The sequence below is a fragment of the Engystomops pustulosus genome, chromosome 4 (genome assembly GCF_040894005.1).
Source record: "Engystomops pustulosus chromosome 4, aEngPut4.maternal, whole genome shotgun sequence".
Classification (NCBI taxonomy): domain Eukaryota; kingdom Metazoa; phylum Chordata; class Amphibia; order Anura; family Leptodactylidae; genus Engystomops; species Engystomops pustulosus.
The window spans coordinates 24,149,197-24,221,285 of NC_092414.1; the positions used below are offsets into that span (position 1 = coordinate 24,149,197).

Here is a 72,089-nt window from a genome sequence, read left to right on the forward strand (position 1 = left end):
ACCCGGAACCGGAGCCTAGCGGCACCTGGTATTCACCAGAGCCCGCCGCAAAGCGGGTTGGACTTGCTGCGGCAGGGTACCACTAGGTCGTTCCCAGGTGTGACTAGCCCACGGTGGCAGCCGAGGTCGAGGTACCTTAGCGGATGACAATCTCGTAGACAGGTCCAGGCACAGGGTCAGGGCAGGCGGCAGAGGTGCAACGTCAGGTCCAAGTCCGGGGTCAGCAACAGGAGGTCCAGGCAGGTGGGAACGGGAACACAGCAACACGGAGGAACTCGGGTAACACGGGACACAGGAGCGGGAACACACAGGAATACACGGGAACACAGGAATACACAGGAACGCAGGAATACACAGGAACGCAGGAATACACAGGAACGCAGGAATACACAGGAACGCAGGAATCGCTAGGAAGCTTTCTCTAAGGCTATGAGGCACAAAGATCCGGCAGGGGACACAGGAAGAGGCAGGATTCTTAAAGGTGAGGTTCAGCCAGTGCACCAATTAGCGGTGCGCTGGCCCTTTAAATTTTCGGCAAGAGCCGCGCGCGCGCCCTAGGAGGCGGGGACGCATGCGCACGGCAGTCCGGGGAAGAGCAGGAGCCGGGAGAGGTGAGTCCAGCGACGGGCCTGCAGCGGGGGCAAACGGGGGTGCACGGATGCGCCCGCGATCCGAGACAGGGATCGCGGGAGCACCCGTGACAGTACCCCCCCCTTCGGCCTCCCTCTCTTCTTGGGCCTGAGAAAACGTTGGAGCAGGCTCTTGTCCAAGATGTTATCCTCTGGCTCCCAAGATCTCTCCTCAGGACCAAATCCCTTCCAGTCTACCAGAAACAACCGCCTACCTCTCACTGTCTTAGTATCCAGGATCTCCTTCACCTCGAAGAGATCAGTAGAGTCCGCTTGTGGGGCCGGAGGGAGAGGAACTTGTTGGGTGAAGCGGTTTAAGATGACTGGCTTGAGGAGGGAAACGTGGAAGGAGTTGGGTATGCGCATGCTAGGAGGCAGCCGCAATTTGTAGGCTACCGGGTTGATGCGACTGAGGATTTCAAATGGACCCAAGAACCGGGGTCCCAATTTGTAGCCAGGGATCTTCAGTCGGACGTACCTTGAGGATAACCAGACCCTGTCACCAGGAGCTAAGACAGGAAAAGGCCGACGTTTCTTGTCCGCTTGATGCTTGGTCTTGGCAGAGGTTTGGAGCAATGAGGTACGGACTTGTTCCCAGATGGCTTTTAGATCCTGTACCAAGTCCTCCACAGCAGGAACATCTGCAGACACAGGTAACGGAAGAGGAGGCCGTGGGTGCAGTCCGTAATTAATAAAGAAGGGAGCAGAACCAGCAGAAGTGGAGTCCAGGGAATTGTAGGAAAACTCCGCCCATGGTAAGAGAGAAGCCCAGTCATCCTGACGAGCGGACACAAAGTGGCGGAGATAGCATCCCAAAGTCTGATTCACCCTCTCTACTTGGCCGTTGGACTGAGGATGATAGGCAGAGGAAAAGTCCAATTTCACTTGCAGCTGATTGCACAGAGATCTCCAGAACTTGGACACGAACTGAACACCTCGATCAGAAACGATGTGCCGGGGAAGGCCATGAAGCCGGAAGATGTGCTGGAAGAAGAGACTGGCAAGACGTGGGGCTGAAGGCAAACCTGGTAGAGGGACAAAATGGGACATCTTAGAGAAGCGGTCTGTTACCACCCAGATAACGGTATTGCCAGATGATGGCGGCAGATCAGTAATGAAGTCCATAGCCACGTGAGACCACAGGCAGGTAGGCACGGGTAACGGCAACAGAAGACCAGCTGGTTTTTGTCGTGAGGGCTTATTGCGAGCACAAGAGGCACAAGACCGCACAAAATCCCGAACATCCTTGACCAAATCAGGCCACCAATAGAAACGGGAAATCAGGGCCACAGAGCGCTGCACCCCAGGGTGCCCAGCCACTCGAGAAGAATGTCCCCAGGTCAGGATCCTCTTTCGAAGTCCAGGTCGTACATAAGTCTTGCCGGGAGGTAACTGCCGAAGGTCCACCGGCGCTGCCAGCACAAGCCGCTCTGGAGGAATGATGTGTCTCGGAGCATAGTCCTCCCCCATAACATCGGAAGCACGTGATAGGGCGTCAGCCTTGATGTTTTTCTCGGCTGGGCGAAAATGGATCTGGAAGTCAAAACGGGAAAAAAATAGGGACCACCGGGCTTGACGTGGGTTCAACCGTTGAGCTGTCTGCAGGTACTGGAGGTTCTTGTGGTCCGTGAAAATACTGACTGGAAATCGAGCTCCCTCCAGTAGATGACGCCATTCCTCCAAGGCAAGCTTGATAGCCAGAAGCTCACGATCCCCTATAGAATAATTTCTCTCTGCGGAGGAAAATGTTTTGGAGAAGAAGCCACAGGAGAGAGTTCGGCCCCTAGGCCCCTTCTGGGTAAGAACCGCTCCAGCTCCTACGGAAGAGGCATCGACTTCCAGAAAGAATGGCTTCTCGGTATCAGGTCTGGTAAGAACAGATGCAGAGGAAAACGCCGTCTTTAATCTCGTGAAGGCCTCCTCAGCCGCAGGGGGCCAGAGACGAGAATTGACACCTTTCTTTGTTAGCGCCACCAGTGGAGCTACCAGGGAAGAAAAATGTGGAATGAATTGCCTATAATAATTGGCAAAACCCAGGAATCTTTGGATAGCACGCAGTCCCACTGGGCGTGGCCACTGAAGAACTGCAGATAGTTTAGCAGGATCCATCTGCAGGCCTCTGTCGGAAATAATGTAGCCAAGGAATGGAAGGCTCCTTTGATGAAAGTGGCATTTTTCCAGTTTGGCATAGAGATGGTTAGTCCTTAGGCGACCGAGCACTTGCCGTACATGGGACTGATGGGACACGAGATCAGCAGAAAACACGAGGATGTCATCCAGGTAAACCACAACACAGCTGTACAATAAGTCCCTGAAGATATCATTAACGAATTCCTGGAAAACGGCTGGTGCATTGCAAAGTCCAAAGGGCATAACTAAATATTCAAAATGCCCGTCACGGGTGTTAAAGGCAGTCTTCCACTCGTCACCCTTCCTGATGCGAATAAGATTGTAGGCACCACGAAGATCCAACTTGGTAAAGACTCTCGCGCCCCGTAGACGATCAAACAACTCCGTGATCAGCGGCAAGGGGTAGCGATTCTTAACGGTGACTTTGTTAAGACCGCGATAGTCTATACAGGGGCGAAGAGAGCCATCTTTCTTGGTGACAAAAAAGAAACCTGCGCCAGCTGGACAGGAGGATTTACGTATGAAACCTATTTGCAGATTTTCCTTAATATATTCAGACATGGCGGCTGTTTCGGGTACCGAGAGCGGGTACACCCGACCCCGTGGAGGAGAAGAGCCGGGCAGCAAGTCGATGGGGCAATCATAGGGACGATGTGGAGGAAGAGTCTCTGCCTGTTTTTTGGAGAACACATCTGCGAAATCCAAGTATGGAGCGGGAAGCCCCTCCAGGGGCTTGGGAGACAAGGTGGAAGTCCAGACGGGGAGCGGACGAGGGACATCCATACAATGAGAAGAACAAGCCGGGCCCCAACGGAGAATCTCCCCAGAGGACCAGTCCAGCACAGGGGCATGTTGCTGCAACCAGGGGAGACCCAACAGGAGGGTGGAAGTGCTTTGGGGCAGTACAAAAAAAAAAAGTCTTTCTTTATGCAAGGCTCCAACTTGCAGAAGCAGGGGTTCCGTGCGAAACCGGATGGGCACGGAAAGAATCTGGCCACTGACTGAGGCAATGGACAATGGTTTCTCAAGACGAACCACTGGGAAGTGATGCCGGGAGACCAGGGCTGCGTCCATAAAGTTCGCTGTAGAGCCTGAATCCAGGAAAGCAGAAACTTGAATCTGGGTGCCGGTGTCTACGCTGAGGAGCACAGGAATAATCAGACGTGGAGAAGCTTGGCACACACCTAGGGACGCTTCTCCCAAGAGCCCTAGGTGCTGGCGTTTCCCGGACGCGGGGGACGAACAGGACAAGTCCCGATGAAGTGCCCTGGACTGGCACAATACAGACAAAGGTTCTCCTGTCGTCTTCTGGAACGCTCTTGCAGAGAGAGCCGGATTCTGTCCACCTGCATGGGTTCCTCAGCAGACGATACAGGCGGAGGCTGGAGTGGTCTTTGGAAGGCAGGTGCGAGGCGAGGAAAACGTCTTACCTGAGCTTGAGGATGCTCAGAGCGAAGTTCCTCGGCGCGTTCCTTAAACCGGACATCTATCCGAGTGGCCAGTGTGATGAGACCACCCAGAGTTGACGGTAGATCCCGAGCCGCCAGCGCATCTTTGACCTGCGGCGAGAGTCCTTTCTTAAAGGTGGCGATGAGAGCTGCATCGTTCCAGGCAAGTTCAGAGGCCAGGGTGCGGAACTGAACAGCATACTCTCCCACAGATGAGTTGCCTTGGCGCAGATTCAACAACGCAGTCTCGGCAGAAGAAGCCCGTGCTGGTTCCTCAAAAACGGCCCGGAACTCCGCCAGAAAAGCCGCAAGAGTAGTCGTGACCGGGTCGCCTCTGTCCCAAAGAGGAGTGGCCCAGGCCAGGGCCTTCCCAGAGAGAAGACTGACGAAAAATGCCACCTTGGAACGCTCCGTGACAAATTGCGAAGGCATAAGTTCTATTTGTAGGGAGCATTGAGTAATAAAACCCCTGCACTGTTTGGGGTCTCCGTCAAATTTGCTGGGCATAGACAGCCGTAGTCGTGGTTCAGCAACAGGAAGGCAGACCGGGGTTGCAGGAGCCACGGGAGCAGACACGGGAACCTGTTGCTGTTGCTGGGCGGCTAGTAGTTGTTGCAGCATGGTGGTAACTTGATCCAGCTGTTCGCGTTGAGCGGCAATCTCCCGGGATTGCTGGACCACTATGGCGGCAAAGTTTGGTCGAGTGGGAAGCGGAACCTCGGCGGGATCCATGGCCGGATCTTACTGTTAGGATCAGTGGATCCTCTGGACCACCGCGGGAGATGTAACTAGCCAACACCCGGAACCGGAGCCTAGCGGCACCTGGTATTCACCAGAGCCCGCCGCAAAGCGGGTTGGACTTGCTGCGGCAGGATACCACTAGGTCGTTCCCAGGTGTGACTAGCCCACGGTGGCAGCCGAGGTCGAGGTACCTTAGCGGATGACAATCTCGTAGACAGGTCCAGGCACAGGGTCAGGGCAGGCGGCAGAGGTGCAACGTCAGGTCCAAGTCCGGGGTCAGCAACAGGAGGTCCAGGCAGGTGGGAACGGGAACACAGCAACACGGAGGAACTCGGGTAACACGGGACACAGGAGCGGGAACACACAGGAATACACGGGAACACAGGAATACACAGGAACGCAGGAATACACAGGAACGCAGGAATACACAGGAACACAGGAATCGCTAGGAAGCTTTCTCTAAGGCTATGAGGCACAAAGATCCGGCAGGGGACACAGGAAGAGGCAGGATTCTTAAAGGTGAGGTTCAGCCAGTGCACCAATTAGCGGTGCGCTGGCCCTTTAAATTTTCGGCAAGAGCCGCGCGCGCGCCCTAGGAGGCGGGGACGCGCGCGCACGGCAGTCCGGGGAAGAGCAGGAGCCGGGAGAGGTGAGTCCAGCGACGGGCCTGCAGCGGGGGCAAACGGGGGTGCACGGATGCGCCCGCGATCCGAGACAGGGATCGCGGGAGCCCCCGTGACATGTAATGGTGGGGTCAGTGGGTAAAATCTCGTAAGCTGATTTATCCTTCAACAAGTCCAAACATAACTCACAATAGTCCAAGCTGTCCATTATTACTATGTTCCCCCCCTTATCCGACGGTTTAATTGTCAGATTTTTGTCCTTCTCTAAATTGCTTAAAGCAGTCATTTCTTCCTTAGTGCAATTAAATGGTACACGGGGGGTACACATAGTTTTAATGTCATCAGTCACAAGACGAAGAAAAACATCAATTGGTGACATGTCCATAAGTGGAGGGGGTTTTTTACTTTTAAGTTTAAGGTCAGTAAAGGGGCCCAAGCCTCTGGCCCCCAATTGCTCTTCTGCGAGACCATACAGTAATCTTACGTCCGGAAGGAATTCCACTGGTATACCAAGATCCCTACTTTCCTTCTGAGCCTGTTTACTAAAGTATTTTTTCCACTTAATTTTTCTAACGAACAGATGTAGGTCTTTAATGAAAGTGAACTTATCAAAATTGGAGCTCGGTACAAAGGAGAGACCCCTCAAGCGCAGCCATAGACATCTGGCTGCGTTATATCGACGATATATTCATCATCTGGAGTGGGACTGAGGAGGACTTTCTTCATTTTGTGCAGGGCCTTAATCAGAACCCTGTAGGACTCACATTTACCTTTGAGACCCAGTCCGAAAGTCTTCCTTTCCTGGACGTCAGAATCTCCAGACACCCAGCTGGATCATTAGAAACAGAGGTTTACCGTAAGAAAACGGCAACGAATTCGCTACTGAGGTGGGAAAGTAGCCACCCATTCCCCCTCAAACGCGGGATGCCACGTGGCCAATATTTGCGTCTAAGACGTAATTGCTCAAATGATCGAGTATTTAAGCAACAGGCCGATGATTTGCGACTTAGATTTAAACATCAGGGATATCCGGACTGGGTTCTCAAAAAAGCATATAAGTTTGCATTGACACAAAACCGTAGTGAGCTACTCGACACGAAAAAAAGACTGGAGAATGATGCACACATTAGACATACCTCCCAACATTTGTGAAAAGGAAAGAGGGACAAAATGGCGGCACGCGTAGCGTGCCGCGGCGAACCCCCTAAGCCACACCCCCAATCACTCCCTGGCCACGCCCCAAATTTTAGCCATATTAAAAATAATAAAAATCATAATTTAAAAAAAAAAAAATATATTATCCTCATTGGGATTTGAACCCAGAACCTGCAGTGTCCATGTACAATAATAACACAGCGCCTCAACCCACTGAGCTATAACCTCTGTGATTAACAAGTGGAGAATTTTGGTAACTAAGAACTATATACTGCCTTGGTATATAGGGAGGGATCTTCTCAGATTATTGTAATTATTGAGACTATTATTATTATTATTATTATTATTATTATTATTATTGAGATGATTATTATTATTTTTACCATTATTAATAATCATCTCCATAATAATAAAATTTATAATAATAATAATAATAATAGTCTCAATAATTACAATAATAATCTCTGAGAAGATCCCTCTCTATATATCAGTGCATTAGTCTGTGTCACAGTGTAAATGGCAGATAACACTTCTTAGTTACCAGAAATCCTAAGCTCTGTATCACTGGGCTTATAGCTCAGTTAGTTAGGCTCCTGTCTATGGTGCAGAGGGTCCCAGGTTCGAATCTCAGCCTGGCCAAAACTTTATTTAATTTAATTATATAAAGAGCTTGTGTCTGGGGAAGACCTGGAGACCATATATGGACAGATAGAGATCTGAGCTGATGACGTGGTCCTTGCTCTCTCCACTAAGCCGACACTTCTCTGAAAAGGATTCCCTGCCCGATGTCTGCTCTGGGGAACCCTAGGAGATGCAGTGACCATATATGGACAGATCTGAAGCTGATGACGTGGTCCCTGCTCTGCGCTAAGCCCGACACTTCTCTGAAAAGGATTCCCTCCCGATGTCTGTAGAAGCCATTCTGTACTGTGAGTTCAGACTTTCAAAGTATTTACTATGCGGACACAGCGCCGGGACACAGCGGGACCTGGGGGGAGAATCCGTGACAATATCATAGCTGCCCGTGACGCGGGGCAGAGGTACGAAAAACGGGAAAGTCCCGTCAAAATCGGGACGGTTGGGAGCTATGACATTAGACTTATTACTACCTTTGACAATGGGGCACAAGCGGCGCGAGAAATTATTACTAAACATTGGGGCATCCTCTATATGGACCCCGACATTAGGGATGCCATTGGACCGGCCCCCTCTATTACCTACAGAAAAGGTCAAGCTCTTAGGGACCGTCTCGTCCACAGCCACTTTGTCCCAAATCGGCAAAGTACTTGGCTTGAACAACAGACTATCAAGGGGACATATCGATGCAGTGGATGCATTGCCTGTCCCTTTATTAAAACTTGTAAAATGTTTACCTCCAACGTCACGAGTGAAAGTATAGATATCCTGACATTCATCAACTGTAAAACAGAGGGGGTCATTTATAGAGCCGTCTGTGACTGTGGTATGGAATATGTGGGCAAAACAATCATGGAATTCCGACGGAGGATAGGTGCTCACCTCTCGGACATTCGGAATCATCATGATACGCCCATTGCCAGGCATATCAATGGCCAACATGGAGGGGAGACTAAGGTGCTGAAATTTCATGGCATCACTAGGGTTCACAGGCCTACACGTGGGGGCAATTGGGACAAGATACCCCTACAATGTGAAACCAGGTGGATATTCCGCCTGGACACTGTGGCTCCCAAAGGTCTGAATGAGACCATTAGTTATGCATGTTTCTTATAATTTTGCACCCTTCTCTAAATAACTATATATACCCAGGTTCTGCTCTGTTGGTACTTTTTCTGCATTTGTTTTTTGTCTTTTAATCCCCTTGTACACTGTTCCCCCCCCTAATAAACTCCGTTTTGTACTTTTCTCATTCTACGGGAACGATACCTGCGTATGCGGGCAGCAGAGGGTTAACAATGATTTGTCGCCGGCAGCATAGGGAAACCCTCACATGCCCGCCCTGTAGCTGAACACACCTCCCCACTCCTCTGGTGAGAGACACGGCCGCAGCGTCACAGCGCGTCATAGAGGGGCGGGGTCCTACCCAGGAAGTCCGCTATTTGAATGGCGCATGCGCAGTGGTTAATTGCGCACGCCAGCATCGAGACCCGCACGCCTAATCTGGCCGGGTCACCAGTAGGAACGGCCACTGCCATTCCTCTACAGCTCCCCTTAGGACCAAGAGGGAGCACCTTTTGCAACACAGGCATTGGAAACCTTCATTCCTTGCCTGCCTACTCTCCCTGCATCCCCTGATGAACCCCTTAAGAAGTGGGGGGAAATGCGTTGGGATGGGACTTATTCTTCTGGACCCTCTGAACATCTAGGGACAGTGTTACCAATAGGGCAAGTGTGGGACCGCCCTTGTTAGGGCGGGAGTTAATTTTTGGGTGATAGGTGAGAGAGTTCAGGGATAAGCTGCTACATCCGGACTATAAGCTCACTGTCATCCCACCATAATATCTGTACCTGAACCGAGTGCACTTCTGGACTGGGTGAGATTGTTTCATACTCTTTACCTTTTATGTGCTACTGCCAGTTGTATAACTGATTATCAGATGTGACATGATTATGCTATTGGCTAATGATCTGTATAGGCACATACATGTACCAATCACGTATAGATGACTAGACAGGAGTCTAACAGTGATACATACACTTGTCCAGATTAATTGGTATATGCTGTGCGGCGTCATTCAGATTTTAGGACTCGATGTTTTCTTACTCGTATCATTAAGAGGACATGGATAACACATATAAGAAGATTGGATTGTGATGGTAGATTTCCTTAGAGAATGTATGACGGGGGTTCAAGACTCCCAAAATATGTAATCAACATGGCAGGAAAAACCTCATATACTCCAATACAATGGTAACGTATTATATGACATGAGCAATCAGGCTCCCTAGGGTGAAAGTACCCTAGGGGGCTAAAAGTAAATTAAGAGCTGTAATCATTATATACAGTATGTATCTTTTTTAAATCTACTTTTACTCTAAATCCTTGAATGTGTTGCCGATGTTACCCCCAGAATCCTTTCCACTGCCTCTGTATAACTCTACTGATGGCTTCACATTGACACCAGTGATCTTCTTCTGGATGTAATTTTGTAGCCCGAGAATCACAGATATTTAAAATTCCAACATGACCAACCTGAACCTCACCATAAGTGCTCCCCTGCTGGGAAACATAGTTGTTTAACTTGGATGTGATGCAGAAGGAGTCGGCGCACTTATTTTCACGGCACTCAAAGATCATTTGTTACAAAAGACTTTAAGACGTTCATGACATATAAGCGCTTGAGAAAATTGATGTTCTCAACGGTAAATCAAAGAGTGCAAAATGGCATCAATTCCTGAAAAATGTCAGAAAAATGTGCATAATGGGGCTCAAAATATGTCATTTGTCAACTATAGTATATTCAAATTTTATTCATGGGGGGGGGGAGGGTAACATAGTATTGTATATTGAAGACCTTGCACAAAATGCTCAGTGACCTACATATTTATGAGTTCAAGTTTTCTTATTGTTGAGGAAATAGGCCTGACGTGATGAATATTCCGACAAACTTGATCCTTGCATCTTAGGAAAACTGCACAAACATTTTTGGCATAAAAGAACTTAACTCCAAGGATCACAAAAAACAAGTAGAGCAAAATATGTGAAGAACGACTGAAGCTCTGCACTAACTTACAGTTTGAGGACCTCACATGGTCCCTCATGTTGCAAGTACTCGTCCTATCAAGCCAGTTGAAGGTAGATGGTTTTACCCTGCTGACCACATGACTACGTTAAACTGTAGTTCATGGGTCACTCCTTCGAGTAGTGATGTCATCTAGATCTCCCCAACTTCTGGTGCTTGAGCAATAGGTTCCTTAAGGTCCCATAGAATGCTTTGTTTTATAGATTTGACTTATTCCAGACCTCATACCTCTGACTCCTTCCTGGCCTGACCTACCGCTTGTTCCACAAGTCCCAATTATTCTGCCCGAGAGGACCTCCTCTGTTTTCAACCATGTCTCTGTATTTTGCATTTATATTGCAAGTTATGTCCTTTTCAAGCTGTTTCTAGAGACAACCCCAGTAGAGCAACCAGGAGATTCACCGTGAGAACGAATATCAATGCATAAGGTTGTTGGGTCAAAAAACATGCAATGTCTTAGACTCTGAAACCGTAACTGAATCCGTATCAACCTAGGGGATCCACAAGTTAGTCAGGTCCATAACTGTTATCCTTGCCAGAACTTCTGTGAGGCTCCCTAAAAAGGAGTCTCCAGAGAATTGGCAAATCTCTAGATCTTAGTGGTTCTAATTGGATTCACAAGTTAGTCAGACCCATACCTGATATCTCTTCCAGAACTTCTGTGTGGCTGCATTAAAAAGGAGTCTCCGGAGAACTGGAAAATCTCTAGAGCTAAGGGGATCCACAAGTCTGGCAAGTCCATACTGGTCATCTCTTCCAGAATTTCTGTGAGGCTCCTTAAAAAAGGAGTCAGTGGAGAATTAGAAAATCTCTAGAGCTTAAGGGATCCAAAAGTCAGTCAGGTATGTACTAGCCGTTTATTTCAGATCTTCTGTAGGGCTACCAATTCTCTCCGGAGAATTGGCAAATCACTAGAGATTAGGGGATCGAAAAGTCAGTCAAACCCATTCTAGCCATCTCTTCCAGAAATTCTGGGAGGCTCCCTAAAAATAAGGACTCTCCAGAGAATTGGAAAATTTCTACAGTTTGGGGGATCCACAATTCACTATGGCCCATACTTACCATCTCTTCCTAAACTTCTGTGAGGCTCCCTAAAATGGGAGTATCTGGAGAATTTGAAAATCTCTTGAGCTTAGGGCATCCCCAAGTTGGTCAGACCCATACGAGCCATCTCTTCCAGAACTTCTGTGTGGCTCCATTAATAAGGAGTCTCCGGAGAACTGGAAAATCTCTAGAGCTAAGGAAATCTAGAAGTCAGTGAGGTATGTACTAGCTGTTTCTTGCAGATCTTCTGTGAAGCTACCAATTATCTCCAGAGAATTGGACAATATCTAGAGCTTAGAGGAACCAAACATCAGTCAAGCCCATACTAGCCATCTCTTCCAGAACTTCTGTGAGTTTCTGGAGAATTGGAAAATTTCTACAGTTTAGGGGATCCACAAGTCACTATGGCCCACACTTACCATCTCTTCCTAAACTTCTGTGAGGCACCCTAAAAGAGGAGTATCTGGAGAATTGGAAAGTCTCTTGAGCTTAGGGCATCCCCAAGTTGGTCAGACCCATACCAGCCATCTCTTCCAGAACTTCTGTGTGGCTCCATTAATAAGGAGTCTCTGGAGAACTGGAAAATCTCTAGAGCTAAGGGGATCCACAAGTCTGTCAAGTCCATACTAGTGATCTCTTCCAGAACTTCTGTGAGTTGCGGGAGAGTTGGAAAATCTCTACAGTTTAGGGGATCCACAAGTCACTATGGCCCATACTTACCATCTCTTCCTAAACTTCTGTGAGGCTCCCTAAAAGGGGAGTATCTGGAGAATTGGAAAATCTCTACAGTTTAGGGGATCCACAAGTCGGTCAGACCCATACTAGCCATCTCTTCAAGAACTTCTGTGAGGCTACCAATTCTCTCCGGAGAACTGGAAATCTCTAGAGTTTTGATGAGTTCTTCCACATCTGATAAATAACTGGTAACAATGGGGAACCATAGCAAAATTTGGAATGGGCCCCCACTGGAGAATTATAGACAAACAGGAAGTGATGACATTATAGTAAAGGTATAATCAAGGCACTGATGTCACGTTAGATAATTTAATAGCCGTGTCCAGTGGTGGGACCACATCTATCAGGCAATTATGACACATTCCTAACTAATCCAGAGATAGGAACACCCCTTTAACAATAATATCGACTGTCCAGTGACCGTCCCTTAAGGTGAGATGCCGATTTGATCAATCAATAATCCTGATAGCTTCCTGGAAGGAGAAGGGCCCATTAACTCCCCCACTATGAGGACACGTATCGGGTCCACTCTATCACCTCTGATTGAGCGTGGAGCCACGTGTATTGAATGGTGCATTAGTTTCAGCAGATTTTCTGACGAGATGCTCCTCTAGGGCTTTTCTTCCTCTTGATAAACACTGAAGTCAAGAACAGACATTTTTTCGCTGGGGCTAGAAGTGTCTGTCAGTTCCTATAAACTAGTTTATAAATCAACATGAATAACTGGGAATTGCAGTATGTCCCACTTACAGGCCTCTGGACGTGATACTTGTAATTCTGTCTCCGCTCAGATTTGAGGTATTAAATATTTCTGAAGCAATCACTGCAAGAAGTAAGAAAACAGCTTTAAGTGGTACTGATGGGGAGTGGGTATCATGTAGTCATGGCCGACATCCTATTCTTTACATCAAATTTATGTCAGAAGACTGCAATTCGGCCTTAACCCTTATACAGCCATATATCCAGTATATGTTTTATCCTTTCACTATATCCCCATTAGATAAAAAAAAATTGTCAAATTGTCAGGTGATGTGCTGCTGACTTTGATTTTGTACTTAGTTTGAATTTTGTTCTGCACTAGTCTGAACACTGACTTACTTCAGTTTTAATTGATTTTCACACCTATCTGCCTCCTGTTGACTTTGTTCTGGGCTGCAGACGGTTAAGCTACCTGTGAAGGGCAGATGCCCCCTCCTCTCACATTCCTCCCCTGCTGGTTTGTCTGGATGGATATCAGGGAACAGGATCAATCACCTCTTGGACCAGGACTCTGATATGCCAAAGGAGTATTGTCTACCCTAGTGAGCTTGCTAGTGTTTTCTGGAGTTCCGTATTTTGGTTTTCTGACCCTTGCAAGTCTTCTGGCCATCTATTTGTTTATTGATTCTGTATTGCATTCTTCTATTGGTTTTGATACATATTTGTATGACAATATTTTAGTTTTTCTATTTGTGTTTTCACTTTGGTGCTGGAAGGGAGTGTTGACCAGTTGTCACTTACCACTTACAATAGGATAGGCAATTAGGTAGGCAGCTGGGGGTGGTCTAGCTTTAGGACTCATTGTTGATGTCAGTCCTACCTTACCAAAAAGTTGTGTGAATCTAACCTAATACTGGAGGTACTGGACCTTGTGGTCCTGGCCATAATGCACATCTGAGATGCCAATCTGAATACAAAGAAAAGATTTATTTACATTCAGGCCATGCTAATTTTTTGTAAAAGTCGGAGCAGAAAGTGTCCTTACACATTCCGAATTGCCCCCAAATTTTTAAAACTATTGTTTTTAGACAGTTTTTGCCTTCAGGATGCAGCCTTTTTTTCCCCGTTGATTTCCAAAAGCGGTACACCGCTGGTTGAGGGCTTGTTTTTTGTGAAACGATCTGTACTTTTTGGTGGTGTCCACATTGGAGCTTATAATTTATTGAATTAATGTTATTAACTCTTTCTGGAGCGAATTTAAAGTTTGAAGTTTAGTTTTTAACTTTTTCATTTTGTCCCAGAAGCGGACTAGAATGTACAATACTTTGAAGGCACCTTCAATAGCGTACTTTGGCTGGCATGACATCTCTTCGGCACCCTCCGATTGTGGCGTGGGCATTGTAAATGCTGGGGTGAAAGCTCTCTGAAGGTCTTAGACACTGTTGTCAGTATTGTCGGCACCATCTAAAGCAGTGATGGCGAACCTTTTAGCAGCCGAGTGCCCAAACTACAACCCAAAACCCCCCTTATTTATCGCAAGGTGCCAACCAAAATTAAAGCAGTAACTTACTGCTCCCTGTTCAACAACTTTCAATCATATTGGCCTCCTGAGGACAGAAACACAGTAGAAAAAAATTTACATCATTTAAGCTTCTTTCCAGTGTCCCTCTGTACACAGAGAATTGTGAGGCCAGCAGGAGGTCCTCCAAAGATAATTCGGACCTGTCTACTCATTCTCCCTCTTCCTACAGTCCCAAGTAGCGAAGTAAGTATCAAAATATGACTGAAAGCAGCATCTTTTAAGTTGATTGGAACTCCAGGAAGATTCTTAGAGTCCTGTTTGGTGTGCTGGGGCGATGGCACCACAGATCTAAAGGGTGAATTGACCGTGATTTGTGTAAACAACTATAACAGGAGGCTGGCTGTCAGTATATGGAGGATTCCTGCTTTGATCCCAAGGACTCTTCTTCTAAGCCTATGTGATCACCATGACGGTATATTATGTCGTGATGCACTAAAGAATCTGTTACCACGATGAACTATACTGTTCTGGTTCGGCTAGGGGAATAAAGAAAAGTTCATCAGTAGGATATCTATATAAACCAATGTTGTGCCATTAAAAACTACAATTTAACATGCAAAAAACAAGATCCCATAAAGCTATAAATTATACTTAATAGACGGTAGAGGTCTAAACTGAGTTTGTTTTCCATAGAACATGATTTGATACCCTCCATTAGGAAATAAGATGTCTTCTGCCCGCATCTCTATGTTCATCCATCAAACGGCAGAGAGTCTGAGACAGGAGGCAGCACGTCTACAGATGGAAAATGCCACCTATTACTACTCCTCATTCCCTCGCTACCCAGACGCTCGCAGCACAGGGAGCCCGTGCCGCATTTCATCGCCGTACATATATTAAGTCGACACGTTAAGGTCTGATGTTATGTTTTGTTCCAACAAAGTGACAGGTTTGTAGTTCCCAGATGCCAAGGCCCAGCAGGTGACAGATGGGGATACCCGGAGATGGCAGAGAAAACATCTTACTTTGGCATCTTGGTGTCTTGATTAATGAAATATGTTCACCTTGTATTTTCTGTAACCCCCGAGCCTGCTGAGACTTGTACACAAACACTTCAGGCAGTAAGACTCCATAATTCACTGGTGTTGTCTGTGATCTCACAAAGCGGGTCATTAAAACGCACTTAGAGGCCATTGAAGAGAACAGAACAGGGGCTGCAGCAGTAGGGACAGGGAGGACGTCAACTACTCGATAAACTCGCTCGATGGGATCGGAATATTACCAAATTTATGTGACATAGTGTAGGCCAAGATAAACATTGGGACATGAAATGTCTCTTCCCCTATACAGAATATTTTACTGTCTGTAAACACCGCACTCTCTGGAAAACAGTAAAACTAAAAGACAAAAATTTTGTCTTAAAGGGAACTTATCAGCTTTTACAACACTTAACTACCAGTGGAGGGGGGATGAAATGTCATTTGTAGAAATCTCAATCATTTACCTTTTAAAAAGCAGAGTCATGTAAAAATTACCCGAGAAGAGTCACTTTTTCAGTTCAGGAGAGGAGAGTCACTTCAGATATTTAGTACATTGAACCACGCTTTTCGGTATCATATTACAGAGTATAGAATCTCATATTTCAATCCACATTAGATGGAATGAAGGGACTGGGTTCAGGGAAGGCAAACAATACATGCCATGATTAAGAATAGTGTGTCTATTCGAAACGCGTAGGCGATTATCCAACTCATGCCTTGACTCTGTGTGGACTTACGTGTATGTCTTGATATCTGCACATAAAGATTGAAGTTTTTATATCGAGATGGACGTCTGATCTTGGAGCTGGTCTTTCGTGTTCATACAAACAATACAATGAGCCCCCCCCTAAAATCCCTACCTGGTTACTCAATCCACCCTTAATGGTGGCTAATAACTGGACATCGGTTCCTCCCTGCACCAAAGTGCAGATAAGTAACAAGACAAACAACTCAAACAGGGAAGAATAGTCAACGAGCCAGGTCACAACAGACATAGATAAGTAGTACCAAATGACGGAGGCAGGAGAGTAGTCTAAAAAGAGACAAAATCTAAATAACAGAAATGGTGAAAACAAAGTCTAAATCTGAAGGTAGGAGGCTAGCCAAGAAATAATCTCTATAGCCAGCACTGAGCTAAATGTGAGTAGGATATACCCCTGCCCAATAGGTCAGTCACAGCAGGTTAACCATTACTGAATTAGAGCAGAGCCACAAAGGAGACGGATGTCGTGCAATTAATCAATTCCATTAGCAAGATAGCTAAACCCGTGTTCACACACAGTAGTACAAGAGATTCAATCAGCGCCTCCTCAGCCACAAACCACATTATCGTTAATATGATAACAAATTATACTATAGTTCTATGTGCTATAGAATTTAAGATTGGAGCATCTAAAGTGACTCTTTTCAGTTTATTTGCATATGGCTTTAGAGGTGACTTTTTATAGGTAAAATGGCAAAGTTTAACTTAAAAAGGGAATTCTAGAAAGGATATTTTATGCCCTACCTGAGGGTTCTAGTACTTTATTGGGGTAAAAGCTGGTGACAGGTTCTCTCTAAATAAGGAATCTCTCTATAAATCAATGTCTGATGTTCAAGAAGCCTAGTGACATGACAAAATAGCCGAACTGTAAGTTTATTCCAAAAGTAATTGACACCCAACTGTAGACATCGCTGTTATTACATCGCATCAGTATAAGGAACTGGTTTGGCTTGGTGAGAGGCCATGGATGTGGGTCAGGAAGGAATAATAATAATTCTTTATTTATATAGCGCCCACAGATACCGCAGTGCTGCACAGAGCTTGTTAAATCAGTCCCTGTCCCCAATGGGGCTCACAATCTAATCAACCTACCAGTATGTTTTGGAGTGTGGGAGGAAACCGGAGGATCCGGAGAAGACTCATGAAAACATGGAGAGAACATACAAACCCTTGGCAGATATTGACCTGGATGGGACTTGAACCCAGGACCCCAGCGCTGCACGACTGTAATGCTTACCACTGAGCCACCATACTGCCCATATTTGTTCTACTTGTGGAGATTGCCTTTGCATATGCTCAGAGTCTTAAAGGCCTTAGATAAGATTGCTCTGGAGGCATAGTGATCCTTTTGCCACCATGGAAAATGTATTTACATATTCCTCACTCTCTCATAATCACACTCAACTGAAAGGGAACCTGTCAGCAGAAATTGGCCTCACAAGTTGATTTTTGGGACGAAGACATCAAACTGGGCCCTGAAAGGAACTTGATTTGGAAAGTGTTCAGCTGCATGACAACAAACTGATTTGTTAGGTCAAGTTCTGCTGACAGGTTCCCTCACATGAAGTCTTTCATAGGTTCGTGAGGACGAAGGACACCCGCTATGGTGACGCTGCTGCAGTTCCCATAGGTAAGTGGCACAGTAAGAGCTCATATGCAGATGCTGGGGAGGACAATAGGCGGCCATTGTATGCGCTGTAATAATAGGAGCCGGTTCACATTGTGACCAGATAATGTAATGTATGTTATCTGACCACTTTGCTTGCTGTTTGCCGTCCTCCCTAAGTGATGCTTAACTCAATGACTACACGTTCAGTAAATACAGGTGCAACGCGGAGAACACGTTGTCGCTATTCAACATGGAGGACGGTAAACACACTTACCTGGCCGCGGCTAATGACATGTTACATACAGAGTCATTCACTTTCCTGACTACCCGGAGCTGAATGCCTCAGTGTTTGGATATGTATTATGTACGGAACAATCCCGGCCTGGACACAATGGCAGCGCCGTAACAGTTGCTACATTCCATTAGCCGCGGCTTCAAGGCCGACAATGCGATGTAATAGATGCTGCTACGTGTAGTCCCCGACTCCCCGGTAGTTTCCATGTAGATTTACGTTTCCAAGCAACAAGACTGTCCTGATTGCAGGACCATGAAGAGATGGACCTTGGCCACATAGTAGAAGACCCCCATTAGTGATGGACCTTGGCCACATAGTAGAAGACCCCCATTGGAGATGGACCTTGGCCACATAGTAGAAGACCCCCATTGGAGATGGACCTTGGCCACATAGTAGAAGACCCCCATTGGAGATGGACCTTGGCCACATAGTAGAAGACCCCAATTGGAGATGGTCCTTGGCCACATAGTAGAAGACCCACATTGGAGATGGACCTTGGCCACATAGTAGAAGACCCCCATTGGAGATGGACCTTGGCCACATAGTAGAAGACCCCCATTGGAGTTGGACCTTGGCCACATAGTAGAAGACCCCCCTTGGAGATGGACCTTGGCCACATAGTAGAAGACCCCCATTGGAGATGGACCATGGCCACATAGTAGAAGACCCCCATAGGAAATGGACCTTGGCCACATAGTAGAAGACCCCCATTGGAGTTGGACCTTGGCCACATAGTAGAAGACCCCCATTAGAGATGGACCTTGGCCACATAGTAGAAGACCCCCCTTGGAGATGGACCTTGACCACATAGTAGAAGACCCCCATTGGAGATGGACCTTGGTCACATAGTAGAAGACCCCCATTGGAGTTGGACCTTGGCCACATAGTAGAAGACCCCCCTTGGAGATGGTCCTTGGCCACATAGTAGAAGACCCACATTGGAGATGGACCATGGCCACATAGTAGAAGACCCCCATAGGAAATGGACCATGGCCACATAGTAGAAGACCCCCATTGGAGATGGACCTTGGCCACATAGTAGAAGACCCACATTGGAGATGGACCTTGGCCACATAGTAGAAGACCCCCATTGGAGTTGGGCCTTGGCCACATAGTAGAAGACCCCCCTTGGAGATGGTCCTTGGCCACATAGTAGAAGACCCCCATTGGAGATGGACCTTGGTCACATAGTAGAAGACCCCCACTGGAGATGGTCCTTGGCCACATAGTAGAAGACCCACATTGTTGATGTACCTTGGTCACATAGTAGAAGACCCCCATTAGAGTTGGACCTTGGCCACATAGTGGAAGACCCCCATTGGAGATGGACCATGGCCACATAGTAGAAGATCCCCCATTGGAGATGGTCCTTGGCCACATAGTAGAAGACCCCAATTGGAGATGGACCTTGGTCACATAGTAGAAGACCCCCATTGGAGTTGGACCTTGGGCACATAGTAGAAGATTGTAGTGAACATTTGGGGGCAGCTATGACTCATCAATGAGGGATGTTAGGATGAAGCGACTCTTCTGACCTTGGCTTCCCCTCTATTGTGGCCAAAGTTTTTGATTCCTGACCCTTCTTATAGCCAAAGGTGGCAACCGTATCCCCTCACAAGTTGTCCAGGAAAGGTCTCCAGACAATAATATCATCATAGAGTATCTTACTTCATGGATCTTGAGTGTAGTCTGTACTAACCTGCATGTGTTAGATTTCCCTATGCTGCCTCCACAGGAGAAATGATGTATTACACAAATCTCATGTTATTCTTCAATGTATTGGGTCCTCCGTAGTGTGTTTTCAGCACAGAATGTAGGAATTGTCCACTCTACTCCCTCTTGATTTGTTCAATTCCACCAATGTTCCCCTACAAATAATATGGTCATAAGGTGTTTCACGTCAAGGACCATCAGTGATCAGCTACAGTCTGTGGGGGAAGAGGCCTACATGTGGTTCAGTTTATCTACACTGCCTCCACAGGAGGAATAAAGTATTACACGGAGGTGTTGAAGATGCTGTTTGACTACAGAATAGGGAAACCCTCCACTCTACTCCCTCCTGAATTGTTCAAATTCACCAATGGTCTCCTGAGATAATCTGGTAATAGGGTGTTTCACTGCAAAGACTACAACTGAAGAGTTTGTGGTGGAATAGGCCTATAAGTATGTCTATTGGGTCCTCCAGAGTGGACACCCTATACCCTACCGATTAGTCCAGGAAATCCATAACTGGTTCAAACATATGAAGCAGATCATAGAGTCTTTCACTATAAGGACCCTCAGTATAAGATGTAGTGTTTATGCCTGCATGTGTTCTCCTTCAGTGCCCCTACAGGAGAACTTAAGTATTACACAGTGTTAATTGGTGTGTCCATGTTATTCTCTAGTGTGTTAGTTTCTTCAGAGTAGAGACTGATGTTTCTGTACAGAATGAGGAAATCACCTACCCCCTACCATGTTGCCCAGAAAATTCACAAATTGTCCCTGTCATTGGGGAGTCTCACTGCAGAGACCTTTAGTAATCTGCCATATTCTGTAGTGGAAGCAGCGTGTATATGTTCAATTCTCCTACACTGCCTCCACAGGAGAAATGAAGTATTGCACAGTGTCCATGTTATTCTCCAATGTGTTAGGTTCTCCAAAGTGGATGATACTGGTTAAGTAGAAAATGTGGGAACCCCCTAACCCCATATTCTTCTAAGGGACAATGAGTATAGTAGGTAGTGGGAACAACTTGCAAGTGTTATATTTCCATACAGTGCCTCCACAGGAGAAATGAAGCATTGCATGTTGTTCATTGGTGAGTCCATGCTATTCTCCAATGTGTTAGGTCCTCCGAAGTGGAGGATACAGGTTAAGTACAAAATGTGGGAACCCCCTAACCCTATATCCTTCTAAGTGACACTCAGGTACACTGAGTATAGTCGGTAGTGGAAGAACGTGCAAGTGTTCTATTTGCCTACAGTGCCTCCACAGGAGAAACAAAACATTACATGTTGCCTAGTAGTATATCCATGTTATTCTCCAAATGTGTTAGGTCCTCCAGAATGGAGAATGTTGTTTCAACACATAATCCGGTAAAGCATCAAACCGTACCCCCTCCAAAATTGTCCAGATAATCCAGAAATGGTCACTTGACAAGAAGATGAACATCTGGGGTCTCACAGCAGGGACCTTCATTAATCTGCTAGGATACAGCCTTCATATGTTCAATTTCCCTACAGTGCCTCCACAGGAAAAAATAAGAATTACATGTTGATCGTTAGAGTGTTTACATTGTTCCTCAATGTTCTGGGTCCTCCAGATTGGAAGATATTGTTTAAATGCAGCAATGGTTTCCTGACAATAAGAAGATCATAGAACGTTCCTCTGCAGGAACCATCAGTAATCAACTGTAAGCTGTGCGTGAACGAGACAGTCAAGTGTTCAATTTCCCTGCAGTGCCCCCACAGGAGAAATAAAGTAGTACATGAAGTTCACAGCTGACAGATTTCAGTGACCCTGAATTTTTTTATCTTTCATTGGAGCTGTCCTTTAAATCATTTTTAGCCACCGTGTCCTTCTTTCAGGGCACGGAATAAGTATGTGCGCCCTTGGAATATATTAATACGTTGGCAACATTCCTCTTTTAGAACCTTGGTTATTAGTGTAAAAATCCCGGACACATGAAGTGATGAATATGTGGGTTATGAAAGTGCCAAAAAAATAAAATAAAAATCGCTGTCCTATTTTATCTCGGAGGCTGCCAGCTTGCAAAGGTCTTTCCGGAAGATTAATAGATTAGGAATAACAGGTGACATCATAAAAAAGCTTGTTAAAATCACAGGTCACTGAGAGAAATCCCTTTTTAAAATACCACAGGGCAGGGTAAGCTTCTAAAATATGGACAGCGAGATGTCTCGGTGCAGTCGGCTGCTCTGATTGAAATATACTGCCCCAGATAAATTCATCACATTAGCGATCCGATGCGGTCTGCGTGTATAGAGCGCCATCTATGGGCAACGCAAAGTATGGCATGATATAAAAACTATAACAGGGGAAAAAAACACTGTAGTCACAGGTCATACAGTCTCAAGTTTCTCAAAGATGATGGAGGCTTTAGACCAGAGGTGCACAACCTTACTTGGTCCGAGAGCTGAATTGGTCATACCTCCCAACTTCAAGGGCGGCATTAGTAACCCACCAACTAGCACAAAATGCCACCCATAATACAGCACTGAATACCACCGCAGGAACCAAATATCTAAATATTACAGTTAAACGATTCCTTAGGGAACCTACCACCACGATTCTACCTATAAAGGTAGAACAGTCGGTAGGTGGATGTATGGGACGTGAGGATAGCCCTTTTAAGAGCTAATCCTCACATCCCCGCCATAATTTTAAAACTTTAATACCCTAATATGTAAATCTGCTTAAGCGGCTACTGGGGCGTGGAGAAGCCAGACATGAGGCTACACGTCGTGGCTACTCCACGCCCCAGTAGCCTCTTTTCTCCTCCTACCCTGACATCTTCGGCGCGCAGTTCTGCGCATGCGCAGTAAATCCGGCTTCGGAGCAGTTTTATATTGTGAGTAAAGCCTTTAAGGCTGGAGATAGTCGCCTTCATGTGATCATGGGAGGTCCCGGCAGCCTGACCCCAATCACTCGGACCTTTATCCGCCACCCTTTATCAGCCAGGACATGGATCATAGAAGCCCGGGCCAGTGGTAGAAATATCTGTAATGACAATGCCGGTCACAGTCCATTATACGGCAATCCCCCGTCCTATAAGAATTCATTTCCCTATTGAGAGGCGCTCGGTATATTCTCTGAGCTGACGGACCGTAATAAATTATTACCTTTTTTACAACTATCATCCAGAAGCAATCAAGAGATCAAGTCCCCGGAGTCCGCGCTCACTTGAGCTGGTGGAAATGTTAGCGATGATGAGTTCCTTAAAATGAGATTGAGGAAGACGTCTAATAAATTATTCCCTCCGTCTGAGGCGCAGGAGGAGGAGAGGTAGCGGCTCGCTGTATCCACATCCAATACACCTGGTTAGGCAATTTCACTCTACATTGAGCGGCGTGTAATATAATACATAGTGAGGGGAAGACAGCGAGGCGGGAAAGGCCCACAGGGAACAAATCCAAACATTTCCTAAGCAATTCCCGCCACAAAGGAGGTGATAACCAGGCCCACATACACATTTAAAGGGACAGTCCAATCACAAAATGCCCAATCTAACAAAAATATAAAAACGGTGAAACAGAAAATAACGTTCACATATCCTAATCACCACTATTACCATCACATCACTACTATCACACTAACAAATAAAAATTTGAAAAAAAGAGTCGCCAAAATGGTATCAATAAAAACATCAGCCCATCCCGCAAAAATGACTTCGAAGGGTAAAAAAGTTATTGGCGTCAGAATATGGCAAAATGAAAACTTTTTTTTTTTTTTGTACGAAAGATTTACATTGTGTTAAAACCTAATAAAACCTATAAAAACGTGGGACCTCTGTGATCACACTGCCCAAAGAATAAAGGGGAGGTGTCATTTGGAGACTACAGTGAAAGCCCAGCAGAAAATGGCGCAAATGCAATTTTTTTTGTCAATTTCACCTCATTTAGAATTTTCTTCCAGCTTCCCAGTACATGGCACGGAATATTAAAGATCATTACTAGAAAGTAGAATTTGTTCCACAGATAACAAGCCCCCATATTTATGGCTCTAGGGGGAGGGGAAACGCAAAACGGAGGAAAGAATAGGAGAGGGGTGATCGGAGACTGAGCGGTCCAGAGGAGGCGGGGTATAGCTTGACTGGACAACTGAGCTACCCCACCTCTGTGACTGGATATCTCCTTGACCATAGAAGGAATATTCATGAATATAAGGCTTATGGAGGTGACAGGTTCCAAACAGGAAGTGTCATGTTACATACTAGTCTATGGAAAGAGGAGGGGTATAGTGAATCACAGCAGCTATGTCTCCACCAACCCAATACAACTGACCGATACTCACCGTTATGCGTCTACAGCTCCTATAATCTATAGTTTGTAATACTAGTCTCCTCATATAGGAAATTGACACCTTATGGGCCCCCTAAGCCTCTTGGGCCCGGTTGCGACTGCACCCTCTCAAGTTACGCCCCTGGTGACTCCCTCTGAGTAAGGGAACCCCCACTGTGATGTCTATATACCCCAATACAAAAGTACTAATTCAAGACGATTCCTTTAACAAGAATAAAATGACTTAAAGTGAATGAATCCAGACAACAAAGAACTATTTTGTAGTCGGTTATTGGTCTGCACAGGAGCTGTATAAGCAAAAGTTTTCAGTTTTTTTAGGTTGATAAAATTGAAAAATATTAACCAATAATCAAGATACATTTATTGTCCCATAACATGGGCTAATGTTTGCATGGGTTTCCTCCGGGTCCTCAGGTTTCCTCCCACACTCCAAAACATACTGGTAGGTTGATTAGATTGTGAGCCCCATTGGGGACAGGGACCAGTTTGGCAAGTGCTGTGCAGTGCTGCGGTATCTGTGTGCGCGCTATATAAATAAAGGAATTATTATAATGAGAGAACACAGGGCACAAGTTTTTTTTTCTTTTATTCACCTCAAATATTTTCCATAAGAAGGAACAAAAAGTTATAATCTGAGAAAAAACATGATTTATCAGGAATGATGCAATACCGGAGCGTCAGACAATGGGAAAGTGCACAGAAAAACATAGAAAACACATAACAGAGTAATACTGGAAAGAAAGATCCTTCATATCACCGGAGAGGAACGTTCTACAAAGATCTAGAATACAATAAAACAGAAGCAAAAAAAAGTGCTGAGAGCAACTATAGATGTAAGAGGTAAAGACCACCACAGGAGGCGCTACAGCAACCAGATACAGCAAGCCTAAAAATATACTTAATAAACCGTCCAGTACTACAAAAAGATGGCCGCCTTTCTTCCCCAAGAACAGCGCCTCATCTGTCTATAGGTTGTGTCTGGTATTGCAGCAGATTTCCCTAACCCTGGACGACCATCACCTAAAGGCTAAAAATGGGCTCACACATGTTTGCTTTTCAGTAACTTTTTCTTCCGGTGGTTTTCAACCACTTTTTATTGCTTTAATACATCTTAGAAAGCAACTTAGCAAATTTTTTTATAAATCTGCATTAAATCTGTAGAGCGTTCTGAATCTCCATGGTTACAAACTACAAACAAAGCATCTGTAGTCTGACCCAGTAGTCATACGATATTCTAATCCCTCTCGCTTTTTCTCGTCACCAACCTGATGTCTCTTAGGTTAGTCCTATGTTTGTGTAGTGTGCAGGAGAGTATTACAAATGAGTCATTGGCAATGTAATATTTTTTTTTTTATGGATTTTTTTAATGGAATTAAAATGGTGTTTGGTCCGCACATTTTGGACTTCAATCATTTACTTGTAGAACCAGCGGCCCTTGTATTTTTCTTCTATTAGTGCAATAGTCCGCAGAGGAGCTGTATACCCAAAAAGAATTTACTGTAACTCAAATCTGTTTTTTAAAATGTACAATTCCAAAAGAAAAAAAAAAACCTGCTTCCTGCCTTCTCGTCTTTTACTTCCTGTTTTCAGCACATTACGGTGTCACCCGTTTCCTGCTCTCACCGATGCAGGTCTATGCTTTGTATCAATGTGTTGTGGACTCCTGGCATCTGTGCAAGAAAGTTTGTCACCCAAGGGTAAGACCACATGTGTTTGAAATCCAGGATTAATGGGAGTGTCTCGAGAGGGCATTTCCTGTAAATCTCGTTGGGACAGGAAGTAGAGACGAGTGTGGACCCAATAGACGCCAGCTGATTTACTTAAAGGAGGTTTTCCACTTTCAGCAAAGTGTGATGTCACACAGGTGCTCTGCTTGGTTTACAACTGCCCGTGCTCCTGTGTGACATCACGTGATTAAGGACCGGTCTCTATTCACTGGAAGTAAACAATGAAGCTTCCTGTTGAATGACAGCAAGCAGAGTTCTAGAAAGCCGTGATGCATAAAGTATATTGGAAAATTGTAGAACTTTTCCTAACGCAAACAACATCAACGATTTGCTGAAAGTGGACCCCCCCTTTTAATTTTTGATTTAACCCATTCTAAGCCAGGTTTTAAATGTTCTACGTGCCACACAAAACCGCAATAAGACGTAGGTCTTTGGATCGCTCCCGCCCAGCGTTCCTGCTTTCTTAGATACAACTACACGCCTTGCAGGTGTCCAACACGCAACGTGATTACACAGCTCAGAAGATTACTTCCCAACCATCAAATGAACAGCGGGCAACGTGGCTTCTCATCTGCATCTCCAGCTGTGCTGCAAACACCACAGTCTCACTTCTGCATTTCTAGTTAATATCACTTTTCCCAGCCGCATTCTACAAGTGAGAAGACATCACAGACACAGAGTAACGACACAACAACGAGTGCCCTGAAATAATATCAGTGTCGTCTTCAGCCTCCCTCCCACCTCCTACACTAATTTATTCATATTCAAGTCACCAGTGTAGCTTAAAGATTATCATCTTCCAGAAAGCAATCACAAGAAGGAGGTCAGATGAAAGATCAGGTTACAGCAGAAGTCGATTGAGAGGGGAGGTGGGGTCAGATGAAAGATCAGGTTACAGCAGAAGTCGAGTGAGAGGGGAGGTGGGGTCAGATGAAAGATCAGGTTACAGCAGAAGTCGAGTGAGAGGGGAGGTGGGGTCAGATGAAAGATCAGGTTACAGCAGAAGTCGAGTGAGAGAGGGTGGGGTCAGATGAAAGATCAGGTTACAGCAGAAGTCGAGTGAGAGGGGAGGTGGGGTCAGATGAAAGATCAGGTTACATCAGAAGTCGAGTGAGAGGGGAGGTGGGGTCAGATGAAAGATCAGGTTACATCAGAAGTCGAGTGAGAAGGGAGGGGGGGGGGTCAGATGAAAGATCAGGTTACATCAGAAGTCGAGTGAGAAGGGAGGGGGGGGTCAGATGAAAGATCAGGTTACATCAGAAGTCGAGTGAGAAGGGAAGGGGGGTCAGATGAAAGATCAGGTTACAGCAGAAGTCGAGTGAGAAGGGAGGGGGGGGTCAGATGAAAGATCAGGTTACAGCAGAAGTCGAGTGAGAAGGGAGGGGGGGGGTCAGATGAAAGATCAGGTTACAGCAGAAGTCGAGTGAGAAGGGAGGGGGGGGGTCAGATGAAAGATCAGGTTACAGCACAAGTCGAGTGAGAAGGGAGGGGGGGGTCAGATGAAAGATCAGGTTACAGCAGAAGTCGAGTGAGAAGGGAGGGGGGGGGGTCAGATGAAAGATCAGGTTACAGCAGAAGTCGAGTGAGAAGGGAGGGGGGGTCAGATGAAAGATCAGGTTACAGCAGAAGTCGAGTGAGAAGGGAGGGGGGGGGGTCAGATGAAAGATCAGGTTACAGCAGAAGTCGAGTGAGAAGGGAGGTGGGGTCAGATGAAAGATCAGGTTACAGCAGAAGTCGAGTGAGAAGGGAGGGGGGGTCAGATGAAAGATCAAGTTAAAGCAGTGGCTTAATGAGAAAGGAGAGGGGTCAGATGAAATATCACATTACAGCAGAAGCCTAGTGAGAGGGGAGGGGGTCAGATGAAAGGTCACTTTAAAGCAGAAGTCTAGTGAGAGGGGAGTAGGGTCCGATGCAAAGAAAAGCTGCTGCAACTTCTAGTAAGTATTTTATTGATTCAAAGTATATTGATACTTTGTGTTCCCCTAGTTGCTGTTACTTCTGAGTGTTCTACTGTGTGCAGTGTATCGGTGACAATACAATATCTAGTCTCCACAAACCAGCACAGGGATAACTGTGAATAAGGGATACAGGGGCACATTTATTTACCTGTCCGAAGGAGTTCACCGAAAGTGCATTCTCCGTCAATTATGCAGCCGCTATCCTGCATGCGTCGCTTCCCCGCTCAGGTTCGACAGAGTTCAACTTCTTCCTGGAGCATGTAAATGCTTTGGATTGCAACACAATTTGAAAGTTAAATCCCGCGCTCGCCCCCCAATAGGGGTCGCTCTAAAGCCAGCGCAAAATCCTATCGCGTGCAACACAATCCCAGTGCAGACACCTGTTAAATACCTGGCACAGCCGTGCAATCACCTCCACTACAAAATGTGCAATTCTCATTGCCCTTCTGGATGGAGACAAGCCAAAAACTAGCTAGAATTCTATGCATATATGCAAAGTGTGACTCCATTAAAGGGAATTTCACATGACTACCTGCAAATTACACTAACTGTCTGGTCTATAATGTGGTTTCCAAGCCGATAATTAATGGACGTAACTTTGTGTGGGGTAAAACATCCTGCAATTTTAAACGAAAACTTCACTTTTGACAAATGTTTTTTTTACATGAAGTTTATAAATGACTCACTTTGACAATTTCAATCAATTTTTTAATATGTTTTCCAGTCTTCAAGTAGGTTGGGAAGGTGGTTGTTCGGTATAGCAGCTCAGCTTTAATTCCTTTAATGAAGAGGACTGCAATACCAGATGCAGCCATAGACAAGGGTGGTGCTATTCCTCCTTGTGATGTACAATCTCTTGGATCGCTGTTTTATAGTAACTATTGCACTAAGAAACACCATAAGAGAATAACCCAGAAATTTGGATGACACATACGATGACTATTTACTTACAGTGGCTGTATGAGCTAAGAAAAAAACATGGCTGCCTCTTACGTAAACAGCGCTACTCTTCCCCGCAGGTGGTTTCTGGTATTGCAGTCCAGTCCTTTCTACTTGAATAAAGAGGAGCTGCAATACCAGACGCGGCCTGTGATCAGAGGTGGTGCCGTTTTGAAAGCACTTCTTCCTCAGCTTTACTTCTACTGTACACAAAACTTTTATCATTATATATAAAACACATCCTGGCTTAATTTTGATAACATCTACATAGAATAGTTCCTCAATGTCAGATCTGGGGGGGGTCCGACACTCAGCACCCAATCAAATCAGCTAATAGTGGCTGATAAACAGATGATTGAACAGGAAGAAAACAGCGCCGCTCTCTGTGAAGTGGTCAGACCAAGTTACTGCAGATCAGCTCCTATTTGTTTAGCTTCAGCCACTACACAGAGAATGGCGCTGTCTGACAACCACTGATGGGAAGCTGGGGAACAGATCACCACAAATATGAGATTAAGGACGTATCTTTAGGTCAACAATATTTAATATTTTTACCCCCCTGAAAACCCCTTTAAGACAGTGGGAAATGGATGCTACCAGTAGGGATACCCTACCATAATATAATCTGTAACAACGTGGCTTGGCACCGCTCCATAATCACTGGAAGGACTGAGGTGGACTGTAAAATTCACACTATTTGTAACAAGTCTTATGGTCCATGCCAGAGATGGGGTGGTCACTCGGTGGCTTCGGGTGGAGCGTCCTGACCTACCATGGTAATGACCTCCTCCAGACAGACGGACTGCCCGCACTCCTGGGAGTGGTTGGTCTTAATGCTCTGAGTCTCACACTGAGGATGCACGGACACGTTGACGGCGATCTCCTGGCCTTGGACAGAGCTTTCCTCAGAGTCTCCGGCGGGGGATCCGCTCCGGTTGATGGCTGGGCTGATGGTGTAGATACCCCCGACGTGATCTTTCTCCATCTGGTCGGGGTCGTCCAGCCGTACGGCCTCGAACATCTCCTCCATGAACGCTCTGCAGTTGAAGATGAGTGGGGGTAAGGGAATACTTCTGGCCAGTTCTTCTATGTAACGGGCAAACTCCATGGTCTTGAATTGGGTGACCTTGGCCAGCTCCAGGGTTTTGGCGGAGGTGATAATGGGGATGCGTTTGGCGATCTCGAAGGCCTTCTGAAGCTTCTCCGCACCTTCTGTGCGGAAGAACTCGTTGATGGCTTTCTCGGTCTTGCGCAGGTGGCTGCTCATCATGCAGAGGCGGGTGATGTTCAGGATGAGGGTGATGGTGAAGGTCACCAGGCAGATGATCACATAATAGATGCTCATGTCTCCTGACGTAAAGGTCACCCGCAGGGTCACGGTGTAATACGAGGTGGTGTTCCCAACCGGACACATACAAGTGTACCTACCCCGATCAGCGAAGGTCACGCTGGTGATATTCAGGGCTCCACTGGAGGAGATCAACCATCTTCCATCTGCAACAACAGAGCACAAAGAAAAAGACTCAAACAGGGACTATGTTCAGGATCCTAAATTCTAGGTCAAACAACTCTCCTCTGGAGAACCCGTCCTGCACTGTATGAGGCAGAGAACCAAAATGATTTTCATATATTCGGGCTGGACATCCCCTTAAAAGGAAATCTACCATCAATATTCCCTCATGACAAAGCAGGGACACTTACTCATAGATCCAGGCACCTTGACTTTGTTAGTCCTCTTATATTTGTTATCCATTGCCTCCTTCCTTCTAAAATGATGCTAATAAAGCAGAAGGGCTCTAGGAAGTGCTGTAGCTTCACAGGCTCTAACACTGTCTGTCATCTGCTTTATAGTAGATATTGCACCATAACAGGAAAAACACCAAAATTTTGATAGGACACAAGATGACTATTTACTTACACTGTCTGTCCCTCTCACTGCATGCTACAGCAGGGTGACAAGTGAGCTACAGCACAGAGAGGCTCTGGTAACCTCCCGAGAGCTCTTCAGAATCCTTAGTAGAGATGAGTGGACCCAAAGTGCCCTTCAGGTTCGGGCAAGTTTCACGTGAACCCTACATATTGCTGGATTGGCGTCTGAACAGCCAATACGGCAGATTGAGGTCCCTAGCCATGGCTGTGATTGGTAAGGGGGAACACATCCATGGCTAGTTGCTAGGAGGGTCAATTGGCCATACGGCCGCCAATCTCACAATATTTCCAGGTCACGCGGGACACATCTAAACGGAAACTTCGTGTCAGCTCATCCGTACTCATTAGCGTAATTTTAAAAGTTGATTTTAGAAGGTTTTCTGGTTATATTTGGCCTGGTTTTCCCCACCACTTAGAATTAAAACCACAAAGTTCAATCTTCATCTCATGAGACCAGAGAATCTTATTTCTCATAGTCTGGGAGTCATTCATGTGTTTTGCACACTGTATCTGTCAAGATGGCTGCAGAGTGCACATTAATGAGCAAAAAGAAGAACTTTTTTGATTTGACCAAATGGCTGTATTTAGAGAATGGGGCTCCCCTGCCACCATCTTGTGGAGTACATGTTTTGCTCTTCTTTTACGGGAAAGAGAAACATAGCTGAGCAAAAATGGCCACCATGACAATCAGGGGACTTCGGATAACAAAACCAGTTTAGGCTGGATTCACATCACGTTTTCTGTGTACGCTCAGTGTTTACATCGGGAGAGGTTCTGCTACTCTTTTCCATTTCATTGCCTCATGCTGAGCGACGTATTCTCTCAGGGGAGGAAATAATAGCCTATGGGGAGCGGATGTAACATACTGCAGGCTCATTGAGTGGATACGTCAGAAAACCCTCCCCCAACGTGTCCTTACAACGTATGGCAAGAAACGTGATGTGAACCGAGCCTTAAAGTGTCCGGCGTTTGAAAACATGGCCGCTTTTTACCAAAAGCAGCGCCACATCTGACCATGGTTTTGCTGGTATTACATCTCAGCTCCATTTATCACCGACTTGCTATACTGACGCAAACCGTGGTCAGGTGTGGCGCTGTTTTCGGAAGAAAGCAGCCATGTTTTTCAACCACTTTAAAGGGAAAATCAGGTTATAATAATTGAGGACAGGAGATGCCATTTAGAGTATCACAGACCCTGAATGGTTCACGGGAGCTTCTATAGGGCAAGTCATACCGCCCATAGAGGAGAGGATGAGGAAATCACAATTTCACCTAAAAGTTTCACATGTCGGACGCATCGGTCTTACCTCCTTCCACCTCTCCCAGCAGATGCCCCTTGGAGTTGAACCACACCACGTCCCCATTCTGACTGGCGTTAAGGTTGCACTCTATGAGAGTGCTGCTCCCTTCCTTGGCGATCTGGTCCCGGTGGGCAGGGGAGCTGGCAGAAATCTTCAGCTGGGCATGAAAGGATGCATTGTGGAGGCCGATCAGGTGGGTGCTATTGGGTGGGATTTGCTCAGTGGAAAATCCCCCTGCCAGGCTGCAGCAGGCGAGGAGGAGGAAGAAGAGGGACTGGGAAGAGAGACAAGACGACGGACTTTCCATCTGATCATAAAAACACAGCGACAAACTCCAGGACTGAAGCTCTAGGCGCGGGGGTCTTATACCGATCCCTCATTGACGAGCAGGACCTATAACTCGGCCTTCTCCAACATCTTCTCTGATCCTGTCCAGAAGAGAAGCAAACAAGAAGTATTAATGTCTACACGTAACCGCGGGGAGCAACGTACAGTACACAAAGTCGCGACAGCAAAAACCAGATCCTCCCAGATTCCACCCGTAGTCAGCACTTTCACTGTTGTCACACGGTTATAGGCTGCAGATCGCTCAGCGCCTCGTAAAGTATAGAAATGACAACTTTTACAGTATGGATTGGCTTAAATGGGGGGATTTAAAGGGGCTTTCCCAATAAGGAAATTGCCACGCACTCACCGTCAGGCGCGGCCATCTGCTCCATTAGTCTGAAGAGGAGCGACGGGACAGTCAGACCCCTCATTCTCGCAATCTGCGGGGGTCTCAGCACAGAGACCCCCACTGATCAGCAAGTTATGCCCTATCTGAGGACCTTTAACAGTTCTATAGACTTTGGAAGGTGCAGTCATGGGTGTAGTGACCACTACAGAGTGTGTGGTGCCATCTGCTTGCATCTCTGTACCATGGGTAGCTCTTGCAGCTGATCACTGGGAGTAGTCGGACCCTCACAGATCTGATCTGGGCCATAAAAAGTGAGCAGCCCTTATAATTATCATGCATCCCATGGTGATGTCTAAGACACAATGCCCTCCTTTGGTCACCACTATGTTACATTAATGTGTGACCACAGCTGTGGCTATGACAGGATGAGAGGTCACTATGTGGTAATAACACATCGCCCTCTAGCTCCAGCCCTAAACCCAGAATCAGAACAGATGGAAAGGAGCAGTAACTTATACAGTAAATTTAACCTTCCTGGCTCGACTACCATATACACCGAGTGCAAATAACAGGTGCGTAGAGGTCATGACAATTACCTACTTTTTCAGGAACGTGGCATCTAAAAGTACAGTTCTAGTGTCACTTTAAAATGAATCTCCCCCTTAATATTGCACAAGGACTGTGTTTCTAAGATGCCACAGCACCAGATGTTAACGTTTAACAGCACATGACTGTTAAAGTTGCAGTCATAAAAAAAAAAAAAAAACTAAGTTAAAATTGTTATGATATGTAAAGCTGTTCCACAGATGATATGATAAAGAGTAGAACAGAACTGCAAAGTATCACCAGGACATTTAGGGACTAATGACCCCTCGTCATGAAAGCGTTAAGGCGAAATAAATGGCTTCTACATTATTAGTGGCTACTAAGCAGATATTGTGGTGTTTGCAGGTTCATGAAGACGTGTAATGGACTTAATTACTAAGAAGATGATCGGACAGAGGACTTTCACCTCAGACTGAGGACAAATAGTCCTGACTTATTAGTAATGAGACAAGGGAGCAGAACCTCTTGGAGCTCCCAGGTCACCCCACGTGTAACACCAGCTTTGTGTAGGGCACTTTATCTTTCCTTTCCTGCTTACCTGTCATTTTAGAAAAAAAATCCATTAGAATCTTGAGCAAAATAGGTTCTCAGTGCGTCATACACCATATTTCTTTTATAGAAGTCAATCATTGTGTACAGAGGATAAGCTGGCCAACAATGAGAGCATACCCTCATGTTAGGGTGGATGAGACCCCCCTCCAAATGCATAAAGTGGATAAGACCCCCAACCCCCCCCACACCAATGCGTAAAGTGGATAAGACCACCACATGCAAATGCATCCAGTGGATAAGACCTCCCACACCAATCTGTATAAGAGTGAATAAGAGATCCTATAGTAACTCCCCACAAGGCTAAGAGCACTCATACCAATCTACTGAGTGGGTAAAGGTACTGGTAAAGACAACTGGTGGGTTAAATACCGTATAACAACAATAAGCTGCCGTTAGATAAAAGCTAAACTAATCTGCTAAGAGCTAAGTGGCTAAGAGCACCAGTGACAATACAGTATAACAATACTGTAATAGCACAACTATTAAAATAAAACCAGGCAGGTGCATATCTACCAAGATCCTAATACTACTCAGTGGGTAAAAAGCTATGGCTATTAGCGCCTAAGTGGGAAGGATACATTACAATAACCCCCAGCAACAAGATAAAAGCACAAGTGTCATGTAACCAAGGGGAGAAGAGGACAGAGAGCCCCCATAGCGCCCGCTCCCTGCAGCTAGGCAAGAGCCCCCATAGCGTCCGCTCCCTGCAGCTAGGCAAGAGCCCCCATAGCGTCCGCTCCCTGCAGCTAGGCAAGAGCCCCCATAGCGTCCGCTCCCTGCAGCTAGGCAAGAGCCCCCATAGCGTCCGCTCCCTGCAGCTAGACAAGAGCCCCCATAGCGCCCGCTCCCTGCAGCTAGGCAAGAGCCCCCATAGTGCCCGCTCCCTGCAGCTAGGCAAGAGCCCCCATAGTGCCCGCTCCCTGCAGCTAGGCAAGAGCCCCCATAGTGCCCGCTCCCTGCAGCTAGGTAAGAGCCCCCCATAGCGCCCGCTCCCTGCAGCTAGGTAAGAGCCCCCCATAGCGCCCGCTCCCTGCAGCTAGGCAAGAGCCCCCATAGTGCCCGCTCCCTGCAGCTAGGCAAGAGCCCCCATAGCGCCCGCTCCCTGCAGCTAGGCAAGAGCCCCCATAGCGCCCGCTCCCTGCAGCTAGGCAAGAGCCCCCATAGTGCCCGCTCCCTGCAGCTAGGCAAGAGCCCCCATAGTGCCCGCTCCCTGCAGCTAGGCAAGAGCCCCCATAGTGCCCGCTCCCTGCAGCTAGGCAAGAGCCCCCATAGTGCACGCTCCCTGCAGCTAGGCAAGAGCCCCCATAGCGCCCGCTCCCTGCAGCTAGGCAAGATCCCCCATAGCGCACGCTCCCTGCAGCTAAGTAAGAGCCCCCATAGCGCCCGCTCCCTGCAGCTAGGCAAGATCCCCCATAGCTAGGAGGGGATAATAAGAGACAGTTGCAGATGCTGGTAAGTGGATAGGAGCATTTGCATAAAAAGACCTTTATACGACACCCTGCAGCAGGTAAGTGCACCTCATATAACTACTCCATGCAGACACTTGCACATGCTCAGTGAGTAAGAGCACCTACAATGACAACAACCAGCCTAGTGGGTGAGAGGTCACGGCCTGTGCTGCGGAGTGGGTAAGAGCCGGCACAGTCACGCACATCTCGCTCCTGCCTCAGTAGGTAAGTACCCGGAGCACTTACCGCTCCTTCTTGCGGTGCACTACTCCAGTCCTTCCTGCAGTGACATACACACCGCTCCTCCGCCCAGCTCCCCGCACCCGGAAGTCCTGGGCGCCCGCTGACACATCACTTCCGGGTCACCCTCCGTGGTGTCAGATTACTGGAGCTGCCAGTGACGTGGCGGGAGAGCTGCGGACCCTCGTGACGTCACGCCGGACCCTCCGCTACAGCAGCAGCACACAGGTAACGTCACTCCTCGGGGGACTACAACGCTCAGCATATTCCTATATTCTATATAGAGAGAAGTTGTAATCCTGCAGCTGGCTGAGACACCAGATCCTAAACTACAACTCCCAGCATGTCACAGGGACCCCACTTCCAAGACAATCCTGGTGTGGGACTAGTCATTTTACCTTTCCGTTACTTTGTGGTGCAGTTTTTACCAATTTGTGACCCACCCCTCCACCCACCTGTTGCATAACTACAACCCCCAGCATTCACACTGCTACGATATGTTGGGAACTGTAGTTTTATTCCCCAGTTGAGGAATGTCAGACTTTTATTATCTTTTTTGGTGGTTTTCTTTTCTCTTGAACATGTCACACAACCTAAGTAACATCTGTGATGTTAATCATTCCAAAGCCCCGCCCATGAGGAGCTCCCTAGCAACTTGGTTAAAAGCCCCGACCATGAGGTGCTCCCTAGCAGCTTAATGTTAAAAGCCCTGTCCACGAGGAGCTCCCTAGCAGCATATTATATGGAGCCTCGCACATGAGCAGCTGCTCAGTGGTGTAATATTGTTAGTACTGAAAAAATAAATCAGTAATTTAGAGATGATGTTTCTGTGGGTTTTAAGTGTTTAAAAAACGCTGCAATAAGGTGCTGCTCAGTGTAATCCATGAAGCCTTGTCCACGAAGAGCTCCTCAGCAGTGTATTCTATGAAGCCCCCTCCTGCCCATGAGGAGCTTCTGAGCAGTGTAATCTATGAAGTTCTGCCCACAAGGAGCTGCTCAGCAACATAATCTATGAAGTCCTGGCCATGAGGAGCTTCTCAGGACCGTAGTCGATGAAGCCCTGCCCACGAGGAGCTGCTCAGCAGCGTAGTGTCTGCAGTCCTGCCCACGAGGAGCTGCTCAGCAGCGTAATCTCTGCAGCCCTGCCCACCTGGGGCTGCTAAGCAGTGTAATCTCTGAAGCCCTGCCAACCAGGAGCTGCTCAGCAGTGTAATCTCTGAAGTCGTGCCCACGAGAAGCTGCTCAGCAGCGTAATCTCTGAAGCCGTGCCCACGAGGAGCTGCTGAACAGCGTGATCTATGAAGGCCAGCCCACCAGAAACTGCTCAGCAATGTGGTCTATGAAGTCCTGCCCACCAGGAGCTACTCAACAGTGTAATCTCCGAAGCACCGCCCATGAGGAGCTGTTCAGCAGTGCAAATTAAATCATTATTTTACAGATGATGTTACTGTCGCCTACTACTATTGAAAGTCAGTTGGGGGACCTTATACACACTTCCTTAAAGGGTTTGTCCATGAATAGATGAATGCATTCTTCTAGAAACAGTGCCACCACTGTCCATAAGCTGTGTCTGGTATTGCGGTTTCAATAAAGTGATTAGAACTGAGCTGTAGTACCACACGTAACCTGTGGAGAGGGGTGGTGCTGTTTTCGGATAGATATCTGTGTGCTGTGCTCAGCAATTTCCTGCAGCTCCATAGTATTAAGTGGAGCAGACCCCCATCAATCAGATTGTTATCCCTCATCCTGTGAATATCGTCAAACTTGGCACAACCCCATTAACATGGATCCTCGACACTTGATCAATACTGAGTGATGTGTTTTTTCCCTTATTGATGACCTATCCTGATAACAAAAACCCTGGACAATCCCTTTAAGAGTGTCTAGGGTTGTATTATCTATTAGCTATTATCTTAGCTATGAGTCCGTAAAGAATTGTACATTTGATGGTCTAGATTTTTTTGTATGTACCTTGGTTTCACTATGTGACAAGTATAGGGGGTCCAAAGTGGATTTAAGTAACTGCACCCCCCTCCCCACCGACGACCTTAATGGCCACAGACCTAGGTAAGGTTAAGAGATTTGGGACCCTAAATTCCAGCTGCTTTGGTTTAGGGGCCAGGCTGTCCCTTTAAACTTTCAATCCCTATCATCCTACACATCGGATGGTGCTGGCTATGAAGGACACCCAGTGCTGCGCCCCCTTTATTCTCCGCAGCAGTGGGGTACTATGAAGACGCACCCGTTACACCCGTTACTGTCAGGATAATCTCTTTCCCTCTGTATCATCGCCCTTTGCCCCCTTTGTGTCCCGTGGATCTGAATTATGACCGCCTGTAGGATCTTTATAGAACTTCTGACCCAGTAATGTGATAAATGAGAACATTACAGACTTTATCTTCTCAGACTCCTCATAATTCACTCATCGAGGATTTAACCCTGTGCGGTGTCCATCACTGGTAGACTGATAGGCGCATAGCAGACAGGACGAGGGGGTTGGAGGGATTTAGAGGTTTGTAATACTAGCGGATGGTCTGTTATTGATCATTCATTGCTATGGATTCCTGTGGTGCATCTATGCGTCCATATACTGTGTCCCTTAGAAGCCTCTTTATAGGACATCTACCACCAGGATTGTAAACCAAGCACACGGACATACTGGTGTGTGTCCCCTCTGGCAGGATCCGTACTAATAGAGCCCGGAGCCCCTCAGGGTAGTTTGCATAATTTTAAAAGCCTTTACTTATAAAAACAAGGACATGAGAAGCTGAAAGAAGAGCAGATCCTGCCAGAGGGGACACACACCAGTATGTCAGTGCTTGGTTTACAATCCTTTATCCTGGTGGTAGATGTCCTTTAACAGCCCGGATCGCAGGATATCGCATCCAACGCTCAGTAGCTGCGATCCTGAAATGAAAGAAAATCAGGGATCCAGAAGAAGACAACTAGAGGTAAGTATGTGTAGTTAAATTTTACTAAAATATAATGGAGGATTTCCTTTAACTTTTTTACATATTTTGTTACTGCAAAACCCCATATCGCTTACTTTAACCCTAAGGGGTCTGATTGTTCCTACCATTTGCTGCAAGGCTACTGTATAACGGTATATGGTGGCTTTGCAATAAATCTGTAATGGTCAGCTCCCAGCACACTGTTACAGATCTTCAGCAATGACAGGTCCTGTGGAGTCATTGTGGAGCAACAATCACTGCCAAAATGGCGGCACCCAAATGGCGCTTTGTCAGTGGCCTTTCATGAGTTAGCACCAGTCATGGCTGTTACCACTAGGTGTTTGCTGCATAATGCAGCAAACACCCGCTATGTTTGAAGAGGGCTTAGCCCGTGGGGCACTGAGGGTCGGTTTGCTCCTACCATATGCTGCCCTGCTGCTGTATTGCAGTGTTTTGCTATAGATTTGTAACAATGTACCACTGACACGGCACCAATCACGGGTGTTCGTGCCGAGTATTTGATCTAATATGCAAACATTCGGGATCTATGGAGAGGGCTCAGCCATGATCCATACCCCCCTTATGCCGACGTACTATTACGGGCAAATAACAGAGTCATAAATAACGAGGGCACAGAGGTGATATATGGGCCCCCTGGATACAATGTACATACTACGTGTAGTATCTGTAATGTATTCATTGAATGGATATGTCACCGCTGTGCCTGTACCGTGATTGAAATGTGGCCGCCGCCCCTGATTCCACATGTTTTTCTATTCCAGATGTTTTAAAAATGTCTGAAAAAGACAGCAGTGAGAAAGTCCGGGATACCGCCCAGGAACAGGAAGCAGTCACCGCTCCTACGCCGACTGGTAGCCCCGAGGAGGGACGTGCCGCCTCTGAACCGGTGGCCATAACACGTAAACGCCCCGAAGCCAAATCTAACAGCGCCTCAACGGAGGAGGAAGAGGGTCAGACACCGGAGAAACCGGAGCAGGTGAGGAGTGGGCAGAGGATGCCACCTCTGTTATACGTTTTATATGCGCTCTTTATTAACCTTTTAATGGCCACTAATACTCCTTTTTACCAGGGTCTTTAAAAAAAAATGTATCATCAAAATCCATCATGATAAACCAGAGACATTACTCATAGATCCAGGCACTGGGGTAGTGGTAATCTCCTAATATTTGTTATCTACTTTTAAAATTATTCTAATGAGCCAGATTATTTTTTTACCAGAGCCCCTCCATGCCGCAGATTCACGGGCTGTTACACTGTGCAGGAGCTTTTTCCCCACCCGCTGTGTGCTGAAACTTACGCTGCTGCAGTGAGATTACAACATCAGGATAAAGAAGTGCTGGGGGAGGAGGGGGGACTGTGTAACATCCTGTGAAGCTGCAACATGGAGAGCATAATTTTAAAAATTGATTTAATATGGAAGGAGGCCATGGATAACAAATATAAGAAGATTACCACAGTCACGGGGCTTGGATCTATGAATAAGTGTCCCTGGTTTATCATGATGGATGTAGATTTTCTTTAATGAGCCTTATGCTATAGCAGGTATATAAGGACTGTGATTATCTTATATCAGCCTGTTCATTTTTCTTTTTACCTTGCCCCAGATTTGTCTGCCCCTTAGGGGTTAATACTGTTTCATTACACCAGGCGCAACAAACTCATTTACACAGGTAACCACATCAGCCTCGTGGTTGCCTTAAAGGGGCCGTTATTTTATTAGTGTATAAATGTATCCACACGAACTATTTAGTAGTTACATTTATACAGCATTGCCATTACAGTCAGTCATTTGAGTGCAACCACAAAGCTGTGCTCCTCACAGCGGTCCCAGTGCTCCCCCCAGCGGTCCCAGTGCTCCCCCCAGCAGTCCCGGTGCTCCCCCCAGCAGTCCCGGTGCTCCCCCCAGCAGTCCCGGTGCTCCCCCCAGCAGTCCCGGTGCTCCCCCCAGCAGTCCCGGTGCTCCCCCCAGCTGTCCCGGTGCTCCCCCCAGCAGTCTCAGTGCTCCCCCCAGCAGTCTCGGTGCTCCCCCCCAGCAGTCTCGGTGCTCCCCCCCAGCAGTCTCGGTGCTCCCCCCAGCAGTCTCGGTGCTCCCCCCAGCAGTCTCGGTGCTCCCCCCCGCAGTCTCAGTGCTCCCCCTAGCCTGCCTCCCTGTAGCCACAGTGCCCCCAGGAGGAAAGGTGAGTATCAGACCCTTCCTCCCTACAAGTGCAGCATAGAGGAAGGGACACAAGATGGGCCAGATTTGGCCTGCGGCCCTTGTGTTTGACACCCTGAAACACTGCTATCTACAAACAGGTCCATGATTTACCTCCTGAGAGCTCATTTGCATAGTGTTTCCCATGGAGCATTTCTTGTAAACAAGTCCGCACCCCCCTTTGTGACTCCCTAATTCTCAGGCTCGGTATCTTATGCTAATGATAACATCAGTATCATATGAATTTTACCAGCCCCGGGGGGAGCTGAGATGTAAGCAAGTCATTAATTCACACAAAAAATGTACTCATAAATAACCTTCTTGTAGCAAAATCCTTTGATTTCCATTTTCATATTCTAAAATATAGGGTTAGGACGCTTGTCTGGTAGAGGTCATATCCGAGGGTTGGAGAAAACATGCATATTCCTTGTTATATACCAATTCTCAGCCGCATTGTGTGGTTCCTCTGTTATTCCTCCTGGACACACAGGAGATTGATAACCTTTAATGCATGTAGAGATATTGCAGACTAATTCTGATCCTTAATGCTACTTGATCTCCTGCCCTTGATCCAATATGGCGACTTTGAAGATGACGGCCGAGTTCTCATATACTTTGCTAGGAGGAATAACAGAGGAATAGCACGACAGAAAAGCAGGTTTAATAAAGGCAGAGTTTTCTCTGTTATGTAATATAATAATATCTTCATTTATGTCCATGCAGGAGTCTGTGGCCAAATCTCCTTCATCATGGGGCTACTGGGGTAACTGGGGCAAGTCCCTAATCTCCACAGCTACGGCCACCGTGGCTACTGTTGGTGAGTATATAGATGTATAGCGACCAAACTTCTGTTCTCTTACACTTGTATACAGGCTATTAAACTGTCAGCGGAGTGATATAGGGGCATATTCCAGATTAGGGGGTCACTCTCCCCCATAACAGGGAGACTAGTCGCTTCCTGTTAGAGACGTCATAAAAATCAACGACTCATAGTGTAATAATGTAAAGCAGATTTATGGCGACTAGCAATTTCTGTACATCACACATGATCCCCTATAGCAGGTGTCTATCCCCGCAGGTCACGGGATCTCGTCTGCCATTGAGAAGGCTGAGAGCTCGCTGGGAGTCCCCAGTCCTGTGGAGCTGTCATTTAGGAGTCACGCAGAGACCACAGAAGGCAAGTCACCTGGAATTTTTCAAAAGTTTTTGCAAATGTTTTTTCCCTTGTAAGAGAAGCAGAATAACCCGGAGCAGGTGTCAAGGGGGCGGCCCTTATATCCGTCATATATGCAGCATCGAAACCCCTCCCCTTTGTTTAGAGATACCTAAAAGCCTAATAGTCTATTGGTTGTACGCTAGAGGTGGGTGGAGACACAGGACCGCCCCCCGGACCTGCAATAACAGCGTCAGGGAAAAACTAATGAAGTAATTTATGGCATTTGTCCTTGTAGATGCCACCGGAGGTGGGGAAAGCGGTGAATCCGCAGAGGCGGAGGGCTCATCCCCCATTACTGGTGCGCTAGGATTCCTCTCCAGCATCTCCACAGCAGTGCAGAGTACAGTAAGTACAACCAGATATTCCTACTTCGTAATCACTGTCAATTATTGGGTGTTGGTAGAGTAATAAGGGAGAATTTATAATATGAGCACCGGTGTATAATAGGGGTCACACACACACACCCCTTCCCATTTCCCGACAGATACCTCAAGATGAACCTGCAGCGACCACGCCCCTCTTCATAACCCCTCCCCCACACACTCACATGACATGGAGGTGGCGTATTTGTGATTAATATGGCAAACTTTTGTAGTGCGCCAGAATTCGCAATCCTATCAGTGCCTCTATGTCAGAAACCTGTACCGTGGGATAGCGCCATAACCGTATATGGGGACATTTGTACAGCTGCAACATCTGTGTGAAAAGGGCCTAACTGTCAATCATTATGTGTGGGTGGAGTTATCAGGACTTTCACTGTCAATCATTGTGTGCGGGCGGAGTAATCAGGACTCTCACTGTCAATCACTGTGTGTAGGCGGAGTAATTAGAACTTTCTATGCCAATCACTGTGTATGGGTGGAGTAACCAGGGCTCTCACTGTCAATCACTGTGTGGGTGGGATAATGGTGACTCCATGCCAATCACTGTTTGTCGAGGAAGGGGGGGGGGTAATCAGGACTCTCACAGTTTATCACTGTGTGTGGCAAGGTGATAAGCACTCTGTCTGTATCCTGTCAAAAAAGGTCAAAAGGTTCTTATCCTGGTTCTGGTTTTCTAGCTTGTCTTCTGAATCTTAAAGGACTTCTGCCATCAGGATGAAGAATTGTAAGCACACTGACGTTCTGGTGTGTTCCCCCTCTGGCTGAATCTGCTCTTCTTTTGGCTTCTTATGCCCTGGTTTTTAACAAAACTTTGCTTTTCAAATGATGCAAATCAACCTGAAGGGCTCCAGGTTCCATAGGTGTTAATGGAGCCCGGAGCCCCTCAGGCTCATTTGCATATTTTTAAAGCCCTTTTTCTTGAAAATAAGGGAAAACTAGCTGAAGTAAGAGTGGATCCTGCCAGAGTGGGTACACAGCAGTATGTCAGTGTGCTTGGTTTGTAATCCTTCATCCTGGTGGTAGATTTCCTTTAAGTCAAAGTAAGGAAACTGTAACTGAATGAAGCAAATGTAGAACTTCTGTAACATGTGGTCTCTGCCTTAGGGAAAGACTGTTCTCTCCGGGGGGCTCGATGCTCTGGAGTTTATTGGCAAGAAGACTATGGATGTGATCGCAGAAGGAGACCCCGGCTTCAAAAAGACCAAAGGACTAATGAACAGGAATGCGACATTATCACATGTAGGTCAAGTCTGTTTACCATCTTCATAATGTCACAGTACAGAGCAAACAAGTCTGACAGCATTTAGGAAGGTAAAGGTCAGGATCTATTACCAGCTGTAGTGACGCGTGACATCTTTACACACTTCACTATCTGCTTCCTGGGTTGTGGTCATACACAATAGGCAGAATGCTGACCGCTGTCTCTCTGGACACGGTAGAGGGGAGTACACCGGACAGGACAGTTGGTCTTCCCGAGCACCAAAGGATCGTGCATATTAACTCATCTGCCTACTCCTTATCTACATTGAGGGTAGTCAGAGACACACAGTAGTAGTATTAGTAGCAGTAATAGAAGAAAAATAAGAAAAACAAAATACACTGATGACTATATATTTTTTTAAGTCACAAGGGGAACAGCATAAAATTTTGTGTTTAAAAAAACATGAAAAAATACCAATTTCCTCCCAGAAACAGCTAAAGTTATAACGATAACCATGCACATTGACATGCTGGTGTGTGGCCCCTCTGGTACCTTATTCCCTTGTTTTTAAGGAAAAAAAGCTTTAACAATTGTGCAAATGAGCCTAAGGGGCTCCAGACTCAACATCTATGGAGCCCCCCAGGCTCATTTGCATAATTTTAAATGCCTTTTTATGTAGAAAGCAGGGGATAAGACGCTAAAAGCAGAGCAGATCCTGCCAGAGAGGGCACATACCAGTATGTCAGTGTGCTTGGTTTACAATCCATCCTGGTGGTAGATGTCCTTTAACATTGCATTTCTTGAATGGAGAAGTTTCCCAGTGTCAATCAGCAATCTTTATTACAGCCTGACAGAGGCGGGCTGTAATAGATGAGCAGTATATTCAAAATAACATTATCACATCGGTGGATTTTCAAGAGGGGTGATCAGCGCCAATCAGCAGTAGAAAACAGCAGATGCCAAGTGTAATACCCCATCAGTGATCTGATATTGATGAGCTATATATATTGCCATTATTGATCTTCTCTAGAGTGAACCAGAACCACCTAAAACAAATTCTGCTGTAATTTTTGTCTCTCCTCACAGGTATTACGAGAAGCGAAGGAAAGAGAGGAGCAGCGCGTCAGCAGTGAGGTCGTCCCAGACACAGAGCGGAGGGCGCACTACGGGCTCTTATTTGATGAATATCAGGGTTTGGCTCACCTGGAGGCACTGGAGATGCTGTCCAAGGAGAGCGAAGGAAAGGTAGGTCTTATCAGTGTACACATCATTTGTCATCTACTAACTGTGCATATATGTAACACCCCCAGGCTCTTCCATACACATTGCCATATGGTAAATGAGGTGAATGGGATGAGGCCTATTGATCTCACTATCATCCAGAAGGATTGGAGCAATCCTCCATCCGTAGATGATCGGTGTGCTTCATTCTCCAAGATGTTTGGAATAACCTTCCTGCTGAGTTCCTTTAAAACCCCTGTGCACGTGTACCTAGAACCTGCAAAGTTTGGCCACGCCAAATCTTGAACAGATTTCGATTTCACATTGCGTTTCATTCATTATTAAAATAAACGCGGAACTCGTCAATTTTGCATCATTCCACACCTGCCTAAAACTTTTGCACAGTCCTGTATATACTCAGTTGTATGATCTGTGTGCTGAGCCTACGTCCCTAAGATTTGTCTTTCGCACCCCCAGGTGAAGTCCATTATGGGTGCGCTATCGGGAGAAGAGTTAGCAGAACTTAAAAAGGAGATGGAGTCTTTAAAGGAAGTGTTCTCCATGGAAGAGTTTGATGAAGATGAAGAGGTGGAGAAAGGTAGAGGGTCATCTATGTAGTGTATTGATTTAGACATTTTTCATATATATTCCAGCACTGCCATAGGCTCATCATACTCAATAGTCAGAATCCCAGACCCTCCAGTTTTTTTTTTGTGCACCAAGATGTACAAATAACCTTATGTACTGCATCACCTACCTGCCCACTACATCTAGTTTCTGCTGTTTAACCCCCTAGATGCGGTAATAATAATGACCACAGCATTGAAAGGGTTTACTCAGATCATGTGACCCCCACATTATCTCTTGTGCAGCACAGTCATAGCAAGTGGCAATGGGTCATAATAACACCTGGGGGCTCCTTGTGTCAGCCATCTTTGTACATTTATTGGGGGGAGTTTATTAACACTAGTGCTTAGAACGCCAGTCTTAAAATTCCCCCGAGGCTGCGGCCTCTTTGTTAATATGGGCACAAACTTTCCCAGTATCGACCTGTAGATCCGTTTCTTTGCTCTGCCATAGTAAATGCGGTGGGCCAGGCGTTCACGCCACACTCTCCTGCAGGGTCTACAACCTGACACATCCATAGTGTCGGGCAGGTCGTAGAAATCCGAAAAGTAGCGGAGATGGGGAGGATTATATGGTTTCTCAGCCAGAAAACGGAGAAGCCATAATAAATCTGGGTTGTGTTCTTCTCAAGGTGGGGTCATAATAGCTCAGCAGGATCAGCAATACCCTACATTGCAGTATATTATACCGGGGACCTCACTCCACAGTAGTTGTGGCTCTTGACAATGAACTGCGCAAAATTATGTCAAAACTGGGGGTCGTTCTAAAAAAAAAATATATATATATATATATATGCATACGACAAAAAGCAAGTCCTTTTTCAACTACATTGCCTGAAAAATAAGTGTAATGGCTTTCAGATTATTAAAGGAAATTTACCATCAAAATCCATCCTGATAAACCAGGGACATGACTCATAGATCCAGGCACCGTGACACTGGTAATCTACTTATATTTTTTTTATCCATGACCTCCTTCCTGCCTTTAAAATCAACTTTTACAATTATGCTAATGAGTCTGAAAGGCTATGGGTATGTTACCAGAGCCCCTCCGTGCTGCAGCTTCACAGGCTGTTACACTGTGCAGTAGATCCTACCCTCTGCCCCCCCATTGTGTGAGTTTACAGGAAGAGCAAGGGGAGGGTGAGACTGAGAAGTGCTGCTGCACAGTGTAACAACAACCTTAAATGCCAGAGACTTTCTGGCTAATTAGCATAATTTTCAAAGTTTCATATTAAGAAGTAAGGAGGCCATGGATGACAAATATAAGAGGAGTTCCAGTTTCATGGTGCCTGGATGTATGAAAAAGTGTCTCTGGTTTATCATGTTTCTAGATACTATAGAACCAAACATAGGGGCATCTGACCTAACACTACCCCTGCAGCCTCTAACTCTCTTGACTCATTTTGGCAAAATATGACTCTTCTCTGCTCCATTTGTAGATGACTCTGGAGGAGATTTCTTTTATAGATACTGGTGAGATTTCTCATAAAAGAGGGAATTCTAGAAAGGACATTTCCTCCCCTACCTGAGGCTGCTGGGAGTTTAATGGGATAAAATCCAGTGACAGGTTTTCCCTTTAAAAAAAAACAAAACAACTAATAATGTTTCACACTTAAGGGGATAAACTTGTCAGGGGCAGAAGGCTAAAGGTTTGTGCAGACGCAGAAGTTGTGGAACAAGCGTGTGGTGAGTTGTATTGACGTCTTGTTGTAGCGAGTTCTCTTCATACATCTGAGTCCTCCAGGCTGGAGGAATAACCTTGCGGTTGCGTATCAGAGGCGCAGGCCGCGGTGTGCTGGGAATTATCTGGCGGTATTACACGGCGTGAGGCTTCTGTAGTCGGGAGATATTATTAGATCAAAGCCGTCCGGCGCACAGCGGGACGCGGTCAGTCCGTGCTTTTATTTTCCTCAGCGTCCACCTCTTACACGACCCCCAGTATGTAAGGAGATGCATTAGCATCAGATGGTATCCGGGGAGAGAAGATTCCTTACATCTTAACTTTCTCCTGCCGTAAACTTCCACACTACTGCACGACTACATCAAGACGATTTATAGAAGATTTTATCTTGGGGAAATGTAGTAAAATCGCTTTCAAGGCTATGTTTTTGTGTTATTTTTATGCTTCTAAAGTTTAAGAATGAAGTAACTTTCGCAGTAGACTTGGTTTAAAATCGTCTTTTTCTTTGTGTTCACAGCTCCTGCGCAAAGCAATGTTTCTCCTTGGTGACAGACTACAAATAAACCATGTGTAGTCTGATGGTGAAATCTTGCCACCACTTATACCAAACCTTATTAGGATAAGTATAAGACCCTAATGGGGGTCACCCATGTTATATTTGCCTGGATAAAGTTTCTCGTTCTCAAGTCACGTGACCTCTTGTGTTGTCCTGCTGTATTCCCGCAACAGGGGACTATGCAGTCATTACTATTTGTCTTTGAAAGCCCCTCCTACCACTGATATGACGGAGTGGGCGTGCATACCTCGATAAATCAAGCAGGACAGGGGCATGTCACAGGAAGTCCTGAGTCCTGCTGCCCAGGGGTCACGTGACCCTTGGCTCCCTGCAAGCTATTACAGGGTAAGTACAATATGTGTGACCCCCATTAGGGTCTTATACTTACCCTGTTAAAGTTTGGTATAAGGGGTCATCCCCAGGATGCACAGTGAGAAGAAGCACAGGGATGAAATATCTGGAGGATCTGACTACACAGAGATCGTTTGTAGTCTGTTACCGTGTAGACCATGATTTTTCTGCTGTCTGACTATGGTGTACAGTAATGATTCATACAGATTATAGGCAGCAGTAAAGGGAGCGACACTGACGTCTGGTGGTCCGCAGCAAAATCACTCTCGCTCTTACTCACTCTTGACTTTCTTGTTCTATTCTTTTTTTCCAGCTGATGAAGATTTTGTTGCGGAAATATCCGCCCTGTTTAAGGATCTGCAGATTTCCGTAAGGCCGGAGAAGCTGACGAACGTGAGTAAGACTTATGTCACATAGGGCGATGGCCTATCCCCGCGATCACTGTATAAAAAAGCAACCTAATCATCAGGTCAGGTGGGTGGTGCCAGGCTCTTACAGCCAGCCTAGGACCGCCCACCTGACAGGGAAGAACCCACAGTGACAAACAGGGAGCCAAAACTAACGCCCCAGGCTGACTGCCAGCACATCTCCAAACCTGTCACATAGTGCTTCTATACATGAGCACTAGAGCGCTATCTCTATATATAGATGGACATTAGTGTGTAGGAGCTTTTATATAGGAGCACTAAGTGGCGATACATTATTTCTCTCTATATATAGATGGAGCTTAGCGGAAAAGAATAGCAGCAAAGCAGCACTCCTTAAAAAAGTATTCCATTATTCCGGCACTCTGTGGCAGTACATTGCTCCACTGTATTTAGATGTTAATTGGTGTGTAGGAGCTTCTATACATGAGCACTAGGGGGGGTACTTTGTTTCTTGATATATAGATGGAGATTAGTGTATAAGACCTTCTATACATGAGCACTATGCAGCGGTACATTATTTCTCTCTAAAAATAGATGGAGATCAGTGTGCAGGAGCTTCTATACATGAACACTATGTGGCGGTACATTATTTCTCTATATAAAGATGGAGATTAGTGTGTAGGAGCTTCCATAACTGAGAACTACGTGGCGGTACATTGCTTCTCTGTAGGAGCTTCTATACGTGTGCACTATGTGGCGGTACATTGTTTCTCTCTAAATATAGATGGAGATTAGTGTGTAGGAGCTTCTATACAAGAGCACTATATCGCTATATTGCTCTGTATCTTTCCCTTTTATCTGGACTTAGCGCCACACGGGCCTATTTTGCTGTCTCAGCAATGTTCTTCTCCTTCTGAGGAGACTTTCGGGCTGTTTTCCCAGTTTTGTGGGGTGTCCCGGACACGGATTCCTATTTCCGGTAATGACTCGCTGACATCTTTGGGTTTTTCAGGCACGTAAAGCGGCTTACAGCTGGATGATTAAAGCGGAGGAGGAGGGGAGAGTGACAGGAGAGGAGGACCAGGGCGACCCACAGAGGACGTCCACCATTGAGGTAAGTGATAAGGTGATTGGCTGATGGATGAGGCAGGGTGCAGGGTGTTACTCCTGGGATCGTTCGGCTACTAGACACGTCTGGTGCCGCTTTGTTTGGGGAGACGATAGGGATGAGGATGTCTCCATCCTGTGAGATCTGACAGAATCTCAACTCTATGGCCAACTTCAGCCTGAGCAGGATCAGCTCGTTTCTTCTGGACCACCCATAGAGTTCTGGGCGGTCTGGATCTAAGTCCATGAGGTTGGATCTGTAAGTCCTGCTGAGTTGGATAAGTGTCTACGCCTTCACATGGACCACACAAGGACAATCCCTTTGATCTCTGGGCATGAGAGTGATGTGACATTGAGCAAAACTTTTTTTAGTTGCTACCATTCACCTTAAAGTGCCAGCCTCCCAACCAGAGCGACCAGAATCATAGAAATCCTGATTATATAACCCCTTGGATACCAGACCGATAAGTGTACAGTTATTAATGTAGGGGTGCTCCTTCTGTAAGCCACCCCACAAGCTTGATCATGGGGACGGAAATATCATTGGACTTCTCACCAGTCTTCAGGGTAATGGTAATTAAAGGGATGGGGTGGACTTTCATAGCTCAGTCTCCTGGTTGGATAGGACTAAGCTGTAGTACCAGGTAAGGCCACTAAAAGGTTTCAGGCGCTTCATCTAGTAACCAATGAAGATGGGGGAATGGGACCCCCATTGTTCTGATATCGATGACCTATCAGTGTGATGTGATAGCCACGTACAGATATAACACAGCAGCGGGTGGGTGTCCTAGTATTATTCTACATCAAGGTATGTTCTAGGCTCGAAATATGATGGGGAGATTTATGAGAAGTGTCTGAGAGCAGAACTGTTCTAGGTGGCCATCATAACTAATCAGAGCTCAGCTTTCATCTTCCCACAGATGTTTAGAAAATGAAAGCTGATCTCTGATTGGTTATCAAAATCAACTAGAACAGGTTTACATCAGACCTTGTGATAAATGTCCCCCATTATATCCTGAGACACAGATCACACCTGAGTGTCATCTTTTTCCAGGATATCCATGAATCGGCCATCCGGAGCCTGGCTGAGCTGACTGCCTGCGCCATCGAAGTCTTCCATAAATCCGCAGCTTTAATTCTGCATGGTGACACACAAGTGTCCGCGGAGTCACGGGGCAAAGCTCTGTCACAGTAAGTACTACATGTGCCCACATCTGCCCCCATTGTCCCTCATCTCTGCCACACATAATGGATTAGATTAGGGAATTCGACCTGCAGCAATAGACATCGGTCAGCGACTTTCTCCAAGCTTTCTATTGGCCGACAGAGCATGCGTGTGATTGGTAGAGACAGAAGGAATAGCTGTAGTGCATGCGTATGAATGGTAGAAACAGAAGGATTAGCTGTAGAGCATGCATGTGAATGGTACAGACACAAGGAATAGCTGTAGAGCATGCGTGTGAATGGTAGAGACAGAAGGAATATTTATAGAGCATGCATGTTAATGGCACAGTATGAAAGAATAGCTGTAGAGCATGTGTGTGAATGGTAGAGACAGAAGGAATAGCTGTCGAGCATGCGTGTGAATGGTAGAGACAGAAGGAATAGCTGTAGAGCTTGCGTGTGAATGGTAGAGACAGAAGGAATAGCTGTAGAGCGTGCATGTGAATGGTAGAGACAGAAAGAATAGCTGTAGAGCATGCGTGTGAATGGTAGAGACAGAAGGAATATTTATAGAGCATGCATGTTAATGGCACAGTATGAAAGAATAGCTGTGGAGCATGCATGTGAATAGTAGAGACAGAAGGAATAGCTGTGGATCATGCGTGTGCATGGTAGAGACAGAAGGAATAGCTGTAGAGCTTGCGTGTGAATGGTAGAGACAGAAGGAATAGCTGTAGAGCGTGCATGTGAATGGTAGAGACAGAAAGAATAGCTGTAGAGCATGCGTGTGAATGGTAGAGACAGAAGGATTAGCTGTAGAGCATGCATGTGAATGGTACAGACACAAGGAATAGCTGTAGAGCATGCGTGTGAATGGTAGATACAGAAGGAATATTTATAGAGCATGCATGTTAATGGCACAGTATGAAAGAATAGCTGTGGAGCATGCATGTGAATAGTAGAGACAGAAGGAATAGCTGTGGATCATGCGTGTGCATGGTAGAGACAGAAGGAATAGCTGTAGAGCTTGCGTGTGAATGGTAGAGACAGAAGGAATAGCTGTAGAGCGTGCATGTGAATGGTAGAGACAGAAAGAATAGCTGTAGAGCATGCGTGTGAATGGTAGAGACAGAAGGAATAGCTGTAGAGCATGCGTGTGAATGGTAGAGACAGAAAGAATAGCTGTAGAGCATGCGTGTGAATGGTAGAGACAGAAGGAATAGCTGTAGAGCATGCGTGTGAACGGTACAGACAGAAGGAATAGCTGTAGAGCGTGCGTGTGAATGGTAGAGACAGAAGGAATAGCTGTAGAGCATGCGTGTGAACGGTACAGACAGAAGGAATAGCTGTAGAGCACCCACGTGAATTGCACATTTAGAAGGAATAGCCTTAGGCAGAACAGTCCTCCCCTCTTACTGATATAACTCTGTTAAGAGACCACCACTGACCACCTCACCACACAATTTGGTAACTTTTTCTTTGACAGAATGACTGTAGCATTGTGCAAGGAACTGTCTCAACTTTCTAAGAGGATGACCACCCTCCTGACTACTGCCGGGGTAAGTACCCACACCCAGGTCACATCATAAATAAATCCACACTGTATATACACCACGGATTCGTATCCTTATAATCCATCTCATGTAATACTGGCAGTGACCACTAGGTGGTAGGATGTAGAATGGAAGGATAATATATATCAGTGACTTGTACTGCAGAATTGGAGTCAGTGTTTGGTAGTGGCTTGGGGGGACAGGGGGTCCCAGACAAGACCTCTTCACCATGATCATACTACCTATTATGGCCATATAGCTTATGGCACCATCACTTTGCTAAGGAAGAATAGAAAGGACAACGCAGAATTGTAGAATATTGGCGATTCCGTGTACCGCGCTGCAGAATAAGTTGGCGCTATGGGAAATATTTGGGGAAGGTTACTATTTGTTACCGTATGTGTGGACACTATATCGATGATGTGAAGAGATGACCGATTCCGCCTTCTGTTCTTTGCAGGCATCCGAAAAATCTGACATCCTTAACCCTTTAATCACAGGAGTATTCCTAGAGGTGAGTCAGTTCCTATCAATAATGCAAATGCAGTTAGCGCCTCCTAGTGGTGGCTACAATCGGCCAGAATTATGTAATTGATTGAACTTCTTATTACCGTAGATATATTATGAAATGAACATAAAATCATGGCCATTAAATGAAATACATTTGTAATAAATGCACCAGAACTTTCAATGGGGAGTGGGCCCCATCTTATTGTGGGTCCCTATAGCTTTATAAAAATAGGGCTGTGAAATTACTTTACATTAGCGTCAGAATCAACACAGAGGTACAGCTCCATTTTCTGTGTAGTGGTGGAGCTGTGTCACTGCAGCTCAGGTCTGTTCACTTGAATAGGATCTAAGCTGCAGTTCCCGGGGCTGGCCACTATACAGAGAACAGAGCTGTTCTTGCATCTCTTCTCTATGTTGCTTGCAGTGCTGGGGGCAGCTTGAATCAGCTGATTCACATGGGGTTCCTGAGTTTTGGACCTCAATTAACCCTTAGACTACTGCGTCAATTGCAGTTGAGACAGTATGACAGCGTTTCGTTGCCTATTGTACCCAGACAATTGCGGTGTAATACACATCCCCGCTCCTGCCAAGATCAGAGGTTAACCCCAGAGATGCCACCTTCAGCATCTAAAGGGTTTATCCAGGCTAAGAATATCACAGCTGCTTTCTTCTACAAACAGCTCCACCCGTGGCTGGTTGTGGTATTGCACTCCAGTTTTAGCTGAGGTGCAATACCTGACACAACCTCTGGATAGTGCTGGCGCTGTTCTTGATGCAAGCGGTTGTGTTATTCTATGTGAGCAGAATTTAGGCAATGGGGCAGATTTACTTACCCGGTCCATTCGCGATCCAGCGGCGCGTTCTCTGCAGTGGATTCGGGTCCGTCCGGGATTCATTAAGGCAGTTCCTCCGACATCCACCAGGTGGCGCTGCTGCGCTGAAGAGCATCGGAACGCACTGAAGTTCACCGGCCTATTCCAAGTAAAGGTAAGTGCAAGCTCCGCGACACTTTTTTTTTTTTTCTAATGTGGCGTTTTTTCTGAATCCGTTGGGTTTTCGCTTGGCCACGCCCCCCAATTTCCGCCGCGTGCATGCCAGCGCCGAAGCGCCACAATCCGATCCCGTGCGCCAAAATCCCGGGGCGATTCAGGGGAAATCGGCAGAAATATTCGGGTAACACGTCGGGAAACCGCGAATTTTTTTTTAAGTATTTATTTTATTTTTGGGTTATTAAAGTGATTTTTTTTTTTCGCACAAGTGTTTCATGTGGCAAATCAAGTTTTAGTCTCGGTTTCGTACCCAGCACCAACCCCCTAAGGTTCCTGTTCTAAAATTGTGAAATAACATGAAAGGGACGACGCTCTCCTCTGCACCGCTGACCCCTCTCCTTCTATCTTCCTGGCAGGCATCAAACAGCGCCTCCTACATCCAAGACGCATTCCAGCTCCTCCTTCCAGTACTTGAAATCTCGCACATCCAGAGCCGGACATAATCTTCATCTCAGTTTCATGTTTAGGGCTTGACCCAGCGATTCCTAGAATCTCCACTTCAATTCTGTCAGATGTGGTAAAAAAAAACCAACTAATTTTCAGGGAAAAAAAACATTAACATTTGCTCATAGCACTACAATCCGTATAAGACATTATGCTTGGCGATTACCTTATACTGACTTGGGGGCATAAGGTCTCCTAACTGTTCCCCCAATTTTTTTCCCATTATACCCCATAGTGAATAGAGTCCTGTTCTAACATGCTCTATATGTAGCACTTATGGACTCCTCTTCTAATGGTCATCGGGGGGGACAGATATGTATTCAATTTAATGTATGTTGAGAAAACCCCTTTTAAACTTGTAGCATAAGTCATAGTCCCATAAGAATACCTTTAATCAACTCGCCTCTCTGTATTGACTGTGAAGCACTTTGATTTGTCCTTTTAGCTCCTACGGTTGTGGAGATATCAGTCCCGGTATCTGAGCATTATAATCCTCTGCACTGTCAGGGAGGAGGCGCTGGAGCAGAGAAGGGGGCGTGTATTATGATAATCTTCTCAGTGTTGATCATAACACGCCCTCTGCACTAGCTCCTCCTCCTTTGACAGAGGATTACAATGGTCACATAATGAGAGCTTTGCAACTGGGGTGGGGGGGGGGGGGGGTTAGAAAGAAAGTTCAAAGAGCCCCTGCCTCAGTGTAGCAGCCCCCTACATAATAGTATGTTCATCTCCATGTGTGTGAGGTGGTGAAAGGTCCTCTTTAAATGTGGTTATTGCGGTAAACCTAGTGACCAGGAAACCACCCCTTTAACAGATGCCCTTCTTAAAGGAGCCTGCCACCAAGACATCTTTATAGCAGGCGTTGCACTACAAATTTTAGCTTTAATTTGATATGTTTTTGCCAATCATCGGTGCCATGAAAGTCAAAAATGTCAAAAGTGAATTTGCGGTGTTAGTTCCCATCGAGCAATGTCCAAACTATGACACAGATCGGTGGTTTAAAGGGAATCCACCCCCTCCAGACTACAGGGACATCGTTATAGTACATGGATCGTTTACATGAAGAGTCTGTGTCCCGTTTCGATGAAAAAAAAAAACTTTTATTTAATATGTAAGACTGCCCCAGTCCAATCATCCAACGCATATCTGCAGTGATGTCGCACTACAATGAGACGACCTACGTCTAAACCCCCCAAAATTGCAACCTCATCACCATAGTGAAAAAAGATTACATTTTGGGATGGGTCATATGGACTAATGTTTGATCATGTTATAATTGATCTGTAAACCTAAAAAGCCAGGTGACGTCATATGTTATTAATGGTATTTTAGTGCAGGGGAAGGGTTAATTCCTATGGTGGTCTTATCACCATTCTAGTGTATTAGAGGGTTTGAGTCTTCATTCCCTGGAAGTCTGGAATAATGGAGGGCGTATCATTTGGTTCTTAGGCTGTTGAAGCTTATAGAAGATCTTGGTAACTCCACCATTCCTCAAGACCACCAAGGGACCATTTTGGTTCCTTGGTAGTTGAGTATAGTAGAAGATCTTGGTTCCCTGGTGGTCCAAAGTAATGGAGGCCTTATTGTTTGGTTATGGTAATCTTGTGTTATGAAGGGGTAATTGTTTACTTCCCTGGTGGTCTTAGAGTATTTGAGGTTCTTTGTCCCCTGGTGGTCTAGAGTAATGGTGGAGTTATTTTCTGGTTCTCTGGTGGTCTAAAGTAACAGAGGGTGTAGGCTAATTGAAGAGTTATTTTGTTGCCTAGAGGTCTAGCGGAGTAGAGAATCTTGATCTCCTGGTGGTCTAGAGTAGTGGAGCAGTTATTATTTTGCCCCCTGCTGGTCTAGGGTAGTAGAAGATCTTGGTTTTCCGGTGGCCTTACAGTATTAGAGGGATTCTTGTTTTATTCCCTGGTGGTGAAGGGTAATGGAGGGTTTATTTTACGTTCCCTGGTGGTGTAGGATTATTAATGGCGGTTATTGTTTGTTTTTCTATAGAGTCTGGATGACCTGGTGGTCTAGAGTAATAGAGGGGTTATTGTTTGTTTTCCTCATGTTCTAGGGGAATTTCGATGGTGTAGAGCAGTGCTGGCAAACCTATGGCATGGATGTAGGAGAACCAGGTCCACCATCACTGGTCTAGAGTAATAGAGGGGTTATTGTTTGTTACTCTGATGTTCTAGGGGAATTTCGGTCCACCGATGGTGTAGAGCAGTGCTGGCAAACCTATGGCATGGATGTAGGAAATCCAGGTCCACCATCACTGGTCTAGAGTAATAGAGGGGTTATTGTTCGATTCCCTACTGAGTTCCTGGTGGCCTAGTGGTTCCTCCCCTTCCCTCCATGCTTCTTCTTCTAGCCCTGCACAGACCATTGCACATAGAGGGATTGCGAGATTGATCGAGGAGGGATCTGAAGGCTATTATCTTTCCTGACCCCTTAATGGGAGGATTACATAGTGACCCATCCATTATCACCCCATGTAACCCCTTGTCCAGGGAGACCCCAATTCAAGAAAGTGTCAATGAGTACAAAGACATTTATGACCTGACCAAGACTGTTAGTTTATTAATAATTTATTTTAATATATGATGTCATTCTAATGTGTAACTTTTTGTGGATGTGAAGAAAGTCGAAAATAATTTCTAGGCCAAAAACCTTTTCACACAGCGTAAAATATGTAATAAATCTCTGGATTTAGGTAACACATAGGGAGAATTTATAGATGGACTTTAAGTTTGTACACAGTTTCACCATAAATATTGGGTAATACGGGTGAGAACCTACAGGACAACTCCCAACATCCACCAGGGGAAGCCAGATGAGTGTGAACAGGAGCTGATAGGTGGATGAGATTTATGATCAGTCACAAAAATCACGATTATGGGGGAGATTCTTGGAGAGTTTCTGAGGTAAAATTATTCTAGTTGCCCATGGAAACCAATCAGAGCTCAGCTTTAATTTTATAAACTTCTGTGGGAAAATGAAAGCTGAAGTCTGATTGGTTGTCATGGGCAACTAGAACAATTCTGCTCTTAGAGGCCTACAATAAATCCCCCCTATGTGTAGTTACTAAGGGAAGGGATCCGCAGACTTGGGGGTTCAGTCCTAGATTTTCAGGGACTCCTAACCACAATGCAAAACATCACCCCTGCTGCCCCCGTATATCATCCTACTAATAGCTCAGGAGGAAAATCTGTATTTTTCTGTATGTATATTTATACTTGTACGGATCTAAAATCTGAAATAAACCTGTATAACAAGGCAACGCTGTGAGTGGTTAATACTTGGGGGAGGAGGAATTTTGTGGGGAGGAATTGGTCAATTTCGGGTCCCCATTATACAGTATTTATCGTATGTGTGTCATGCAGGTTATATACTAAAGCATTCATTATATTATATGGAACTTTGTCGGCACCATACGGTGTGACTGAGGGTCTGAAATTCTTGAGGTAACATTGGACCTGGTTTCCACTTGATAAGGAGCTGATCAATTGCCGGGGTAGGCTCATCATAGACGTCAAGATCTCAGAAGCAGATCCTTTAAAGGGGTTGTACCAAGGTAGCAAGTTATCCGCTACCCTCCCGACTGCTGGGATCACCATCAATGGGAAGAAGACGACGAAAGGACAGATATATGGTTCTGTTCTGAGAATCCTTGGGTCCAGGCATCATGAAGATCTTACTACGTACCATATGATTGTAAAGACTAGATGTGCCCATTTATGGATTGGATTTCCTATGAGGGGGACAGGAAGACAGTGTAACAGCCTGTGAAGCTACAACACAGAGTGGCTTTGGTAACACCCCAGTAGCTCTTTAGGCTACTTTTAGAAGGAAAGAGGCCATGGATAACACCTATAAGAAGATCACTGTGCCAGAATCCCTGTGTTAGTATCCCTGGTTTATCATGATGGATTATGATAATAGATTTCCTTTAAAACCATTACATTTATCCATCTTTGTATAATGCTTTTCATTTCCTCATTTTATGTTTTTTTTTATTTTAACCAACTTTATTTTTCCAAACTTCTTATTCACTAAACTTTGTATTTTGAGTGTGAATTTCTCTGTTTTCTGTCTGTTTTCTTACCAGACCCTATAACTCCTATTAATGTGACAGATTATAGAGCTGTATGTCAGATATATCCATTCCAGTCCATCCCCCCTCCCCCTATCATCTAGTATTAGAACAGACAAGACACGAATACCAGGCATGACAGAAGGATTTATTAGTCCCCTGAGGCAGAAGAGTCTCACAGGCCCAGACACTCGCTGAGAAGTTCACTTGTCATTATCTGGAAAATCCTTGACCTACAGGTACAACAACATGTTTGTCTCACCTCAAAGTAAAAAAAAAAAAGAAAATTAGAGGGTTTGTCCTGGATAACAACATGGCCGCCGCCTTCTACACACGGTCTATCAATAACAACACAGGGACATCACTGCAGACGGTCATCATACATACATAGTATACAAAGCAGGGGTTCTCAACGTTCCAAATACCCTTTAATGACAGTTCCTCATGTTGTGGTGACCCCAACCATAAAATTATTTTTGTTGCTACTATAATTTTTTTATCGTTAGTTACAGCACCTGCCCCAAAATAGCCAGTAGTCACAGCGCCTGCCCCCAATAGCCAGTAGTCACAGTGATGCCCCCAGTAGTCACAGCACCTGCGCACGATAGCCAGTATTCACAGCACCTGTGCCCGATAACCAGTAGTTACAGTGATGCCCCCAGTAGTCACAGCACCTGCACCTGATAACCAGTAGTCACAGTGATGCCGCCAGAAGTCGCAGCGCCTGTACACGATAGCTAGTAGTCACAGCACCTGCGCCTGATAACCAGTAGTTACAGTGCCTGCCTCAAAATAGTTAGTAGTCACAGTGCCTTCCCCCAATAGCCAGTAGTCCCAGTGGTGATGCCCACAGTAGTTACAGCACGTGCCTCAAAGTAGCCAGTAGTCGCAGTACCTGCCCCCAATAGCCAGTAGTCACAGTGATGCCCCCAGTAGTCACAGCACTTGCCCCCAATAGCCAGTAGTCATAGTGATGCCCCTAGTAGTCACAGTTCTGCCCCCAGTGCCAGATGGAGAGCAGTGGAGCATGGGAGCTTTTAGCCACCCATGGCAGGTAGGGGCTGACACACTTCCCTACGGTGTCTCCATTCCTATAAACATATTTCCGACGGTCCTAAGCGACCCCTGGGAAAGAGCCTTTCGACCCACAGATGAGAACTGCTGCTTCCGAGGTAACCAGTCACCAGATTTTAACCCATACAGCCCCCCATCCCATTTGGGGATGAAATGTCCTTTCTAGAATTACCCCTTATCTCAAATCTCACCCGTTTACCTAGTTAGAAAAGTTGGGGCCTGCCTAGATGAATAGACCTAATATATGTGTATATATATATATATAATCCCAGGAAATTTGACATATCTGCAAGTGAGGGATCTTATGTATGAAGGTGGGAGAACCTATGTCTGGGACATGCTAAGTTTTTCCAGTGGGAGGTGGATCATGTAGAATATCAAGGAAGACCAGAATTATCTCCAAAATCCTTTCTAGGATATGTTCTCATGTGGGTCCATAATGAGAGTGTCCGGAACTTTTCAGCACCATGGACAGCATGTCATATCACAGCTTGTACACTGGAACACAGGCGCACAAGCCTGACTCTGAGCCTGGACTTGCGATTTCTCCGACCCTCAGCACCAGTGGGGGGGGGGGGGCGGTGCCAGGGCATCAGGGGTGCTGCCAATGGCGGGCTATAAGACATCAGTATCCATGGCAGGCCTATAAGACTCTATGAGACATGAGAGGTATATAGGGGGTTAGGCAGGGGCGTAACTTGAGGGGGTGCAGAGGTTGCAGTCGCACCAGGGCCCAAGAGGTTTAGGGGGCCCTTTCCCATATGAGAAGACTATTACTACACACCCTACATTATAGTTGGGGGCCTGGCACAGACTTTGCACTGGGGCCCATCAGCTTCTAGTTACGCCACTAGGGTTAGGGTTATATAGGAGGAGTTACAGTCCACAGTGGAGATAAAAAAAAACAGTTTCTAACATCAAAAAATTAGACCCATCCAGTATTTGTTCCCTTTATTATGACTCTGTTTTCCTAAGAGGTAGTGTTAAATACATGATGTATACGTTGGGTATATACAGTATATGTGCTAGTATATATATAATATTACATGGAAGGAGTGTGATTTCCCTGTAAGACGCGTGGTGGCAGGTGCCACACTCAGCAGCCAATAGGATGGCAGGATGCCACTACAATGCAGGGAAGAAAGCTTCGGTTGGTGCCAGTCTGTGATCGCTCTTACAGAGAAAGGACCGGCTCCATTTCTTGCTCCAAGCAATTTAGGATTTGCTCTTTTCTTCCAAAACCCGGATCCACATCATTAAGCCAGAAGATCTACTGACAACTACGAGTCAAGAGAGAAGAGAAGACATGACGAAGCCTTTCCGGAAGAGACAGGAGGGGACGTCACCATCTGCCCGCAAGAGAAGGAAGGAGGACCTGACCCAGCCGGGCAAGGAGATGGCGGCTTTCCTCAATATAGAGCCTGGGTAGACCTGTCCTGTCACCTGATAATGGCCCAGGACCCTACGCATTGGGCCTGGACGAGAGAAAGACCAATCCCTGTTCCTGAAGTCAGAAGAGAGCAGAGACAGTCCACCAGCCGTTTCTTCCGCTGCATGTTCCTCTGAATTCATCCACGGAAGGGAAAAGCCACCTCTATATCCATCATCACCAGGATGAAGAAGACCGAGGAGCGACCATGGATGAAGCCATCTGTCCATGGGTAAGGTGCAGCCTCACAGCACATAGCACTCACAGACTCCATTACTGTAGGTAGTCACATGCAGTCACTGTAGGTAGGTACATGCACCACCACTACATACGTGTTATAGCGTTACTTCCCATAGTAAGCCCAGAGCAGGGGCGTAACTACAGTGGTAGCAGCCATAGCAGCCGCTATGGGGCCCACAGTCTCAGGGGGCCCTGTCATCCTACCTGACATACTAAAGAGTGTAGGATGTGCACCATTATATACATATTATGCAGCACATTGTACAGCATAACATGTATATCACATATATGTTATGTATATATGCTCTATATGTGTGTATAAATGTGTCATTATAACTTGCATGTGTGAGTATTCAAATATGTATATTTCTTTAGTGGGAAGGGGGCCCCATGAAGAAGCCTGCTTTGGGGCCCTGCTTCTCCTAGTTACGCCACTGGCCCAGAGTGAAGGGCAGTACAGCGGCCATGGTTTCCCTACAGGTTTCCTCCACAGGGGGTTTTCCTGTCCTGAGCGCCGCTGTACCCTCTATGTGAGTGACAGGAGGTAACAACCACTTACATAAATCATAAAAAGTACATTTATAATAAAGTGTCACATTATTTAACTTACTATACTGTGTTGTTTCTTTTATTTCTTAGTTGGTAGTAAAATGTCACCTAATAGGATTTTTCTATGAAATAGTTTAATAATGTCATTATTTCCATAGGAATAATTAATAATAATTATACTATTGCTATGCGAGTGTTTGTAAAATTCCCACGTGGAAGCTCAGCTCTCGCTTCTTTATCAAGAGACAAGTCTGTTAGTAACACTAATAGGAGTGTGTTCACAAATATCAGTTTTTTTTCCCATTGGTTTTTCACTCTCACATCAACAAAACTGACGGTAACTGACAGGGGTCTAACTACAGGGGTAGCAGCTGCTATGGGGTGCGCAGTGTCAGGGGGCCCGTTATCTGTGGTAATGCGTGTGTATACGATTGATGTCTGTGTACGATATTGTATGTATTTGCTGTATGTGTGTGTATATGATGCATGGATGTATATGGTACTGTATATATGGTGTGTATATACTGTGTGTGATTGTAACTCGCATGCGTGAGTTTACAAATATGTTTTGTTTTTTTTAAGGGGAAGGAGGTCCCATTCAGAAGTCTGTTATGGGGCCCTTCCTCTTCTAGTGACACCCCTGATAACTGATATGTGTGATGGCTCCTTTACAGGGTTACGTGCAGGTGGGGGAGGTATGGGAGTTCATGCTAAAATGAGGTAGCTGGGTGACACATAGACTGTGGGGTAGAGGGACGAGTTGCAGAGCAGTTGCATACCGCAACAAATTTCTCAAGTTGGGGTATTCCCTCAGGGGAAACAAATTTGCAGCCATGGGTACAATTTAGTACCAAGACAAAGTTAGAGGTAGGTGTACGATCCTTCATATTAAATTTTACGTGCATTGCCCTTCCTCCTTGTTCCTGATTGACAGGTCTCATTGCTAGGACATGCTGCTGTATGGAACTAGCACTTAGGGACCATCTGCCAATATTTAACTTCAGACATATAAAGCTAATTTTACTTATTATTTGGGGTGTGTCAAATGTTTTACACATTGCCTTGCTGAAATGTTGAGAGAGAGCTCTGTTACATCATTGAGCACCATGATCATCATGACCATCATGATGTTACCCAATAACATCCACATCTACCGTATGTATCGGATCACATGAAATCACAGCATGTCTCAATGGAGGATGGGGAGTAGGCCGCCGGCCTCGCCTCCTTCCATGCCCCTCCACAACCCATTGGTGAGAAGCTGGCCTAAAGGGGGAAGTAATCACAAGGTTAATTTTATGGCTTCTATGGCAGTTTTTTGGTGTAGAAGCCCTGATAAATAACCCCCAATGTGTTTTTTTATGCAGCAAAATTACAAAAATGTACTACTAGGGTCATGTACTGTACAGACCAAGACTTCAAATCTGGAAAAGGATGAGCATGTGAATAGGGGCAAGGTGAGTGAACATGGAGGAACAAAGTTGCAAATATGATTTAAATCAGCAAAGGTCAGTGGTGAGGCCAGGGTGTCCTGGTGTCCAGTCAGCTCTTCCCACTCTCACCTCCATCAGCATCCTCATGACGAGTGCAGGAGTGATGCAAGGAGCCCCGTTCACCACTACAGAGCCTCTTGCTTCACGCCTCATCCTATGGTATACAGTGAGAAGATGGATGGAAAAGAGGTGTTTGGTTTTTTTAAAATTTGCAGTGGAGATCTTGGGGATTTGGGCCCCTCTCTAGAATCCCTCCTGTCCCTGATAGAACGCTACGGGGGGTTCTCAGGTCTCCGGGTTAACTGGGACAAATCGGTCCTTTTCCCCTTATCTGATGTAGGGGTACACTCCCTCCCCGTCCCAGTCCAGGTGGTGTCCACCTTTAAATATCTGGGAGTTCAGGTGTCACGCAGGGTCCAGGCATATACGGAGTTAAACATTACACCCTTGATAACTGCAACGGAATCACGCCTAAAAGCCTGGTCCACTCTCCCCCTGTCTTTGTACGGGCGTATTAACATATTTAAAATGATTTTTCTCCCAAAATTTCTATACCTTTTCCATGCCTGTCCTATACTCCTTCCTAAGAGTTTGTTTAAACGCTTAGACGGCATTCTCAGGTCCTTTTACTGGCAGAGTAGTGCCCCGCGGTTCAGTTTAGCGCTGCTTCAGGCTCCCAAGTCTAGGGGTGGACTGGCTGCCCCGGATCTGTATCTTTATTACCTGGCTTCCCAGCTTGTATATGCCCAGTGGTGGATAGATATAGACATGGGTAATGCAGCTACTGCACTGGCTGGTGCCCTGGTAGGTTCCTACGAGGCCCTTACAAACCTGCTGTACAGGTATAAGTCCCCATCTGATACCCCACTTCCCCTACGTACGGTAGCGGTGTGCTGGCGTAGGGCACAATCCCTGGTAGAACCGAGCAGCTCTCCCCCTCTCTCGCCTAGGACTCCATTGTGGCTCAATCCATGGCTCTCTCACTTCCTCTCCCTCCCGGGCTGGACAATGTGGGGGGCAGCGGGGGTGAAATTTGTAGGCCAGCTCTTATCCCCGGTAGCAGAGTTACTCAGCTTTAACGAGATAAGGGAGAGACATACTGTACCCAATACGGCCAGCTTCCATTACACGCAACTGTGGCACGCATTCAAAGCCCAATTCGGCTCCTTCAGTCTGACAGTGAAATTCTCCAAACTAGAGACTCTGATGAGTACCCCGGACCTCCCTAAGCCACTCACTCAGTGCTATGCTCTCCTACAAGAGCAAAAGTCCAGACCGTTTGATAGAGCCTGTGAACGCTGGAGACAGGATATCCCTGACCTGTCGGATGATGACTGGAGGGAGGTCGAACTGTCCTACTTCACTTCTGTAGTGAGTGCGAGGGACTTCCTGATCCAATCTAAATTCCTCCATCGAGTATACTTCACCCCTGCTAGACTATTCCGCATGGGAGCAATGCCCAATGATCTTTGCTTTCGCTGTCAGGCTGAAGTCGGATCCTTCCTGCATTGTGTCTGGTCCTGCCCTAGGGTCCATGTCTTCTGGTCTGAAGTGCTGGAATTCCTAAATATACACTTTGATTTCCCACGCTTGATGTCTCCCTCTGTGTGTCTCCTCGGCATCATAAATGAAGTTGTCAATGGCCACTATGACAAAATTTTCTTTAGGTTTGTCTTATACTACGCCCGAAAAGTGGTGGTGATGACCTGGAAGGACCAGGAGCCCCCTCCATTAAAAAGATGGATACTACTTATTAACAGCGTCATTCCCCACTACCGGTCCCTGTATACCAACAGGAAGTGTCCCCAGAAGTTTGATCGCATCTGGTCCAGATGGTGCGCGACTCCCCATACAGCCTTATAATCACATGTGATATATACTCCTCTCCATGATGAAGGAGACTGAGCGTGCTGGTGTGTGTGTGTGTGTGTGACTGATTGTCTATGTGTCAATAGTTGTTTGTGTTGTATCAAGATGTCTGGCTGCAGTATCTGCTGTTATCTACTGTGTAATATCCCTCAGGTAGTTTTGTAACACAGCAAGAACCTGATTGTTACCATGGCTGTTGTATAATAATCCTGTAATGGGGGGAAGGAAATATGTGGCAGACAATCTTGTTTTCTGGTTTTGTTTATTGTAATTGTATAAAATTTCAAAAATTGCAAAAATAAATACTTTTAAAAAAAAAAAAAATTTGCAGTGGAGGGGATCAGGTGAGGAGGGACTTTGCTGTTGAGGATACCGGGGTCTGTGGGGGACATTTCTGTGGACTTTGGGGAACATCACTGGGGTCTGTGGGGACCTTGTTAGTTAGAGCTGTGGGAGACATTACTGGGGGCTGTGAGGGACATTGTATATTGGAGGCTGTGAGGCACATTATTGGGGGCTGTGGGGGGCATTGTATACTGGAGGCTGTGGGGGGCATTGTATACTGGAGGCTGTGGGGAACATTACTGGGGGCTGTGGGGGGCATTGTATACTGGAGGCTGTGGGGAACATTACTGGGGGCTGTGGGGGGCATTGTATACTGGAGGCTGTGAGGGACATTGTATACTGGGGGGTGTGGGGGACATTACTAGAGCTGTGGTAAACATTGCTAGGGGCTGTGGGGACATTACTGAGGGCTGTGGGAAACATTACAGCGGGCTGTGAGGGACATTGTGTACTGAGGGCTGTGGGGGACATTACTGGGGGCTGTGAGGGACATTGTGTACTGAGGGCTGTGGGGGACATTACTGGGGGCTGTGAGGGACATTGTGTACTGAGGGCTGTGGGGGACATTACTGGGGGCTGTGAGGGACATTGTGTACTGAGGGCTGTGTGGGACATTACTGGGGGCTGTGAGGGACATTGTGTACTGAGGGCTGTGGGGGACATTACTGGGGGCTGTGAGGGACATTGTGTACTGAGGGCTGCGGGAGACATTACGGGGGGCTATGAGGGACATTGTGTACTGGGGGCTGTGAGGGACATTGGGGCACATTTACTAAGTGTCTGCGGACCACATTTTCGTCGGGTTTCCCGACTCTTTCTGGTTTCACCGCATTTAAGGGGATTTTTGGCTCACACAACCGGATTTTGGCGCATTCGCGCCTACTTTCATGCAACACAAATCGGGGGCATGGCCGTCGGACAACCCGACTGATTCGGCGGGACAACTCGACTGAGCGCGGGATTTAACATTCAAAATTGTGTCGCAAGCCATGCACTTACATACACCAGAAAGAAGAAAGTGAACTCCGCCGGACCTGAGCGGGGAAGCGACACATGCAGGATATCGGGCGCACGATCTTAGTGAATCGCGGCAGCTCTGAATCCTTGTTGGACAACGCACCTCGGGGATCGCGACGGGATGGGTAAGTAAATGCGCCCCATTGTATACTGGGAGCTGTGGGGGGCATTACTTAGTGAGGGCTGTACTAAATCTAAACCAGCATGATTTCTAGGAACACTGTTATATTGGCTACTGTGGGGACATAATAGGGCACATTTACTTACCTGTCCACTGAGTTCACTGAAAGTACATTGTCCGACAATAATGCACTGGGCCGTGATTCACTAAGATCGTGCGCCCGATATCCTGCATGTGTCACTTCCCCACTCCGGTCCCTCCAATTTGTGTTGCATGGAAGCCAGCGGAGTTGCGCCAAAAACACAATCCCAGCGCAGACACTTGTTAAATACCTGTCCAAGCCGTGCAATCCTCGAAAAATGTGCAAAGTCCAATTAAAGTGCAGCGCGCAACTCTAAGTAAAAAAGCCCCAATAACTTTTTTGACTACTGTGAAAGCAGTGATATTTTATTGGCTATGGCCCTGTATTTATGTAGTTATATTGGTTCTGGTAACCTTACTATTTGGCCACTGGAAGAGAATAACAGAGAACCATCTATTTGGCGAGTTGAGTCTCTTGGCAGAACCGTCTCAGCAAGATGGGTGGGCTGCATCAGGGGCAAAGTCAGCTGCTACTTCTCTTCATACCTGATGTTAGCACTTACTAAAAATTAACTTGATATATTACTTCTGGATGGGCTGGGAGGGGGGTGGGGGGCACCGTTTTGTAGCTCACCCCGGGCAGCAGAAACTTTAGATCTGTCTCTAATGGAGACCAGCAATAAATGGAAGCTCTGTGGTTGTCACCATTTCCCATATGTTTCCATAGTATGCTACCGTTACTTATAACAGAAGACAATTATTCAGCTGCCGCCATTATTTTTCAGATGTTAATAAAGAAGGCATCATGGATGGGAACCTTTTGTATGGGAAATGGCAGTAAGCAAAGGAGCTTCATTTACTACTGATCTCTGTTATTCTCCTCCATAAGGGAAACTCCCATGTTCCCCTAGTTCTGCTCTCAGTACTAGATCCAGCAGGTATTAAAGATGTTGCCTATGATTAGATAAAAGGGTATGCTTTTTGTCCATTGATTATGAGTGATATTAAAGTTAATCCCCAAAAAACAGGAATAGTCCCAAAAGAGATAGTGATTTTTGTGAAAAGACCCTTTTTATGATCTTACGGAATCCTGTAGGAATCCTGAAGGGCCTGCCACCACTTCCAACATGTTCAGCTTAACATATAATTGTAGTTTATAAAATGACCTGGGGCATCCTCTATCATGACTCAAAGCTGTGTTGGTCCTCTGTTATACATTTGGCAGTGATGACATCACGTAGTCATTATAAACTGTGCTCAGCGTGGGAACATCTCAAACTCCCTACTTAACGCCATAATCCTGCCACTCATCAACAAGGTGCGGTCATAAGATGGTGATAATTCATCAGAGAAATCCTTCATATTCTCTATTTTTCATTTTATTCCCTGCGAATGGGCAGATACTTTCTACAGCAGAATCTGGCCAAAGACCTTGCTATTATTGCATTTACCCCTTAATTCCATGCCGTCTTTTTGCTTCCCACCTTCAAGAATCCATAATTTCTTTGCTGTGTGAGGGCTTGTTTTCTGTGAACATGACTTTCTAGTCATGGTACTTAATATTCCACGCTGTGTACTGGGAAGCGGGTAAAAAATTCCAAATGTGGTGAAATTGGCAAAAAAATGCATTTGCGCCATTTTCTTGTGGCCTCTGTATTTACACCTTTCACTTTTAGTACCAAATGACCCCTCACCTTTATTCCTTGGGTTGGTACAATCATAGGGATACCAAATGTATATATGTTTTATTGTGTTTTAATAGATTTTTTAAAAAATGTAAGCCTTCTGTATGTAAAAATTGCTTCATTTCGCCAAGTTTTGACTTGAATAACTTTATTTTACATAATTTTTTTTGCATAACATGATGATGTTTACATTGATTCCATGAGTGGGACTGTACGACCTCATTGTGACAGATCTTCTTAAATAAAAAGTCCTTAAATAAGGCTGTCACGGCGATAGAACGTTGTCTTTTCAGTTGTGGTTTCGACTTTCACTATATTTCATATGATCTTCTACGTGACCACTTTCACATTGGCAAAACTTACCCATGATCCCATATGGTGGCTTTGGAGATGACGTCCATGTTCAGGATATAACCTAATGGATAGGCCCCCTGACCCACAAGGAGTGTTTTCTATATCTACTCCATTTACACGAAAAGTTCTACAAAAAGTTTCTGCAAAAATCATTTAAGTGAAGTGATGTGGGGAAACTCCTGGATCTACCAGTACTACAGGTTTGGAAGGGCGTTGGCTGTTTATCCGGAACCACCCTCTGCAATTTATATTCAGCCCCACCGACATTCAGTCTTTAGTGACTGCAGAGAAGCAAGACTTGACAGACAACACCTCCTGGGACAGGTAACTGCAAAATCTCTTAAATTCCTGGATTCGGGAAATTACCTGTACAATGGATGTAGATTTCAGACTGAAAATGTAGTTCAAGCCGCAGACTCTATGATATAGAGCAGTGCATCTAGTTTTGTGTTAGAAGATTCAATAGAACTAGTGATTTTTTTTATCTACACCTATGCACATTAGGGGCTTAGGAGTCCAGAGGGCGGTCCTATTCAGTTATCAGTCACTTAGAAGGATAGCCATAAGTCTAAGAGGAGCAAAAGTTTAGATGCCATGTTGCCAGTTCACCGGATGTCCCACCTTGGATCACTTTTGGTAGGTACCAACTCTTACATATTGGCAACTCACCATAACACCTGTTGTTTTGGGGCTGTTAAGACACAGTCATCTATGTCACTTAGACACAGGATCTATGAAAGAAGTGTGACTGGGCGTTAGGGCGAGGGCAGAACAGGCACATGACTAGGACATGTAATAACAGGGAGGAACCATCTAAACATGTTGTACAATTTTCCTTGTCATCTTGTGTCTACAATATATATATACATACATACATATATATACATATATATATACACATATATATATATATATATATATATATATATATATATATATATATATACACACTGTACCAGAAAAGTTGGTGTCTGTTATGTCTGCATAGCCACAACTCTTTAGTAGAACAAAAAAAGTTCTGAAAATTCATAATTTTTTGTGCACCATATATTGAATTCTTTTGTATAGCTTTATTATAATAAATTCTGTCCCATTGGGCTTGTAGTTACATAATTTCATACTGTGCGTCTAACTAGAGACCGCTTTCGGAATTTAACAGACAAATGTAGAATCACTGATCCCAATGGACATGCTGAGTTCAGTTCAGTGAATTGAGGTTCGTTCCTGTAAGTCCTGTAAGCGCACAGAGCTTATCGGACCAAACTCGCTTATGTGCAGCAGGCTTAAAGGGAACCTGTCACTAGCCCCATTGCTTGAAAACCAGCAAACGGGCCCTAACCCTGATCTTTGGCGACTCCCCAATTTTCTGCGGTTATGTTTCATTTTTAAAAATTTATCGTCCAGGGGAGATAACAGACGCACTGCGCATGCACAATATTTTTGAAAAATGACCGCGGGTGTACAAGGAGGCGCTGAAGATCAGGGACAGGGCCCATGTCAGCTCCACAGAGGGAAGGAGGTAGGGTTACCTAAAGAGGCAGCCATGAGGGTGGCCACCTGCTTGATGGCTGTTTCCCACACCCCACCCCCCTGACTGGCAGCTGTCCAAGGATATAACTTTATTTTTCTGAATAAAAGAAATGCTGGCAATATATAGAGACATGGCTAGAAAACAGTTAACAGACAATATACAGTACATTTGGTGGTTTAGAAGCAATGCGGCTGGTGACAGGTTCCCTTTAAGGCTATGTACACACGTGCGGAATGTTGTTCTAGTCCATGTTCTGTCTGTTTATTAACTGATTGCACTCTGACACATTCATTTCAATACAAATGAATTTATTTTTGTTGATACATGTTCAGGCTGTAGAAATCTCAGATTACCTTGGGCCTTTCCAAAGTGAAAAATACTGATGCCACATGGGTGTCATCAGGGGCGTAACTACAGCGGTAGCAGCCGCTATGGGGCCCACAGTGTCAGGGGGCCCCGTCATCCGACCTGCCACAATAAAGAATGGAGGATGTGCACCATTATATCTATATTGCACTGCACATGTTCAGCATACAGGCGGTCCCCTACTTAAGAACACTCGACTTACATACGACCCCTAGTTACAAACGGACCTCTGGATATTGGTAATTTATTGTGCTTTAGTCCTAGGCTACAATGATCAGCTGTAACAGTTATCACAGGTGTCTGTAATGAAGCTTTAGTGTTAATCCTGGTTCTTATGACAACTCAACATTTTTAAAATCCAATTGTCACAGAGACCAAAAACATTTTTTGTCTGGGATTACAATGATAAAATATACAGTTCCGACTTGCATACAAATTCAACTTAAGAACAAACCTACAGGCCCTATCTTGTATGTAACCTGGGGACTGCCTGTAATATGTATATAGCATATACTGTGATATATATGGTGTCTGTGTACACTGTATGTGAGTATGTTGCATATGGCACTGTATGTGTGTGTATATGCACATGAGTGTATTTATATGTGTGAGTAGGTATATTTTTAGTGGGAAGGAGGCCCCATGCAGTAGCCTGCTCGGGGGCCCTGTCTCTTCTAGTTACGCCACTGGGTGTCATCCACATACCATTCATGTTTAGGGATTAGTGTTATAGGTAAAACAATCGTGTCACCCCCTTAAGGGGTTGGGAGAAGCTGGTGACATCATTTGACAGGTTTCCATTTTATTTTTTGGGGAGCCACAAATGGATGGCCTCTCATAGAGATATGCACATATGCCATAAAAACCTATTTAAAGAGGATTTGTGTCGCATATGAACGATGTATAACAAAAATGAGTGACCCCGAGGGGAAACAATGGCTGACTGAAATATGTTTTCTTTCTAGGATTAAAGTGAGGCTTTATCAAAGATGTCAGGAATCCTGAAAGGTAAGTACATTGACCATTTATGATCAGAGAGTTAATATTGTTTGAGGTTTCCTTATATAAATCAATGTAAATGTTCACACTTATTTTCCAGGTTCAGAGATCAATGAAAACTGAAAACTGACCATAGCAACCAATCACATAGCAGCTTTTATGTCATATTCTCCTCTGCAGAAATGAAAGCTGCGCTGTGATTGGTTGAAATGGATAAGAACCTTTAATGGCTACCCTGGAATTTTTTTGATTAGTTAATCTGAAGGAAAGGAAATCAATATAGCGTCTAATACCTGGTACACCCGCCAATACGCGCCAATATGTTTAACCCTTACAAGGCTCAGTTCTTTTCCCTTTTTTTAAAAAATCTCTGCTTTAAAAAAGCTACTGTAAAACCATAACCAGCACAATTTAATATTCCACATTTTTTACTGGGAAGCTGGAAAAAATGTAGAATTAACAAAAAAAACATTTGTGTCATTTTATTCTGGGGTTTGTTTTTATAGCTTTCACTCTTCTGTCGAAATATCAGGGATAGAATCCCACATGTAGATCCAGGATGCTGGTAAAAGGTGATAATTTGTTAAAAAAATATAAAATAATAAAAGACAATGGGGCTCATTTAATAAGGGTCCGAATCGTGCACCCGAGTCGGGTTTCACGGCGATTTCCCATTTGCGCCTGGTGCTTGTAAGTGCGTGTCAA

The 72,089-nt window shown here is 45.7% G+C and overlaps 2 protein-coding genes across 2 annotated transcripts; one reads left to right on the plus strand and one right to left on the minus strand.

The window, feature by feature from the left end:
- Window positions 1-24,744: 24,744 nt before the first annotated feature.
- On the minus strand, window positions 24,745-35,701 carry MFAP3 (microfibril associated protein 3). Its single transcript, XM_072145532.1, has 3 exons — window positions 35,558-35,701; window positions 32,036-32,457; window positions 24,745-30,293 (listed from the first exon to the last, which is right to left on the minus strand). The coding sequence occupies exons 2-3, from the start codon at window positions 32,334-32,336 to the stop codon at window positions 29,536-29,538; spliced, it is 1,059 nt and encodes a 352-aa protein (XP_072001633.1). The 5' UTR covers window positions 32,337-32,457; window positions 35,558-35,701; the 3' UTR covers window positions 24,745-29,535.
- Window positions 35,622-57,418, plus strand: FAM114A2 (family with sequence similarity 114 member A2). Its single transcript, XM_072145530.1, has 14 exons — window positions 35,622-35,779; window positions 39,285-39,499; window positions 41,441-41,534; window positions 41,796-41,894; window positions 42,169-42,278; window positions 43,421-43,555; window positions 44,604-44,762; window positions 45,216-45,336; window positions 48,269-48,348; window positions 49,336-49,437; window positions 50,485-50,621; window positions 52,081-52,153; window positions 52,608-52,661; window positions 54,063-57,418. The coding sequence occupies exons 2-14, from the start codon at window positions 39,296-39,298 to the stop codon at window positions 54,147-54,149; spliced, it is 1,455 nt and encodes a 484-aa protein (XP_072001631.1). The 5' UTR covers window positions 35,622-35,779; window positions 39,285-39,295; the 3' UTR covers window positions 54,150-57,418.
- The last annotated feature ends 14,671 nt before the right edge of the window (window positions 57,419-72,089 follow it).

Excerpts from the sequence above, each read along its gene's own strand:
- MFAP3 (XM_072145532.1), bottom strand. The coding sequence starts at position 32,336 with ATGGAAAGTCCGTCGTCTTGTCTCTCTTCCCAGTCCCTCTTCTTCCTC. Across the intron at positions 30,294-32,035 it reads GCTGGGAGAGGTGGAAGGAG|ATGGAAGATGGTTGATCTCC; the intron begins GTAAGACCGATG and ends CTGTTGTTGCAG.
- FAM114A2 (XM_072145530.1), top strand. The coding sequence starts at position 39,296 with ATGTCTGAAAAAGACAGCAGTGAGAAAGTCCGGGATACCGCCCAGGAA. Across the intron at positions 49,438-50,484 it reads AGAGGACGTCCACCATTGAG|GATATCCATGAATCGGCCAT; the intron begins GTAAGTGATAAG and ends ATCTTTTTCCAG. Across the intron at positions 52,662-54,062 it reads TCACAGGAGTATTCCTAGAG|GCATCAAACAGCGCCTCCTA; the intron begins GTGAGTCAGTTC and ends TCTTCCTGGCAG.